Below are 70,990 nucleotides of genomic sequence, written 5' to 3'. Positions count from 1 at the left end.
TGCTTGTAAACCTGGAAATTGATAGTAGGATTACATACCTTCTATGCATTTCTTTAGCTGCATGTTCACATGACTTATCTTTCATTCTATCTGAACCACTTATATATTTTATATTAAATATAAATGCCTTATAATAAAGCACTTTGAAACTTTCACAAAAGTACATGGCATACGTGAAACGTTTTCTAAATTATATATAGAGTGGGAAGGGTAGAGATAATAAACAAAGGGAGAGAGATAGATGAGAGAATTTAGAAAGAGAGTTTATTAATTTTGGAAGGAAATATCTTCTCTCAGTTATAATAAAAGAATGTCATATGAGAAATTTAGTTATTAAATTAGATAATAATATATAAATATATAATAAATTATATATAAAGTGAGAATGGTAGAGAGAAATAGAAAAAAAGAGAGATAGGTAGATGAGAGAATTTAATAAGGGAGTTTATTAATTTTGGAGAGAAATTTTTTCTCTCAAGTTTAATAAGAGTATCATGTGATACATTTTGTTGTTAAATTTGATAGTAATATAATATATAATATAGCTATATTTCAATTTCAATTTCAATATTTCAATTTTAATTTTAATACAATTAAAGAATGTCATGTTGCACATTTTGATTGTCAAATTTATAATTAGTCTTTGATAATAATATATAAAAGAGATAGACTGGTTGAAGGAATGAGAGGGATAGATAAAGGAAGATGAAGGAGGGGAGAACTCTTCAATTTTGGAGGAAAGGATTTGATTTCAATTGCAACGAGAGAATGACATGTGTCACATTTTGGTTGTAAAATTAGTAGGAAGGAGGGACGAACTCTTTAATTTTAGAGAAAAAGATTTGAGTTTAATTTCAATGAGGGAGTAACACATAGCACATTTTTGTTGTAAAATTAGTAGGGAGGAGCGTAGAACTCTTTAATTTTGGGAGAAAAGATTTGATTTCAATTGCAATGAGAAAGTGGCATGTGACACATTTTGATTGTAAAATTAGTAATAGATATAATAGAATATATAATAGATATATATAATAGATTAATTCTTTATTTATTATTTAATTCTAAAATATATTTTTATTTTATAATTATTATTTTATTATTCATCATTTATGTTTATTAACAATGAGAAACAACAACAAAATAAATCTTTCGTTAATCATAACTTCCATAAATATTTTGGCAATGTGAATCAATGAATTTTTTTTCTCTTGATCCGTTACATCCCAAAAAATTAGGAAAATTATGTTTATTGTTAATTAAATCGATTTATTTGATACCAATCTATTACAAGTCCCCTTAGCATGTACGTAATTTAAGTTAGCAAATGATAATGTAAATTATATTATGCAATACATTTTATGTATATCAATCTGATGAAAATAACTAACACATGAATTATGAAAGAATTTTTTACCATAGTGTTTCTTTTCTTGGCAATATGATCAAAATTCTTAGAGGTTCTCCTCGTCCCATTCATATTATACACTATCAATAGAGTTATTTTCATACTCTTCATATTTAATTCTCATCTTTTGATACTATTAGTTGCGGTGGGATAGATCTTTCGTCTTTTTCCATTAACAATCACATCAAAACAACCATCAATCGATTGAATAAGAAAAAACTTATATTCCCGTACAAAATTCAATCGATTGTGTTATACTTCCAATCGATTGAACATGAAAAAAAAACTCATATTCTAGAGCACAATTCAATCGATTGTGTTACACTTCTAATCAATTAAATAAGAAAAACTCCATATTGCCGTGCGAAATTTAATTGATTGTGTTGTACTTTCAATCGATTAAAAATGAATAAACCCATATTTTAGTGCGTAATTCAATTGATTATGTTATACACTTATAATTTCAACCGATTTATTATCACCACTCATTTCTTACCAATCGATTCATGTCAAATAAATCGATTGAATAAATAACAAATACGGTTTTCCTAATTTTTAGGAATGAAACGGATCAAGAGAAAAAAAATTGTTAATTCATATTGTCAAAATATTTATGAAAGTCACAATTAATGAAAGATCTATTTCATTATTGTTTCTAATTGTTAATAAACACAAATTATGAATAATAAAATAATAATTATGAAATAAAAATTAGAATTTAGAATTAAATAATAGATGAATGATTAATTTGTAAATAAAATTAAATACAAACTATTTAGCAATTATTAAAAAAAATAAAAAATATATTTTGTTACTGGAACTATTTAATAGTCCAAACGTTATGGGACGGTCAAATTCTTTACCATCTCTCATATTTTAATTGTATTAATTACGTCCTTGAGATTGACAAAAGTGCACTACGATAGTTTCTGACCCATTTTCCATTAACGGCATGCATAATGACATGGTTTGATGATGTGGACTGTTAGTAATACATGTCACTCCATAATTTGGTTACATGTAATGGTATGATGATGTGTTAACCAGTGACACGTGGCATACTAACGTGAATGGTTGTGCCACATGTCGTAATAATATTCGTTCACGTCTCATCTGTTATGTCATCATTATAAATGCACTAAATTAGTCTGTGATTCTGCATTAAATAACTAATTTTAGTACCTAAAATTAAATGTCGTGCACCAAACTAATACCTTCACTAATTTTTTCTCATTTTTTAAAAAATTTAAAATTTTTAATATCTTTAAATGTACTAATTATTTATTCACAAATTGTTTAAATACAAGTATTTTTATAAAATATTTTTTAGATTTTTGTTCTAATTATATAATTTTTCTATAATAATTTACTATTGATGAATTCGGTAATATATAAAAAATGTAATATATTCTCAAATTTCATATTCACATCAACCCTCAGTCACCTCCATCGTATCGCACTATCCTACTCTTTTTCCATTATTATTGCCCTTCATCCACTCACACCAAATCACCCCTCTTTTCCTGCCATTGTTTCATATCCACTTATCGTATTGTCGCTGCTTCTTCAATACCACACTCCCACCAATCAAACCCCCACCCCCACAGTCGCCATCGACCCCCAACCTCTACCACAGTCCCAACACCACCAACCACCACTCAAGTATCTAACTTGCATTTGATCACCCCAAGAAAACTCAAGAAGAATATGTTTGCAATAGTTGAAAAAATGTTGAAGAAGAGATTATTACTAGCATGCCCAATCACTATCGCCACCACTATTATTTGCTATTATTATTTCTGTCCTAATCCCTCCCACTTCTCTTTTTTTCTCTCAATTTTTGTTTGAATATTTTAATAAAAATAAATTAATGTTGTTGTTATTGTTGTTGATCAAGGTAGTAACGATGGAAAAAAATTAGTAGTGTTAAAAATGACGAGATGGTAGTGATAGAGAGGATTAGGGTTGAAGTGGCGGGTAGGGGATATAAGTAGATGGTTGACATTGGTAGGTGTGGTAAAGTGGCAGTTGGAGGTTTAAGGTCAAGGATAGGTGTGGTTTGGGGGGGTTAAGGTGGTGAGATTTGTGGGGGTAGGGTAGTTATGGTTAAGGTTCAAGTGGATGGGATGAGAATTTGTTTTTTTTTTTACCCTAACCAAACTTATCTTAGTAGCATAATCAAATATACTATATATGAACAATCAAATTTATCAATAGTAACAACGTCAAATTTTTTATAGAGTAAATAGCAATTTCTGATCATGAAATATTAAGGCATTGACATATTGATCATGAATAATTTAAATAAACCATATAATCAGGAAAGATTATATTCATTTGATATTTCTAACCAAATATTAATTTGTGAGATACGCCGTTAGTTTGGTTTCCTAGGTGGATTTTTTTATTTTATTTTAATTTAAAAATAACATATTAACTCACTATTATCCACAATGAGTCTCTTGGTCTTTTTGGTACCAAAGTTAAAACACAAAGAATAAGCTTCTCCATCAATGGCAATTTCTATTCTCATCTAACCCGAGGTCTTCCTTACTCTTCAGTGGTGTTCATCGTATGCTTGTGTCGCTGGTGTAGTCATTGTTGCATCAGTTATTTCTCTTGTATATTTAGAGCTTTCATGTCACCATGTCAATCGTCGTTGTCGTCACTTGCAAACCCTGTTGCTAAAGTAGTCGTTCTTGTCTTCCCGTTGGTGTTTCTGTTAAAGGTTGGTACAGTCTTCTACTGTACTCCTTATTTTTCCTATCGTTTGGTTTAGGACAAAAGTTACTGTTGGAGGATTCCAAATTTAGTAATGATTTGAGTTAAAAATTTTACAAAGATTTTGATAATTAGGTTGTTCATCAGTGTTGATTGCTAATTGAATTGTTAATTTTAGTCATTTGTTTCATTGTTAATTTAGTAATTTTAGATTGTTGTTAATTGTTAAATTAATTGAAAGTTCTTGCTTGCTGTTAATTTAGAAAGGGACAATGTATGCACATGAAGTTAAAGACATGGTTATCGATGTTATTGTATCGTATCATCCCAACTTGGTTCTTATTACTGTTGTCCTATTTTCAAGTTCCTTTAGCGTCTTCTAGTATAAGTTTCAATATTATGTTATAGTTGGGTAGATGGCAGTAACAAGTCACATAACTCTATTCATATACCACGATAGAAGGTTTGTGAGATATATTGATGGAAATATTGAATATGTTGGAGGTGATCTTAATAAAGTTAAAAGGATTAATATTGACACACTAAACAACTTACGGCCCGTTTGGGAAGCTTCAAAAGCTACTTTTTTGAGTTTTTGACGTATGAAAAATAGTAGTATTAATGTCTGGTGCAATTTTCAAAACCAAATTGTAACTTTCTAATCAACTATTTAAGTGCTTATAGAGAATTTTAAAAAAATGACTTCTCTCATAATAAAAAACTTTTTATCACATTTCTTTTGAAATAAGCACTTTTTTAGAACTAAAAATCAAACACAAAATAACTTATTTATAAGTTACTTTTAATATAAGTATTTATTATTTAAACTATTTTTTTCAAAAGGAGCTTATTTAAGTTGTTTACCGAAATTGAGCCTTATTCATTAAGGTTCTCCTAAGGGATATTGGATATACTCTTGTGAACGAGTGTTATTGGCTGAAACCTGGTGAGGAGCTTAAAGATGGGTTGAAGTTACTAAGACCTGACAATGATATAATTGAGATGTATGAAGCTGCCATCAATCACTAAGCATCCAATTAATCTTCATGTCCTAGCTGAAAATGATAAAGAGCATTTAAGTGAAGATGATGTTGTTGTAGTAGAGGTTAGAAATGTCACTGTAGAGGAGATGAATAATAAAGTAGGAGAGGCAACTGACAAGAGTGGACAAGATAAAAAGGTAGCTTAAAGCCTTAAATTATAATGAACCAAAAATCTTTATCCCAACCCAATCTATGTGTGTCCCATCCCACTAAATTCTTTTCTCACCCTAACCCAAACTCTGAATAATCCACTACAGCACACACCCAAGCATTAGCCCATAGTATGTTATAGCTCCCTTATTCTCTAGACCTCCCAAATGTGAACCAAGCTCAAATAAAACTCTTGACCCAAAAACTTAGCAAGAAACAAATACATCCATTGGTACAAATGAGATACTTACATAATATATGCCTGAACTATTAGTTGAATAGTAACACTAAGCAGGGTCCGCTTCAAGTTCAGCCTTAGTTCCTCAACAACAATCCCAAAATAAAATAGAGAGTACACCAAGTGAAGAAGTGGGTAGGAGTAAGAAAAGATTTAGAAATATTAGAAGGCTTGCTCTGGGTCAAACCTCTCATCAAAATTTAGATCCAACGAAAGTTCCACACACTTTCTTGCCTATTGATGAAGAAGAATATTCATCAGATGATCTTGGATATCAATACTATGAGTCTGAATATTACAATAGTATTTGCAGTGATAAAGAAGATGAGCAGTCAACAGCATACCCACAATAAAATACAGATGCTCTAGTTCAACAAGTGTGTTTGGAGATGGGAATGGAGTTTGAGAGCATGGCATTATTCAAGAAGCAGTAAGAAAGTACAACATCGCCATTGGAAAGAGCATTTTCTTCCCTAAAATTGATCCAAATCAATCAAAATCCATATGTTACAACGAGAATTGCCAATGGTAGATTTATTGTGCACGAAGAACTCATCCCCTTAGATATCACCGTTAGGCAGGTCACCATGGGCCCACCTGCAGGCTGGTCACTCCTTAACAATGGTGGATCCTCCTCCTCTAGATCCTCTGGCGCCACCAAGATGTTCTCTGTCCCACCAGACGAGCTACTGCTGCCGTTCCCATTTATGTAAAGAGGGATGTTAGCATATATCAGCATAAGAGCCTCTCCCAAGGGCCCAAACTGATCCTCTAACTGTGCAGCTAGAGAAGGTGAAACGAGTGGCTCCATAAATAAGTCCCACTCAGGAGTTATCACAATTAGAGGTGCCTTAGGTACATACGCATCTCCCAAATCAGTCTCAGGTGCTACCTGATTCATTGGCTGAGCAGGGAAATGGTATCCAGGACCATCAGGAAAAAGGTGCCCCAATGTATCGGGGTGTTACCAAGATAGTGGAAAGTCGTACGGTGCATTTGGGTTGAAATCAGAGCTATCAAGAAGGTGTATAAACGGCCTATTGATAAACCACTATTTTATGGTTTATTTTGTATTGAATTGAGTGGATTTTATCAACTATTCTTACACTTATTCATATAAATTGCATGGTTTTATAAATCATTCCTAATTTGTGCTATGATTGAAAACATGCTTCTTTGGCCTTAAAATTGCTAATTTTTAATCTTCTCTTATTACAATTCGATGTCTGATATGTGTGTTAAGTGTTTTCAGGTTTTATAGGGCAGGAATAGCTTAGAGAATGGAAAGGAAGCATGCAAAAGTGGAAGGAACACAAGAAATTGAGGATTTGAGAAGCTGGAGCCGACACGCACGCATGAACGATGTGTACGCGTGACCAGGAATTTGTTCAGCGACGCGTACACGTGGCTGACGCGTACGCGCGACAAGCATCACGTGCCTCAATTACGAGAAAACGCTGGAGGCAATTTCTGGGCTATTTTTGGCCTAGTTTCAAACCCGAAAACGAATATTAGAGGCTGCAGAGTGGGACGAATCAGGGGATCCATCATTCACTTTTCATTCATACACACATTAGGTTTTAAATGTAGAATTTAGAGAGAGAGGCTCTCTCCTCTCTCTTGGTTTAGGGTTTCTTCTTCCAATTTCTCCTTAGGTTTAGGTTTCAGTCTTATTTTAATTTAGTTTTCTCTTACTTTTATTTGTTCTAGCACTTTAGTTAGCTACTTCCCTTATTGATTCCTTTATTTTGCTAATTTAGTTTATGAGTTCATGTGTTACTCTCAATTTTCATTAATGTAATTTATGTTTCATGTTTCTTATTGTTCAATTGCTTTTTTATGGTTATTTCTTTGCTTCGGTTAGTCTTAGAATTTCCTATGTCTTGTCAATTTTCTATGTTTTTATTTTATGCCTTCCAAGTGTTTGATAAAATACTTGGGTGGATTTTAATTTAGATTTTTATGTTCTTGACTTAGATTGATTAATTAGAGACTCTTGAGCTATCAAAATTCTTTTGTTGATTGGTGAATGAAAGTTGCTAGTTGGCTTGAGCCTCACTGAATCTAGTCTTTGATTACAACTTGTGAACTTAAGTCGATTTTGCTCGTTTGACTTTCTTTCATTTGTTAGAGGATAACTAAGTGAAAGCAATTTACATTTACCATCTCAATTGACGATTATAATGAGGATATGACTTCTATTCTCTTTCCTTGCTAAGAGCTTTCTTAGTTATTAGTTTATTTTCTTGCCATTTCACTCTCCTGTTTCTTATTACAAAACCCAAAAATATACTTTTCCATAGCCAATAAGAAACATACTTCCCTATAATTCCTTAAGAGATGACTCGAGGTTTAAATACTTCGGTCAATTTTATTGGGTTTGCTTAAGTGACAAACAATCTAAACGTTGGTTAAGGTTTAATTGTCGGTTTATAACTATACTTGCAATGCGATATTTTTGTGAAAATCTTATTTACATTTTTCCTCCATCACCTATCACGCAAAACATAAAGGCATATGCGAGGGTCCATAGCATATACATAATAACTCCAAAACATAAGATCCTCGTATATATATAGGTGGTCGATCTCATGGAATAAAACTCCTGTCTCCATTTCAAGGGAAGAAAGGGGGGTAAGAATTGGAAGTCCTTAATAAGGTCAGGGTGGTTAGTTAAATTCATTATTTTTTTATTATTACTAGGCAATAAAGCAAAGCAGAAATACAAACAATAAACAAACAGAGAATACAGAAAATAGAATACATAATGAAAAAGCACACATTCATACAAAAAGCATAACAGAGAAAGATGCACACACAAGTATGATGCATGTCTAGCCCTAGTGTAGGTCATAAGCTCACTTGTTGGTTACATACCTGCTCCCGACATTACCAGGTATCAAATTCGGATAAGGCTTTCTAGTTGGCATACCCACTGTAAGCACCCCTGTCTTACAGGGTGACTTTCTCTAGTCGACGTATGCACTCATATTCTCTGTAAGCAATTTCTGCCTCACAAGTGTGGCACTCCAGCCGTGTATGTATCGTTATCCTCTGTAAGTGACCCTTGGTCTCAGCTTACAGGTGCAACCCTCTATGGCTGTGTATTCCTGGAAAGCGTTCTCAGTGGACACACCACCATATATCTGCCTATCCCGGGTTGTAGATGCATAGTTTGTAGTTTTCTGTTATTCGTTGTTGATATTTCGTTCTCTTTTATTATCTCCCTTTCTTCTTTGTTTTCTCAGCCAGTTCTTTTCCCTCCTTAGGTATTTTATGAAGAGAATCATAAGATTCTGGGCTTTAAATTGTCTTTCAAAGTTTTTTTAGAAAAAAATTACTATTTTGTCGATAGTCTTTACTTAAAATTGCCTTCTCTGTATTGTTATATTTTAATAATTTATTATTAAAAGTTTTATCTAGTTATATTTTAACCCCTAAACTTTTAGTATTTGCAATTTGATCTCCAAACTTTTATCTATTTATTTTTTTGTCCCCAGACTTTTTCATAATCATATTTGTATCTCAATATTTTTACATAATTATCAAAATATTCCTACATTTTTTATAATTACAAAAATATTCTTACACTTTTTATGAAATTTTCATGTTGATCCTGAACTTTTTTGTTAATACTCAAAATACCTCTAGGCTTTTAAATTACCATTTTAACTTTTATATTTAAAGTGGTAAATTTAACCTCAATTGTCGAAGTTGCCAGGATATCTGAGTGTGAGGCCATATCCAAGCTTGTGGTCACCATTTGAGGTCTAATATATTTTCTATTCGGGACAACTTCATCGTCCCTTGGAATCATTGTCTTCGCATGTTCAATAGAACTCATTCTTCTGCTTGATCCCCAACGGAAACTCAGTGAAGAGGGTGGAAACTGCCTTGCTTCATGGTGCTTTTCTCTCCCTTTCCCATCCTCCCTGGCATTTGACTCGCACTGCGACTACCGACCCTTGGCGTAGATATGTAAGCCTAAGGGATTGCTTGGGATGACAATGGTGAAAGCGTAGTGTACGCCGCCATTGTGGATCCCGATCTCGTTGCGAAAGGACGCCGGAGGTGGAATGGAGGACCTATAAACAATAAATGAAGAATTAACAACCCTCACCCGTTAGCACATGTGATCGAGCCACAATAACATTTGCGGCGTATATCCAAAAAGATCGCGCCGCATCAACGTTGGCCGTCCATCCACTTAACGAAACGCAGGCGAACCACACCTACATATCTAGCTTTGGGGATGAAAGGCTTCGATTCAGAATCGGAATCTACTGTTCCAGACCCCTTTCTCAACGCATGCTCAACTCTCATATGTGACCATGACATTTATGCATTTGATGATGACATGCCTCTCTTTACTCTTAGTCCTTGCTATCTTGACCACAAATCAAAAGACCCCAGCTCAAAACGTGTCTCTCTCATTTAAGAGTTATGCATAGTGAATTTTTCTTATTATGAAATGAGGGTAGAGTAGTCATTCACACTCCGCCTAAATGAAAAAAAGAAAATTGCAACTTAATCTTACATGCCTCACCAGTATGCCAAGACCGTATTGTGCCTCACGTGAAGAGCTTCCTATAATTTATAATTTAGGATTTGTATTAGTAATTTGAGGAATCAAAATGTGTCATCCGATATTTTTTTATTATAATTAAAATAAATTTCTTCTTTTAAAATTAACAAACTTTCTCCTCAGTCTTCATCTTTATCTTTCTCTCTCTTTTTTCTCATTTTCTTTCTTTTTGTTCTACAAAAAATAAAATTGACAAAATAATATAATTCAAATAAAAAATATTATTATTATATACATATTTTTTAATTTTTTATTTAGTTTTAAATTTTCTCTACTTATCTTTCTTATCTATATTTTCATTTCTGTTCTTTCAAATATTTATTAAATATAATTTGGAGAGAATACTAATGTTATAATTAAAAGTTAAAATCAAGATTTCATTGTTTAAAAGAAATTAATTTTGAGTTAAATTTATAACTATCAATATATATTTTTTATACTAATCTCTAATTATATTTTTATATACATAGTTAGAAAAAATGTTATTTTTAAATAGCAAGCATAAAAATTAATTATTTCTATTTGTGCAATAGACTTGACACCTAATCAAAAGTATACAAGTTAAATCGTTTCAAATTTTAGATAATGAATATTAAAATTAATTATTAGTAATAAATTAAACTCTTTCATAGGGGTGTACGCAGATTGTATCGGATCAAATATGGCCAAAATTCGATCCGATCCGCACAATCCCTATTGGATCGGATCATATATGATATACGCATTTTTTTGTGTTGGATCCGATCCGCACATTTGTGGGTCGGATCGGATATTGGGTATATCCACATAATTGAACATTCTCTTTTTAAATCATATTTCTATGTAAAAAATTGAATAATAATGTTTCTTTCACACTTTTAAATCTATTTATTCCTAAAATATTTTTAATAAAATTTTTTCTAAACAACAAAAAAAAATAATACAATATATGAATAATAACTACTAACTAAACATACAAACAAGTAAATATATATATATATATATATATATATATATATAATTATTATTGTGTGGATCTGCGGATCGGATACGCGAATGTAGAACAAATATTCGCGATCTGATCTTCAAAGGGTGCAGATCGGATCGTATTCGCAATAATAACTAACATCGTATTATTTGATTTTTTATTTACGAAGACCTTAATTTTCTTAATCGAGAACATTTGTCCCTCCAATCTTTTTACAAAAATAGTTTGATTTTATAATTTTTTTATACCATAATCTATAATGTTAAGACAAAATTGATATAATTTTAAAAGATTTATATTTTTGTAATATAATTATAAATAAAATTAAACAAAAACTATTTAATAATTATTAAAAAATTTAAAAATATATTTTATTACTAAAACCATTTAATAATTTAAACATTACGAGTCCATTAAATATTTTTAAAAAAATCAAATTAAATTAGGGAGAAGACTAGGAAAAGTACGAACTCCTTTTTTTTTCCCATTTACTCCTCCTATATTCAGTTTTAGTAAAACCAAAAATTTCAAATCTCAATGAAAATTTGCCCGTTTATCTTTGACCAATTTGACAGAGAGAGAAAGAGATTGCCTCTTTTATGAGAAACAACAAAAAGGGCCCCACAAAATTAGTAGAATCCAGCTAAGTGCAGTGATTTACAATTCAAAATTTCAAATTTTAAAAAATCCTCATTTTTCCCTCACAACAAAACAAATAAAGAAATAATAACGTTAAATAATTGTAATTCCTTCTAACCCAAAATCCAACCGTTGCAATAACAAAAAAAAAAAAAAAGAGACCCAACAAAACTTAAAAACACTTCTTTTTCCCTATAAATCACTGAAAGCTCTCTCGTCCCCACACACACAACCAAAAAACCCTAACTTTTTCTTCTCATTTCTTTCTTTCTTTCTCTGTGTCATTTCGTCGAACAGCTTCAATACACTTTCGAAAATGCGTGAGATCCTTCACATTCAAGGTGGTCAATGCGGCAACCAGATTGGTGCCAAGTTCTGGGAAGTGGTCTGCGCGGAGCATGGCATCGACCCTACCGGAAGGTACGGCGGCGACACCGATCTTCAGCTCGAGAGGATCAATGTGTACTATAACGAGGCCAGTTGTGGCCGATTTGTTCCCAGAGCGGTTCTCATGGATCTTGAACCGGGAACCATGGACAGTGTCCGGTCAGGGCCGTACGGTCAGATCTTTAGACCGGATAACTTTGTGTTCGGGCAGAGTGGTGCTGGGAATAATTGGGCTAAAGGGCACTACACGGAGGGTGCCGAGCTTATCGATTCGGTTCTTGATGTTGTGAGAAAGGAAGCTGAGAACTGTGATTGCTTACAAGGTATGTGTTATTTTTTCTTTTTCGCGTGCTTATTCTTATTTTTTTAGAGTCAAGGTTGAATCTTTTGCTTGTTTCGTTGACCGATTTTGAACTTTCTGACTTGTAAAGAAATGTTGAAGATTTCTCTTGTTTTGCGGCTGGTTTTATTTTTTATTTTTGTTTATTTTCATTTTCGGTGATTTGGTTTTAGGTTTTGAAATGGTAATGGTTATGTGTTTTATGATTTTGGGTTTTGGTTAAAGATGGAAGCTTTTGTGTGTTGTTGTGTCAATTTGAATTGGCCATGCACGTTTTTATTCGTATTTCGATTTTCTTTTTAAATGATTTTGTTTTTGAAAGGAAGCTGAATACTGTGTTTAGGGTTTGTAGGTGATAGATGTGATTTCTGTTTTCTTAAATTAAAGATAGAAACTTTGTATTTGATAATAAAATGGGGCTGTTCTGTTTGCAGGTTTTCAAGTGTGTCATTCTCTGGGTGGAGGAACTGGGTCTGGAATGGGTACCCTGTTGATTTCAAAGATCAGGGAAGAATACCCAGATAGGATGATGCTTACTTTCTCAGTCTTTCCATCTCCAAAGGTTTCAGACACTGTGGTTGAACCCTACAATGCTACTCTATCTGTTCATCAGCTTGTTGAAAATGCTGATGAATGTATGGTTCTTGATAATGAAGCCTTGTATGACATTTGCTTCCGTACCCTCAAGCTCACCACACCAAGCTGTAAGCTTTCCATCAGAATCCCTCTTGAAAATTGCATTTCCCAATTGCTTTTAGGTTTTATGTATTAATTGTCAGTGTTGGTTTTAACTTGGAATTTGATTGTGTCTTTTGCAGTTGGTGATTTGAACCATTTGATTTCGGCAACCATGTCTGGTGTCACATGTTGTTTGAGGTTCCCTGGTCAGCTGAACTCTGACCTTAGGAAGCTCGCCGTCAACCTCATCCCCTTCCCTCGGCTTCACTTTTTCATGGTCGGGTTTGCTCCTCTCACCTCTCGCGGTTCTCAGCAGTACAGGGCCTTGAGTGTTCCGGAGCTCACACAGCAAATGTGGGATGCCAAGAACATGATGTGTGCTGCTGATCCTAGGCACGGAAGGTACCTCACTGCCTCCGCTATGTTCCGTGGCAAGATGAGCACAAAGGAGGTTGATGAACAAATGATCAATGTTCAGAACAAGAACTCCTCATACTTCGTCGAATGGATTCCAAACAATGTCAAGTCCACTGTATGTGATATTCCCCCTACAGGATTAAAGATGGCCTCAACATTCATTGGAAACTCCACCTCAATTCAGGAGATGTTCCGAAGGGTGAGCGAGCAGTTCACTGCTATGTTCAGAAGAAAGGCTTTCTTGCATTGGTACACCGGGGAAGGCATGGACGAGATGGAATTCACAGAGGCAGAGAGTAACATGAATGACCTTGTTTCGGAGTATCAGCAGTACCAGGATGCCACTGCTGATGAGGATGAGTACGAAGAGGAAGAGGAAGAAGATTACCAGCAACATGACATGTGATTTTGATCTTCAGTGAATGCGGTGACCGCAACATCCTGTTGCCGGATCATACTCTCTTTATTGAGGGATATAGTATACTGTTCCGGCTAGCACTAGTTTACATTGCTTAATATCAAACTATTTCTGGGTTTTGTTAATGTTTTTCTTAATATTTTTATGTACTTGTTGGTAGAGAAGATATTAAGCAACTATTATTTTCGAAGCTATCCAAATGTTGCATGTTGCATGTTGCTTATTATTTTTCTTTATCGGACTCACTCAATCACCAAAACGGTTAAATGGTTTTTGTATGACCGACAAGCGATTAGGATCCTCAGATTTGAAATGCTATTATTAATAAATTGGCACTATAGCAAAAAATGCTGTTAGGACTAGTCTATTGTGGCGTTATTATCAACTACAAGCTTGCGTGTAACATACGTTTAAGGACCGTATATATAATATGAAATTTTTTTAGGTTTTCATTTGTTACGGACCGACCAGAGTTGAAAGATTTGATAGGGTTGAAGTTTCAATTGTGTGGCATTATCCTTTTGGTAATTTAGGTGCTTAACTGCTTATACAATTTTGATAAATTAAAATAACATTTTTATTATATTTGAGTATAACTATAAACTACAAAGCCTAGATGAGATTTTGCGGCTCAGTTTTTTCAATATTGGACGGGTGGATGAATTGTGCAGGGATATGGAATATGGTGGTGTTAGATAATGGTGTGGGGCAGCTTTTTCTGAGCCATGGCAGGGGGAGTCGGACCGAGCGATTGCCTTGTTCGGGAGAAAAAGTTGAACTTGTAGGTAGTAATCGTAGGGTCCGATTTCTTAAGAGACCAAATTTAAGTTTTTTTATTTTGTGTATGAAAGTGGAATCGCAGGGTACGTTTGGAGGTTTTTTTTTTTTTATTCATGGACTCGTTGGGTCCGTTTGCTGGCACATAATTTTTTTTTTTATCATGGAGTCGTTGGGTCCGTTTTCTGGCAGAATTTTTTTTTTTTATGGAGTCGTTGGGTCCGTTTTGTTGGACAAAAAAAATTTTTTTTTTAATAGGATTCGGAGGGTCCGATTTGAGTATATATATATATATGTGTGTGTTTTGGAAACTCGGATGCACTCTCATATCTAATTTCTCTTCGTTGTTCTGCATCTTCTTCCTTCCCCTGTTTCTCTTCTACTTCTCCTTACGTCTCTGTTATTTCATTTGAACTCCAAGAGTAAATGAGAGTTCACTAGATATTTATGTATGAGAGTATGAAAAATGGTTGATAGAGTTACACTTAGAGTATATTATTTTGGTCAGATTCTATTACAAACATCTGAAGGAGTGAGATTTAGTTGTGAGAAGCCGTTAGATATTGTTATTCCGTTCACAATCTCATTTGAGGAGTTAAAATGTGTGATTTGTGAGAAGATAGGTTTTCAGATATCCAAAAAAATATCATGTATGGTATACAGATATCCCATACCGGTATAGGTGCGCCAAACATGCCGATCCCCAACTAAAATTACTGATACTATGAAAATCCCGGAGCAAAGGCAGAAACTTCCAGTGCACAGATGCCCCTGACTTGTCTCCAAATAAGATAGTACCCAATAACAACATAATGTGGCACTTGACGTACCTCTGCATACTGTTTTCGTTAGTCAGTTGTATACGTTCTTTTAGATTCCTAAGCCATGTAATTTTTATGCCGCTCCCTCTGCAGTCGGCCTTTCTCGGTGCAACCCCAAACTGATGGAAACACTCACCCTCCAATGTTTCAAAGCTGCTCAAGGTCATCCCCGTCACCGGAAGGCCGTTCGTCGGGAGGCCCAAAATAACGGCTACATCCTCCAGGGTCACTGTGCACTCACCAATCGGAAGGTGGAAGGTGTGTGTTTCCGGCCGCCACCTCTCCACTAAAGCATTTATCAATGCTTTCTGGCATTGAACTACTCCAATCTGAGAGGCATGATAAAACCCAGTAACCCGTAAATGATCCTCTACACTTGGATGGTACCGATCAGGAGGCAGTGGGTGGTCACATGTCATCATCCGTGAACTCTGAAAAAACATAACATGTTACTAGTCAAATCATGAATGATTACTAATTTACCACTTAAATTAATCATACTATTTAATCGATTAATCATAATTTCTAGCCCAATTACAAAAAAATAACTAACAAATGATCAAACTACAACATGTAAACATAACTTCAAAAGATTATCATAATTCCTATAATTATAATTTCCAAAAATTAATCATAATAATTAATTAGTTAATTATAACTTCTCAGCTATTTACAAACAACATTTAAAAAATATTGTCTAACTAACAACATACAAAATTAACGTTACTTTAGTATTCTTAGTTTATTTATAATTGAATTCTTATAATTTACCTTTCTTCCCAAATGAACTATGTATTAAGTAAATTGGCCTTGCAATTAATATTAAAAAATATCGTTATTAATGATGCAATTCCGGATTATAAATTCTTAAATTAATAACAAAAATAAATTAAGTAATTCTAATTTCTAAATCTATTACAAAATCAGAATTATAATTTCCAACATTGATCACAAAAGTTAATTAGTTAACTACAATATCTACTCGTATTACAAAAAGATTTCTAACATATTCTCCAACAAAAAATTATAATAAATCCTAAATATATAATTTCCAACAAAAATGTGTGGAAATAATTCCTAAACTTATAATTTATAACATGAATCATAAAAGCTAAGTTACTAAATTATAATTTTTAAATCTATTCGAAAAATAATATCTTACATTTCCTCCAACTAACTAACAACATCTATACATAATAACAAACAATTTACAATCATAATTTATAAGTTTAATCATCAAAATTTATTCATTAATCAAAATTTCTAACCGTCTTACAAAAATTTTTTTAACATATTTTTCAATTAACTAACAATATCTAAACATAATAACAAAAAATTATCATAATTGCTAATATTATAATTTTTAAATTAATCATCAGATTTTATTAATTAATTAAAATTTCTAATACTACTCCGAAAAAATTCTTACAAAATCTGTAACAATCAACATTTACATATCTATCTACCTAACTGCAACATTTAACCATAAAATACAAAAAAATTTTCTACAAAATTTAATTAAAATACAGAAATTTGCAAGAAATTAAAAAATTTAACTTACATAATCAGGATCAGACAGATAATTTACAATGTGAAGTTCAGGACGATCAACATCTCTAGCTTTGTGTCTTTTAGCCATTTCCACAGATTCTATTGCATGCAAAGTTTTTGAAGAGGAAGGGAGGAAGAAGATGAACTCAGAGAGGATGAAATGGGGTTTCAGACTTGAAAATGATGTTTCGGATTGAGGGAGTGGGGGAAAGGGGGGTATGCTGGCTGCTGGGGCACCGTCCTGGGGAGAAGCTGTTGTCCGACACGTGGAAGGGAGCGCAATCGGACGGTCCGATTCCTCCAAACGCTGGGTCCGATTCGTGGGAGGGGGGAATCGCCGGGTCTGATTCGTGTTATAGCATTCTTCCTGACACCACACCCTTGTTAAGCACCCACTCACCCCATATCCACGCCTAACACCAACTACTCTCCAATATCAAAATTAAAAACCGAGATTTTGTTTCTATTTTTTTTATTTCTCCGTTTTTATAGTCATTAACAAAAAAGGATTAATCTTAGTGTTGTTATATAAAATCTTTTTGTGAAAGTCTTATATGATACCTACATTTGTTTTTGTTAACATAACTAAATAAAGCATTGTCTGATCTTACGGGCTCTGTATGTCGTTCGGTGTTGTCACATACTATGATAATAATGCTACATGATTTATAATTATTATTATTTTATATAAACAATAGTTTATACTCATATACATACAAACATTTATACATATAAAATATATAATATACATTAACACAGTTTATACCTGTTCCGTCCTAAGTGAGCCGAGGTATACGTAGTCCGGAATGATCACTGGACTCCTGGATCGAGCTATAAGTCGTCAAGTGATAACTTCGCGATGGGCCTCGGCACCTTGAAACACGGCGGCGGGAGCACCTGCAAAAAGGACTCCAACGCTCAAGTAAGTGTGTGATTTTTAGAAGTAAAGAGTAAGTGACTAGAAGTGGAAAACTAGAACCTGCCCCTTGATGAATTCCGGGAGTTAGCTTTATAGGCGTTTTTGGCCTGATGATGGGCTTAGTTAGTTCCGATATTCTTGGTTGATGCTGTTAGGTATATCTTAGCAGTAGGGAGACGTGATTGAGTGTCTTGCTTAGTTTAGAAGATAGCCTTTTGAGAGATAATGTTTATTTGTTCTGTTTTGGTTGTTCCGATCTTTAAGGTCGGTTAGCAGCTGCACTACATTAGCCGGTTTATTGTGTGGTACACATCATAGCCCCCCAGGTCGTCTATCGGTCCGTATAGGTCGGTAGGCGAGCTTTTTGATCTGTCATACGTGGCTAAAAATGTTTGAAAAGGTTTTTACTTGCCTCTTCGTGAATTGTGTTTGCTTTTACTGCTTCATTATTGTCATTTTGGTTTCCCACGTTTTGGTTAGTGGGCATGTATTAACTTACCCACTTTGTTAGTGGGCTTGCAATAAAAGTTATTTTGGTTTTGGAAACTACATTGTGTCTCCTCCATTTCCCTTATCTGTATCATGTCTTCGAGAGGTAAGCGTCTCTGGACTCTTTTTTGACTGTTTATCTTTCTGCATTCTTCGATGGCGGGAGAGAAACTAAAGGAAAAATTGAGAGTTGTTGAGGTTAGGGAAGATGACCCGTATCATTGGGTTCAGGATGACGTGAAGACGCGTTCTTCTTCTTTTACTAGCGTCGAATCACTTTCTGAATTGAGGGGTGCAGACTTCGTTAGGGGGGGTTCCGGTGTCGCTGTCGAATTCCTTCACTGTTCTAGTAGTGATAGGGTTTGTGAGAGGAGAGGTGATTGGGAGTATTTCTATATGTATACCCCCTGCATGATCGAACTCGGAGTGAAGTTTCCCTTTTCCCCCTTCGAGTGTAGCGTTCTTACCCAAGTCAACTGTGCTCCGTCACAGTTGCACCCAAATTCTTGGGCGTTCCTTCGCGCCTTTCAGTGCCTGATGGACTTTCTCTCCTTCCCCTGTTCTTTGCCTCTATTCTTTTCTCTTTTTCAAGCGAAGGGGGTTCATAAGGGTTTGTGGGTTTGCTTTAGTAGCTTTCCGGGACGGTCCTTGTTTCTTCTGTATAAATCTTCTTTTAAGAATTTTAAATCTCTTTTTGTCAAAGTCCGCTCGGCCGAGTCTGAGTATCCTTTCTACTTGGATGACGAGCTTAGTGAGAAATTTCCCCTTTATTGGTGCTCTGAGCCGACCCAAATCCTTGAGGCTTCTGAAAGAAGCGAGGACGAGGAGTTCGTGATGAACTTCCTTGTTGAGAGTGTTGCTGCTGGGGAATGCTTATCCATTTCTGATATTCTGCATTTGCATGATTCGGGGGATAGTGAGGGTTTGAGAGCGTATATAGGTAATATTCATTTGTGTTTGTTGCTGTGGTTGGTTTTTTCTTTTTGCCGATCTGATCTATTTGTTATGACTTTTTGCAGGTGGTCGGGTTCCTCTGTTGGATCCTAACAAGCTACAATCTTTCCTGAATAAGAAAAAGGAAAAGGTTGTTGGTTCTGCTGATGATCGGAAGGATGTCGGCGAGCAAGCTTTCTCGTCCGTTGCCCGTCCTGCATCTTCTTTTAAGAGAAAAAGGGAGGATCCTTCTCTGGAGGTAATTTCTGAAGATGATCAAGAGGCTGTAGGAGGTGGGCCTGCGTTTGATCGTCAAAAGAAACTTCACGGTTTTATTCCTGGCTCTGGCTCACATTCCCTTTGGAGTGAGCAGTTCAACTTTGCGGAGCTGTCTGAGAGGGCTTCGCAATACCCTGGAGAAATGCTGATGACGCGCCGAGTTGGTTTGGAAGCGCTTGGGAAGTTCGTTCAGGTATATGTTATTTTTTCTTCTTGTTCTTTTGTTTCTCTACATTGTACTTAGGTTATGTACGTTTCTGTAGGTGGTTGGTAGTCGCTTGCTTTGTGTTGGTCGGACTGTTGAGCATGTTGGGGCCGAGCAGCAGGAAACGGTGGAGAAAGCCTCTGTTTCTATGGGTCGAATTGCTGAGCTGGAGAAGGCTGTGAAGGAAAAAGATGAAGCTACTACTAGTGCTTTAGCTAAAGCGAAGGAGGCCGAGGATGAGGTGGCTCGTTTGAGGGATCAGATTCGTTTGTTGCAGAATGAAGTTAAGGATCAGGACGTGGCCAAAGGTCGGCTCACCTCCCGTGTGCAGGAGTTGGAGGAGGCTGGAATGGAGATGTTTTCCTATGGTTTTGACCGCGCAGTGAGTCAGGTTGCTCTGTTAGCTCCCGACTTTGATTGTGACAAGCTTGATATTAGAAAAATAGTTGTAGATGGAAAGTTGGTTGTTGATGGTACTGTGGAGGAGCATGGTGAGAACGCTCCTCCTTGATTTGTTTGTAGTCATAACTTTTGTTATTTTGGTTGTCTTAACTTTGGACTTATTTTATTTTGTATGGTATTTTGCCGACGTTGTATTCGGTTTAACGATCTGTGGAATCTAGGCCGATGTTTGGCCATTGTTATGATAGGATTTGTATAGTAATGTCGTTGTTAGGCTATATTTAAGAAGATCGTATTGTCTTTATTTGAACTTGAAGGGCGTCCGGCCTCGTTAAAACCCTCCTTAGGCAAAACCCTCTTTTTGGGAAAAAAGCTCTAAGGGGGAAAAAGAGTACCTTCATTCGCATACAGACTAGGACATATACATTTTAAGTGAGGAGACGTTCCAGTTTCCTGGGATGGCTTTGCCTTGTAGTGTTTGTAGTCGATACGCCCCCTTGCCGAGCACTTTGGTTACGCGGAAGGGGCCTTCCCAGTTTGCGGCGAGCTTTCCGTGGGCTGGAGGTCGCCTGGCCTCTTCTGTTTGTCTGAGTATGAGATCGCCTTCCTTGAATGTTCTTGGTCTCACCGTCCTATTGTGCTTCCTTTCCATTATTCTCTTTTGGGCCCTTTGCTTGATAGCGGCGATGTCTCTATCTTCCTCGGCTAAATCAAGCTCGGCATTCCTGGCTATTAGATTTTGTTGTTCGTCGTATAATTCGGTTCTTGCCGTTGGAACTCCGACCTCAATGGGGATTAGTGCTTCTGAGCCGTAGACTAACTTGAAAGGTGTTTCGCCTGTGGTGCTATGTATTGTGGTGTTGTAGCTCCACAGTACTTCGGGTATGAGCTCGGCCCATTCTCCTTTCGCTTCATCAAGCTTCTTTCTTATTGCCTGCAACACAACTCGGTTAGCAGCTTCGGCCTGCCCATTGGATTGTGGGTGTTCCACCGAGCTAAAACGATGTTGGATATTAAAATTTTTTAAGAATGAACCGAGCTTATTGTCTGTGAATTGTCTTCCATTGTCTGATATTATTTCTTTTGGTATTCCAAAGCGGCATATTATATTTTTCCAAATAAAAGATCGTACCTTTTCAGCTGTTATTTTTGCTAAGGGCTGTGCTTCTATCCATTTTGAGAAGTAGTCTATGGATACCAAGAGAAATTTTACCTGTCCTGGCGCTGTTGGGAATGGGCCGAGGATATCCAGCCCCCATCTATGGAAAGGCCAGCTTACCTCCATGCTGTGCAATACCTCGGCTGGCTTTGTTGAGATCGTCTCGTGCTTCTGGCATTTGTCACAGGCTTTGACCCTGGCTATGCAATCTCTCTTCATGGTCGGCCAGTAGTATCCTGTTCGGATTATCTTGGCTGCGAGAGCTCGTCCTCCTATGTGGTTCCCACATACTCCTTCATGGACTTCATTCATTACTTCTTGGGCCTGGTCTTGGTTTAGGCATCTCAGTAATGGTTGTGAGAAACCTCGTTTGTATAATTCCCCTGACATTCTTGTGTAGAAGCTTGCCTTGCGTCTGAACTGTTGAGGATGAGGCTCGTCTTTGGGCATGGCACCTGTACAGATTTATTCAAGGAAAGGTCTCCTCCAATCATGGAGGTCGTTAATGCGTTCAATAGATAATAGTTCAATGCTCGGTTTGGTGAGTGTGTGTTGTGATAATGTTGATGCTTGTGTTTCCGCCCTTGTGGCGGCGAGCTTAGAAAGTATGTCTGCCCTGACATTTTGTTCTCTGTGTACGTGTATTATGGTAAACGAATTGAAATTTGAAATTAGATCCTTTGCTATGAACCAGTATCGTTCTAGCAAGGGATATTTTACCTGGAATTCTCCTCGGATTTGTTGGACTACCAGGAGGGAATCGCAATGTGCTGTTAAGTTCGTTGCTTTGTGGTCCAGGGCGAGCTTGAGTCCTGCTATCAGGGCTTCATACTCGGCCTGATTGTTGCTGGCCGAGAAGTGAAACTGGAGAGATTGCTCGGCTACCACCTTATTTCCCTCTTTTAGGATTATGCCAGCCCCGCTCCCTTCTCGGCTTGAGGCCCCGTCCACATGCAACTCCCATGTTTCCATGTGCTCATCTGAGGTCATTTCCGTGATAAAGTCGGCGAGAATTTGTGCCTTGAGGGCCGATCTGGTCTGAAACTGAATATCAAATTCCGATAGTTCAATTGACCATTTGGTCAATCGTCCTGCCAGCTCCGGTTTGGTTAATACTTGCCTTAGCGGATGATTTGTTCTTACTATTATCGTGTGGCTCTGGAAGTAGGGCCTTAGCCTCCTTGCTGTGGCCACGAGTGCAAGGGCGAGCTGTTCTATCTTCGGGTACCTTTGCTCCGTTGGTTGCATTACTCTGCTTACGAAATATACTGGTTGTTGAATTCTTCCTGTCTCTAGGACGAGAGCCGAGCTTATGGAATGATTGGAAACAGATAGGTATAGGTACAGTGGCTTGCCGACTTCAGGTCTTTGCAGCACGGGAGGTGATGATAAAAGGGTCTTGAGTTCGGCGAACGCCGTCTCACATTCGGGTGTCCATTGGAATTGTTTGTTCTTTAAGACCGTCTGGAAGAAAAGATGTGACCGAGTTGATACCGCGGGTAAGAATCGGGAGAGGGCGGCTATCCTTCCTGCTAGTTGTTGTACTTCCTTTATTGTCTTGGGACTTGTCATGTTGAGTATAGCCTTGCACTTTTCAGGGTTTGCTTCGATTCCTCTGGACGTCAGCATGAAGCCTAGGAACTTTCCTCCTTGTACCCCAAAGGCGCATTTCTCCGGATTTAATCTCATATTGTATGCTCGGATCTGGTCGAATACCTCCTTGAGGTCGTCGCAATGAGACCGATCTTTAGTCGACTTGGCGACCATGTCGTCCACATAGATTTCGATGTTCCGACCTATTTGGTGTCGGAATACTTTGTCCATCAGACGCTGGTAGGTTGCACCTGCATTCTTTAGGCCAAACGGCATAACTCTATAACAGAAATTACCATGTTCAGTTATAAATGCTGTTTTGCTTTGATCTTCCGGGTGCATTAGAATCTGGTTGTACCCAGAGTATGCATCCATGAAGCTCAAGCTGTTAAAACCTGATGCATTGTCCACAAGTTTATCGATGCATGGAAGGGGGTAAGCGTCCTTAGGACATGCTTTGTTCAAATCTGAAAAGTCGACGCACATGCGCCACTTACCTGAACTTTTTCTTACCATTACCACGTTCGAGAGCCATGTGGTGAAGCGGATTTCCTTAATGAAGTTAGCTTTGAGGAGTTTCTCGGTTTCTTCCAAGGCTGCTTTTGACTTTTCAGATCCGAGGTTTCGCTTCTTCTGGGCTATAGGTCGGCATGTGTCGTTCGTCGCTAGCCTGTGACAGATGATTTCTGGGCTAATGCCCGGCATATCTGCCGGGGTCCAAGCAAATAAGCCGGCATTGTCCTGTAACAATTTGATCAGTTCCAACCTTTGTTGGCCCCTCAGCGCCTGGCCGATGTAGGTTACCTGTCCCGGCACCTTTGTCAGCTGGATTTCGTGTAGCTCATCTGCCGGCTGAGGTCTTTCCTGTACATCCCCTCAGGGGTCAAGCTCGGCCAAAGACAAGATCTCTGAGCTATTTATTGAGTGGACTTCTCCTTGTTTCCGGATCACGTCCGACCTTTTTAAGCTCGCGTTGTAGCATTGCCGAGCTTGTTGTCGGTCAGAGTGTATCGTCGCTATCTTGTTATCCTGTGCCTGAAACTTAACACATAGATGGTAAGTAGATACGACTGCCCTGAACGTATTCAGAGCAGGTCGTCCAAGGATTATATTGTAGGGACTTGGACAGTCGACGATCAGGTACTGTATGTCTAAGGTTTTTGCTAGTGGGTTGTTTCCCATCGTCGTCCTTAGCCATATGTACCCTCTGATCGGTACTCTCTCGCTGGAGAACCCTACTAATTCTCCGGATGAGGGCTGTATTAGTTTTTCAGATAGATTCATTTTTAAGAAAGTAGAATGGAAAAAGAACATCGGCACTACTACCTGGGTCCAAAAGGACTTTTCTTACCAGAAGGTCGCCTGTTTGAATGGAAATTACTACTGGGTCGTCTGAGTGAGGAGCGGCCGAGCATACATCAGCTTGGTTGAAAGTGATTTCTAAATCTTGGATAGCTTTGTTGCTGGGTAGTGTTGTTCCCTCGATTGCTAGCATCGCACGGTAGCTCCGCTTTCGTGCTGAGCTTGTTTCGCCACCGCCGGCGAACCCTCCGGATATGCAGTTTATTATTCCCTTAGGTGGATTGTTGTTTGGCCACTTGCTGGTTTCCTTACTGGCCGAGGTTTGCTGATCTTCTTTGTTGTTTTCCCTGTGTTTTCGGCCCTCTATGTATTTGTCCAAGAGGCCCTGACGTGCTAATCTCTCCAGTAGATCTTTGGCTATCACGCATTCGTCTGTTGTATGACCATATTTTTGGTGGAAGGCACAGTGCTTGCTCTTGTCGACAAATCGCTGATCTTGGTAGCTCCTCGCTCGGGTCGGTGGCTTTATGATCTTGGCGTTGAGTATCTCTTTGATTATCTTTTCTCTCTTCGTATTGAATCTGGTGTAGTTGTCAAATTTTGGAGTGAGCTTGAATGGTTTGCCGAGGTCTCTAGCATTCGCCGATCTGGAGGGCCTGTCGTCCTCTTTTCTTGGTCTTCTTTTGGATTTGTCGGCCTCTCGAAGTTCTTCGATCTCCATTTGCCCGGCCGCCCTTTCCCGAAATTCGTCCAGCGTTTTCGGCTTGGTTACCACGATTATTTCTCTGAACTTTCCGGGCCTGAGTCCGGCTTTAAGAGCGTGTAGGTGGATGGCAGGATTTAAGTCGGGTATCTCCATGGTGGCGTCTGTGAACCTCGTCATGTAATCTTTTAAACTTTCCTGGGGTCCTTGGCGGATGGTACTCAGATAGTCGGATCCATGCACATAGATCCGCGCCGCTGCAAAGTAGTCGATAAATGACCTAGCCAGGTCTTCGAAGGAAGCGATGGATCCTGCAGACAATTTTGAAAACCAAAGCAGGGCAGCCCCGTCCAGATAGGTAGGGAAAGCCCTGCAAAGTACGGGATCATTGTTAGGTCCGTTAAAAAACATCATAGATTGAAATTTCTTAATGTGAGCCCGGGGGTCACCAATCCCCTTATACGGCTCAAGGGAAGAGGGAAGAGTGAAATGTTTTGGCATTTGGAAATTCGTGATTTCCTCAGAGAACGGGTTGTCCAAGGTCAGCTTCTCCTTGGGGGGGTTGACACCAATGAGTTCGGTTCCTCCCTGGGTTGAGCCCTTGGAGTTGCCTTCCTCATGCTTGCTGTTCTGGGTTGACAGTTCTGCTAGCCTCTTGACCTCCGCTTGCAGTTCGGCCATTTGGGCCATTAGTTCGGCCTGACTGGGCATCTGAATTCCGTTGTCGGCCATGAACTAGGTGAATCCTGCGTAGAGGAGAAAAAACAAAAGGAGAGAAAATGATGATAATATGGGGTTAACTCTTCGGGCCCCACGGTGGGCGCCAAATGTTCCGTCCTAAGTGAGCCGAGGTATACGTAGTCCGGAATGATCACTGGACTCCTGGATCGAGCTATAAGTCGTCAAGTGATAACTTCGCGATGGGCCTCGGCACCTTGAAACACGGCGGCGGGAGCACCTGCAAAAAGGACTCCGACGCTCAAGTAAGTGTGTGATTTTTAGAAGTAAAGAGTAAGTGACTAGAAGTGGAAAACTAGAACCTGCCCCTTGATGAATTCCGGGAGTTAGCTTTATAGGCGTTTTTGGCCTGATGATGGGCTTAGTTAGTTCCGATATTCTTGGTTGATGCTGTTAGGTATATCTTAGCAGTAGGGAGACGTGATTGAGTGTCTTGCTTAGTTTAGAAGATAGCCTTTTGAGAGATAATGTTTATTTGTTCTATTTTGGTTGTTCCGATCTTTAAGGTCGGTTAGCAGCTGCACTACATTAGCCGGTTTATTGTGTGGTACACATCAATACCTATATTTATTAAAATTTATATGCATAAATTAGTCAAATTTATTTATTAACAATAATTTGATATTTTTATTGGCTAAAATTGTTAAAAATTACTGGCATTCAAAATTTTTTATTATGATAATAGTGAATCTTAAGCAAGTAAATGTTCTTTGTCTAAACTTATCCATTCCAACCAAAGAAGTAGTTTAATATTGTAGAGAATGATGACTTTGGAGAAGTCACCTAAGCACTATAAATAGTATGAGCTAGTGTGAGACTCGAAGATTGCGATAGATTGATAAATTTGTAATCGAAAGGGTTTCTAATACAATTATGTTTTTCTCTAGTTTTTGGGTGTCAAACTATTCTGTCTTTACTGTCAAAAATGATTTCCATATTCATCAATGTTTCCCTCTGCATCTAATGCTTCAGCTTCTGTTTTTCATTCACTGATTCTGATTTTTTTTTATCCAATTCTTTTATGGACTAATCCTGTTACTTCTGAATCTGCTAATTTGGTACTTATACACAGATTATACAAGGTCAAGCTTGTTGCAAAAGGTTGCCACCAAATAGAGGGTATTGATTATACATAGATTTTTAGCCCAGTAATTAGACCCACTACATTCGCATCATTTTTATCTTTAACGATTTCTAAAGGACGGTGCTATGTTCATGATATAGTCATTACAGGTAGTAACAACAGTGAAATAGAAAGTATTATTGCTAAACTACACTCTATTTTTTTGTTCTAAAATTTCACTTTACAGATGATGGATCTCTTCATGTTTCTCCAGCTTAATACGTGCATGACCTTTTAAAAAAGGCTTGGATGGATTTGTCCAATTCTGTCCCTACACCAATGCTGCCTTCTTTCAAACTTACTGCCCAAGAAAGTGACAGTTTTGACAATTCCACGTTATACAGATCACCTGAGATAGCATATGCGGTAAACCGGGTTAGTCAGTTTATGCATAATCCTCTCCAACATCATTGGACAGCTGTTAAGAGAATCCTTTGATTCTTTTCGGGTAGGACTATCCATAGTCTCCAATTTTCTAAGAGTTTGCTTTTGCAGATGCAAACTGGGCTGCTCATTTAGATGATAGAAGGTCTACTAGTGGACAGGCATTGAGCAGATCTTTAACAAAAGCTGAATACAGGTGCTTGGTAAAGGAAGTGGCTGAGGTTATATGGGTTCAAAAATTGCTTGGAGAGATCAACATTACAAGTCCAACAGCTCCAATTTTGTATTGTGATAATCTTGGAGTTGTGTTGCTGTCTGAAAATCCTGTCTTATATAGTCGCAATAAACATTTTGAAATAGACTTACACTGTTAGAGATAGAATCACAAAGGATTAGTTAAAATAGTTCATATTCCTTCTCACTCTCAAGTTGCAGATATTCTCACCAAGCCCTTTTATGTCACAGTGTTTAATAATTTAACTTACAAACTAACGATTTCACATGCTCCAACCCTTAGTTTGAGGGGGTGTAGAGAATGATGACTTTGGAGAAGTCATCTAAGCACTATAAATAATATGAGCTAGTGTCAAACTCGGAGATTACGATAGATTGATAAGTTTGTAATTGAAAAATTCTCTAATACAATTCTGTTTTTCTCTGGTCTCTGGGTGTCAAACTATTCTATCTTTAATTCTTTATTGCATAATTGTACAGGTTTGGTTTCTCTTTGCTCTTCAACCCTAAAATCTTGAAGCATCTTCACAAATATCTAATCTATTATTATTATTTATTAATTTAGGTGTAACATCAATTATTTTTTTCAATAAGAATAACAACTCCGCTAGAGTGACAATAAGAAATCTAAACAATGTGAATGATAGGTTGCAGATTTAGCGCAATACATATAAAAAATAAAAAACACTCCACAAATTACCTAAATAAAAAATCTACTTAATTATTCTAAAAAAATAACAATCCCAAACCCTAATTTACCAAAGCATTTCATTCTAACACCCTCTTCTTTCCCAACTGGCTACCATACGCCACTACCAGCGTCGCTCACCTCTAGTAAAAATAACTATCCAGTTAAGAATAAAAATAACTATTCGCATACCTAATAAATTGAACATCCAATATATTTTAATTATATATAACTAAATCCAATCCAATCAAAATAATCATCCACATAAGAATTAAAATAATTATCGGTATACCTACTAAAATGACCATCTTAAACTGGTTATTGAAGTAGAAAAAGGAGATGAATGAACAGAAGAAGCAATCATGATCAAGCTTCCTTAGCCACATATGTCCCTGTATGTTGATTGGATCTGTCGCAGATGGTAACGTTGGGACGGTGAATGCAGTGGGCTACGGGAGAGGCTACACGGCCGTCGGCAGGTGGACAGCGCGAAGGAGGCTATTTGGGGATTGTGCGGTGCGATCGGACGTTCGCGGAGAGGTTGATCGCACGTTCGCGGATTAGTTCGGGTGGCGTCGGCTGAATGATGGGCGGCAACGGCCGGCATCTGGGCGGCAATGGGCTGCGGGGGAGGCTGCACGACCGGCGGCGGGTGGGCAGCGCGAAGGAGATTGTCCAGGGCTTGTGCAGCGCAATTGCGGAGAGGTTAATCGCACATTCACGGAGAGGTCTAGGCGAGCGGCAGACGTTTGGGCGGCGACGGCTGGAGTCTGGGCGGCATCTGACCAGAGAGCGGGGAAGTGAGGCATCGATTGGGTTACTCTGTAGACTGGAGTTTGCGAATAGAGGAGGGAGGTTAGCGTGATAATGGGTGTAATTGATTTGGTTTAATTTGGGTTTAATTACTCTATCAGTCCCTATAGTTTCACTAAATTTTTAATTAGGTCCCTATACTTTTTTTTCTTTTCGATTGAGTTCCTATACCATATCAGATTTTGTAATTAAGTCCCTATCGTGATAAAAACGCTGGAAATAACGAAATATTCCGTTAAGCAAAACGAATATCCCTAACATTTGACTGAATATTCTATATAATTTAACAGAATATTCCGTTAATTTCAACGTTTTTGTCACGGTAATGACTTAGTTACAAAATCTTATAGTATAGGACCTAATTGAAAATTCGATAAAACTATAAGAATCGACACAATAATTAAACTTTTAATTTGAAATCCTTATTTTTAAAATTTCAAAATATGAAATTATTAATAATTAATTAATTAATAAAAAAATTTATTTCGTTTCCCTTTTTTATTCCATTGTTCAGATTATTTTTCTCCCTCATTGTCTCTTTCTAAGGACACTAGATAAAAAAAAAACATTAAAAATAGTAACTTTAGATTTTTTTTTTGGTGTTCATTTTTCATATATTTAATCAGGGGCGCAGGTAGGTATAAACAAAGGGGGGCAATGCCCCCCCCCCCCCCAAAATTTTAGCTTTTATTCAAAAAAAAAAAAAGTCTGATCCCCCTTTTTTTATTTCTCAGCCCCCCCTCTCTTTTTGTTTTATCTTTTCCAATCCCCCTCCCCCTCTCACTTTTAATTTCTACAAAACCCAGCCCAATAGCCCATCTGCCCATTCCCTATCCCTTTTCTATTTTCCAATCCTTATCTCTTTTTTATTTCCCAACGTATAATCACTAATCAGTTCCCAATCCCCTTTTTCTATTTTTCAACATACAACCGGTCTCTTCCTCTCCCTCTCTTCCCACCTTGGCTTTCAAAAAATTTAGGTAACAATTTTTTCTATTCTTCTTCTTCTTTATCTCTTTAATCTTCTTATCTTTTACAATTTTACCTTTTTAACTCTTTTTTTTTGTTTTTTGCAGATTAAAAAAAAAGAGTAGTTTAACAAGTGATTTTTCACTCCTCTTTCTCAAAAAAGGTTCTATTTTTATTCTTTTTTATATATTTAGTTATTTACTTAATTAGTTAATTTATCATTATTTGTTAGTTAAGTTTATGTTATTATATGTTAGTTTGTATATTTAGTTTTTTTTATTAGTTAACTATTTAATTACTATTTTATATTATTTATACTAAGATGTTAGTATTATTGTTCTGAATTTTAATATTTTATTTTAAATTGAAATATAATTTTTATATTTTATAAAGATTTAGACTGTAATTTATACTTTTTGCTAAATATATTTTAAATTATAGGAACCTATTTGGCCATTTGAATTATGAGTAAGTTCAAAACCATTGATACATTTTTTAAAAGAAAAGATCAAGAGAATGAAGATGCTTCTACTATTACTACTCCAATACTTGAGGGGTCATCAAATTTCATTACTTCAAGTTCTTCATTGAATAGCTCAAAGCGTCCACGACTTCTTCCAAATCAACTGGATGTTTTTCGTTTGGAAAGAGATCCTGGAATGCGACCAATGATTTGGAAGTTTCCTCCAAATAAAAGAGATGAAATCCGTCGGGCTTATATTAAAGTTGGGCCAAATCAGCCAATTCTTGATAATTATCCATTTTCTGGTGATAAAAGTCATCGTCGCTTTCAAGCTTCATGGTTTAAATTGTTCCCATCTTGGTTAGAATATTCTATAGAAGATGATGCTATATATTGTTTTCCGTGCTTTCTTTTTGCTAAGGAACCTTCAATCAATACGGGTTCAAATGCTTTTATTGAGAATGGTTTCAGGAATTAGAAGAAAGTAAATAGTGGAAAAGAATGTGCTCTTTTGAATCACATTGGCAAAGGTCCTAACTCATTCCATCATAAGGCGCTGAAATCATGTGATGATTTGATGAAACAATCACAACATATTGACAGACTTCTTCATAAGCAAACATCAGAAGAGATTGAAAAGAATCGAATTCGACTAGGAGCATCTATAGATTGCATTAGATGGTTGACATTTCAAGGTTGTGCATACAGAGGACATGATGAAAGCCAAAGTTCAAGCAATAGAGGTAACTTTTTGGAAATGTTAAAATTTTTGGGATCTTACAATGAAAGAGTGAAACAGAATGTTTTGGAAAATGCTCCAAAAAATGCTAAGTATACTTCAAATGATGTCCAAAAAGAAATTCTACATATTCTTGCTACTAAGGTGAGAAATTCAATTAGAGAAGAGATTGGAGATGCCAAATTTTGTATTATTGTTGATGAAGCTAGAGATGAATCTAAAAAGGAGCAAATGGCCATTGTTTTGAGATTTGTTACTCTAGATGGTTTTGTTAAAGAGAGATTTTTTGATCTTGTGCATGTCACTGATACTTGTGCAACAACTTTAAAGAAAGAATTGATTTCTGTCCTTTCTCATTATAATCTCCAAGTTGAAAATATTAGGGGTCAAGGGTATGATGGTGCTAGCAACATGCGGGGTGAGTGGAATGGTTTGCAAGCTTTGTTTCTTAAAGATTCTCCACAAGCATACTATGTGCATTGTTTTGCTCATAGGTTACAATTAGCATTGGTGGCAGCTTCAAGAGAGGTACTTCAAATTCATGAATTTTTTACTCAATTAAACTCTATTGTCACTATTGTTAGTGCTTCTTCAAAAAGACATGATCAATTACAAGAAGCTCAAGCAATTGAAAATGCAAACTTGGTTGCTCAAAATGAATTAGAAACAGGCAAAGGTGCGAATCAAATAAGCACTTTACAAAGAGTTGGGGATACTCGATGGAGCTCTCACTTTAATTCTATTTGCAGTTTGGTAAAAATGTTTACTGCTACCAATATTGTTCTCAATAATATCATTGAAGACGGGACAACTTATGCACAAAGAGGTGAGGCTTATGGTGTTAGTAAAATATTATTGTCATTTGAATTTGTTTTCACTTTGCACTTGATGAAAGAGATTATGGGAATCACTAATGTCCTTTGCCAAGCACTGCAACAACAATCTCAAGATATTCTTAATGCAATGCATATTGTTTCTACATCAAAGTTACTTCTTCAACAATTAAGAGATGGTGGATGGTGCAATTTTTTTGCAAATGTTAAAGATTTTTGTGAAAAACATGAAATTGAAGTCCCTAATATGAGTGCACAATATGTTTTTGGAAGAGGTCGATCTCGTCAACCAAGTGTGACAGTTGAGCATCATTATCGAATAGATGTATTCTTGGCAACAATTGACTCTCAAATACAAGAGTTGAATAGTAGATTTAATGAGCAAACAATAGAGCTTTTGACTTTGAGTTGTGCTTTGGATCCTAAGGACAATTTCAAATCATTCAATATTGAAGAAATCAGCAAGTTAGCAGAGAAGTTTTATCCCCTTGACTTTCCTTCTAATGAGCTAAATATTTTGAAATCTCAGTTGCAACATTATCAGCATGATATACCAAATCATTTGAAAGGCATTGGTACACTTTCTGAATTGTGCAACAAGTTGCAAGAAACGGGAAAATCAAGAACTTATCACATGGTTGATAGATTAATACGTCTTGTTTTGACTCTACCAGTGTCTACAGCAACAACAGAAAGAGCTTTTTCAGCAATGAAAATTGTTAAGACAAGACTCCGAAGTAAGATGGCTGATGAATTTCTTGCAGACAATTTGGTCATCTATATAGAAAAAGAATTAGCAGCTATTTTTGACACAAATTCAATTATAGATGATTTTGAAAATAGAAAAAAACGTCGAATAGCCTTTTCATGATACAAAACTGTAAGTAGTAATTTTTATATATTATTGTCTTATTTTGATTGAGATTATATATATATATATATATTTTTTTTAATTTTATCAATAGAAATAGTAATATAAATTATAACACCGCCCCCCCTAAATAGTTAGCCTAGCTCCGCCCCTGTATTTAATGTAAAAGGACCCTTATATTTTAATAAAAGAAAATTTACTCACCTTCTTTAAAAAATATTAAATCATACTCCATTTTCTTTTATTTATAAAATATACATCTTTTTATAATTTAAAAATTTTTTTTAACTCATTTTAAAATTTTTGTATTAACTTAACTAATAATAAATTTATCCATTTTTAAAAAAAATAAATTATTTTTTACAAAATTACCTTTAACAAAAATTTTATTTTTTTGATTAAATTTTGTATACCAATTTATCCATTTTTAAAAAAAATAAATTATTTTTTACAAAATTACCTTTAACAAAAATTTTATTTTTTTGATTAAATTTTGCATATCAAAATATTCTTTAACAAATTATTTTCTAATGATTAAATTATATTTTTACTAAAATATTCTTTAAAATATTTTATAATGATTAAATTATTTTTAATTAAGATACCATTTAATATTATTTTTCTAGTGATTAAATTGTGATATCAATATTATTTTAATATTAAATTAAAAAATTCTTTTCTATGACACTAATAAAAAACTATTAAACCAAAATTGTAAAACCATGTTTAATATGCATGGATATCATGAGCTTAATAATAGAATATACAAAAAATTGTTGTTAAAAAAATTTTTGGTAAAATTTAATTTAGTAACTAAAATATTATTGAAGGTATCTTAATAAAAAATAATTTAATTATTAAAAAATCTTTTGACAGATATTTTGGTAAAAATATAATTTAGTCATTAGAAAAATAATTTGTTAAAATATATTTTAGTAAAAAAAATAAATTTTTGTTAAAGAGTATTTTTGTAAAAAATAATTTATTTTTTCTTAAAAAATAGATAAAGTTGACAATAGTTAACACAAAAAATTTAAAATAGATTAAAAAGAAAATTTTTTAAAAATTAAAAGGGATGAGAGTGTATATTTTATAAATAAAAAAAAAAGAGAATGTCATTTTAACATTTCTTATGAGAAGAAAGCGAAATTTTCTATAATGAAAATATTGGGTAAAGTAGTATTTTGGTCCTCCTAACATTTGGAGTGAATCATATTTTAGTCCCTAATATTTTAATCGTGTTATTTTTATTCCAAAACATTTAAAATAGCATCAATGTTATGCCACCACTAAATTCTTTGCTCACAGTTAATGAAATTGATATACTATTTATAATACTTTTGTTAAAAATACGTTTACTCAATCTCTCTTTTCCATATTCACCCTCTCAACAAGTCTAAATCTCAATTTTCTACTTTGTTTTTTCTCCTCTTCAAATTTCTTTTGGAGAATTAATAGTATAAAAAAAAGGGAGAAAAATAGGATTTGGACTTATTGAGAAGGTAAAAGTAAAAGAAGAGAGTTGAACGAATATAATTTTAACAAAAATATTATTAATTTTATTAAATATTAATAAAAAATTTAACGATAGAATAATATTAATGTCATTTTAAATATTTAAAAATAAAAATAAAATAATTAAAATATTAAAAATCAAAATAAAATTCATCTTAAATATTAGAGATAAAAATAATACTTTATTTTAAAAATAGTCATTTACTCATTATACTTTCTTATTCACCGAACTCAATTTTTGTGATGCGTGCTAAAAATGTTTGACGCTTGCTTTAAAGGACCGTAATTGATGCTGTTGGGGAGTCAATTTTTGTGCTGAAGTTTGTTGATAGGTAACATTTTTTCCACGTACGAACTCTTAAATAATTGAACTTGAAACTAGAATTGCTTATTGAATATTGAATAATACTGGCAGATTGCTATAGTATAACTAAATTAAAATAATTATTGAGGAAATCAGTTAAGGTTGTCAGGTTGTGTACACTCTAGGTGTTACGTTCACTTCAATTCATGAATCAAAAGATTTGAAGTTATTCGAATATCATGTAATGTTTTTGCCCGTGGCCCTGAAACAATATTTCAACAATAAAAATTTGTAAGGTCTAATATTTCAACAACCATAATTTTATTTGATGCTTAGTATTTGTTCATTGCCTTTCCTAATATGCGTACCTTAAAATATTTTTTTCCCTCCTTAATTTCTAAAATATGGTTTTTTAAGTTACTTTAATGCCAAGGTCTATCAAGACGTATGGTATGAATTCAATAAGCACTTAGTTACAAGTTACAATATCACTTACAAATAGCGACCATAAAAATTACTCAAACTTGTGTCTGTATAAAATATGTTCCAAACTTTTAAGTCTTTATCACATGTCCAACTTTGCTATATATATTACTTTTAAATTTTATCAATACACAGATGCCAAAACCAGCAATAATTAAAGGTAAATTTGGTCGACGAGTAGAGATAAAGTGAAATTAAAAAAAAATGAATTCCATAATTTTAATTTGGGTAAAATATATTTTCTATTCCTAACGTTTTTTAAATTTTTTAAAAATTTCCATCGGCTCCTCTACATTTGACGATAAAAGTAAAATTGAAAATATTTCAAATATTAAAAATAAAATTGTATCAAATTAAATGTTAAAGATATTTTAAAAAAATTTTAAAAATATTAAAGAAAAAAATATATTTTACTCTTTTAACTTCTAACTCCATACTTAGCAAGGAGCATTTAAGAAAAATTCTAAAACTTGTAAAAAATAATTAACCTGATTAACAGGTTACCTTTTTAAATCCAGACCATTCAAATAAAATATAACAAATAAAGAGTTTAGATTTAACGAATTCACATGCAGCACTCCATACTTAGCAAGGAGCATTTAAGAATGAGTAAACAACAAAACATACTATACTATAAAAATATTCATTGCGCTGTAAAAAATTTTAGGCTAAACCAAAAATATTTCTCATCATTATCATCATCGTTACTATTGTTATTACTTATTATTATTCACCCTCATAATGGACCAAATAAATTATAAAAGAAAAAAGGAAAAAAAAAGGGTTTCCATCAGAAGACATTCCAGCAAAGCAAGACCAATTTATTCATACATGAAAACAAATCAATAAATAATTACACACAGACTGTTTACTTGTCATCATCATCATACAATAAAAAATGTGTCAGCAACATCACACATTGTATTAACAACTTCAATAATTTAAGCATGTTTCAATTAAAGAAACCATCCTTTTAAGTTTTAACACAGAGTCGGAAGATCTCAATCTGAATGTGCTCAGCAATACAACAACATAGATGAAAAAGACCAAATTAGACACAGCCCTTTAGCGTACATATTACTAAAATACAACAACAAAACTTAAATACAAAAAAGTAAACACTAAAAATTTACAAAACACCATGCCTATTTAGTTTCTGGTTTTTCCTTTTTGTTATTTATTTTTAGTTTTTATTTAGTGTTTTTGTTTTTACTTTAATATTTTGTGAAAAACAAATTAATTTTTGTTTTTCTTCACAAAATATTAAAAATTAAAAACATCAAAACTAAAAATAAAAAATAAAAAACAGAAACCAATAATGCTTTTCACACCTCAAAAGATCTACTACTACTAATTCTTACCATCTTCTATGGTCTTATTATCTACAACAATTTTAACTTTCCTATATTCAACATCATGTTGCATAACACATTCTTCAGGCACCACAGGTCTCCTATTACCACCAAATATGGTCCACAAATAAAGCACAACAAATGCTGTCAATGCTCCACAACCAGTACCAAATATCATTGCAGAAAGAACCTTCAAAATGCAATCATCATTCCTTGGTTTATTATTAACCACAGGATTCTTACCCTTACTTGAGGTCTTAACAAGTACCTTTGGATCTAGAGGCTCTGAATGCATAGTGTGTGGGAATTTCCTTACAACAAAGCTCCATGAATACAAGAACCATGCTTGAGATTCATAAGAAGATGAATCATCCAACAACTTCATAGGACTAAGACCAACAAAAAATTGTTTCTCCTTCAACACTTCTGCTAAGTCAATTTTGTGCCAGAGAAATGGATCATATGGCTTTGTGTTACCATGTTGACTCAACCTAACTTCTAACTGCCTTGAACTTGCAACATAATCAATCCAAGCATGAAACTTTTCTCCATTTTTAGCAACCCAATTGAAAGATTTGTTAATGGCTCTAGCCGGAATAACTGGGTCACCGACATTAATGGCCACACTACAACTTACATGACCACCCTTTGTTGAAGGACTAAACTCAACACCGACAACTCCAGATTTTCCATTCTTCAACAATGAAGGATACCCAGAAGAACTTTTCTCAAAAAAATCACTTTTTGAACCATTTGGAACCATAACAAAAGCCAAACCACCCCTATTGTACAATGGCGTTGAAAATGTAAAGTAAGTCGAAAAAGACGCTAATTGCTTTGGTTTACCTTCAAGAAGCTTGATGGGTCTTTTGTACATGACCTTCCCAGACCCAGATAGCTGAATCCCCGAGCCACCATTCATAACCTTTGAACCACCAAAGAGAGCCACATTGGACTTAAATTTTGGATCTTTCTCAAATTCAGCAAAGGAGAACAATGGAATTGGGTCAAAAGCTTGGGTTTTTAGGAACAAAATGGTTAAAGTTAAGGCCTTGAAGTAGGGGGAAGTGGTAAAATGTGCCATAATTGAAATGGCTGGAGTTAAGATTGAACCAATCTTTGATGGGTTCTGTGAGTGAAGAAAACTCTTAGGTTTGGTGGGTTGATCCCATTTGGTGGAATTGGAAATTTTTTTATGGCCTTGGTATTTTAGGGTTTGAGAGTGAGAGGAGAAAGAAGAAAGAAAGAGAGAAAGAAAGAAAGAACGAAGAGGAAGGCAGAGGAAGAAAGTAAAGAATATTGTTGAGATTGGAGGTTGAGAAAATTAAATACGTTTTACTGGTTTGTGCACACTTTTTGATGACTCACCTTTTTTGAGTTCTTTACATCAATGCCATTGCCATATGACCAAGGGAATACAATAATTAATAATGGTGGCAAGGTTTTTTGCACTTTGAGGCTTTGCTTTTGCAATATTTCCAATGTTGACTCCAATATCTTATGGAAACATAGAGGTTTTCAAGAGCGGGCTCGATCCGTATCCAAGACATAATTTGTTAAATTTAAATTTGTTTTGTTAAGTTGGTATTATTTTTGGATCGAGTTTGGATTATCTTTTGGATTGTTGGATCTAATCCTAAGTTATTTTTAATAATAAGAATATATATTTTAAAATAAAATTAATAATATTATATTATATTTTTATATTTTAATTAATATTTTTTATATTATACAGAATTATTTTTATTTTAAAATAATTTATTTTAGTATAAATATGATATAATATTTGTTAAATTTAATTTTTAAAAGTAAAACTTTATTATTAATTTTACATATAGTCGTCAATGAACTATAATTCACATGATATAATCTTTCCGTACTCACCTAAAAAATCGCGTATTCGAACCTCATTTTTAACTTTAGAATAGTTGGTTTATCTCGATTTATTTTAGATCACACCCCTAGAAATACATTTCTTTCCTGATTAATCTAACTATGCCTTTTTTTCTCCCTGAATTTTGGTGTCATTAATCGTTATGGTCCACTTTATGAGTTGTTATGTTTGTTGATTTTAGGTTGTGAAATGATATAATGAAGCCTTCCTTTTCAAGCAGGCTAATGCCTATGGGAAAATACATGTTGCAATTAAACTCTTTCAAGTTTTAACAATTTTATATTAATATTTTTATTTTTAGACTTACCTCCTCTAACATTTACATTTTAAGGGGTCTTATTTAAGAATTTAAGGAGTCTTATTTAATATATGCGTAATATTTTACATAGGTTCTCAAAAAATTAGATGTTTAATAAATTTATTTTCTAAAAAATTAATTAGATCTCTGGTCCAAAATTTTTAAATATATACTAGATATATTTTATGACAGATTTGACCAATAAATATCATATTTTTTTTCTTACGTAGAGATTGATAATGTAATATGTTAGATAAAGTGATAAACGACGCTCTCAGAACATTTTAATCTCTTGTACACGTGACTAATACAACATGTTTTGTGACAACTTTAAAAAATACTATTTTGGATGAACAAATTCTTTTTCAACTTCGGTGCTTGGATGCTCATATACGAGGATGTTTTAAAGGAGACCTTGTAAAAAATTATGAAAGTTTTGTTTTTGTGAGTGGTTTAATATTAAGAGCATTTGTAGTTATTGTTTTTTTGTTGTAGTTTTGGTAGGCTTTAGAGTTGTAAATACTTTTTAATTGTTGTTTCAAATGCTGTAATAACTGATAAAAGGACTTAGATGATATTGTAATTCAAGTGACATGGTATATTTTATTCCAAATTATAAGATAAGCAATGTATAGAGCAAAGATAGACTATAATATTTACAAATACCAAAGATTAATATATATATATATATATATATATAATAAATGCCAATATTATATAAACAAATACAAACATAGAAGAGTATCTTAATTCTTAAATAATATAGTTATTACAAAACATCTTAAACACCAACTTCAACCTTAAGCTAAAGTACCTCAAAAAAAAGTTCAAACTAAAAACTAATAATTAAGTAACTTAGCGATACAAGACCAAAAAAAAGGTTTATTTCTTTGAACAACACACAAAAGTTTGTCACATTCAAAAAAAAAAATTTCATTGACAATTACTCATTTTTAAGAGAAATTTAGACCTGATATTGGTATGAATCGGAGGATCGTAGAAGTTGTGCCATTAGTTGTAGCCGCTATTATCTCTGCAAAGACACGAACTTTTCTCTTTCGGTCTTATTATTATTTGCTTTGGGTGCCTAAAGAATTGCTGTAGAAGTCTATCATGCACATTTTATTCCTGCACATTTTGTTCCTGAAAGTCCAAATTAAAAAAAATAACTTAGTTAGCATACAGTATCAGAAATAAAATATAAAATCGCCTACACAATTACACTTACAGTTGCAATATTTACATGACTCTCAACATCAAGTACTATATTAGAGATACCATTATGTTATAATGTTGTGTCTCTTGTTGCATCACGCTGAGTTATCTCATATAAGAAACAACTATATTATGACAATAGTGTTTTTGATGAATTATATTATAAATCAAATAGGTCCCTTAAAAATTTTATTGTAAGTCAAATTGGTCCCTAATAAAAATAGATTTAGATTCTCTAAATTTTGAATTTTATTTTAGAGAGTAAAGTGCGATTTCTCACCATTTATTTTATAGGTGGAATCAAAAATAAATATAAGAGAGAAATCATTCAAGGGTAGAAGATCACACTTTACCCTCTAAAGTACAAATTTAAAATTTAGAGGATTCAAATTCAATAAAAATGATTATATGTCACATTAGTCCCTCAAAAGAAGTAACTAGATGTTCAAACATAATCCTAAGCAGATTATCACATAACTTAAATACAATGACTATCACAATGAATAACAAAATATAAATAAATTCACAATTAATTGAGAAACTTGCACCTCTTCTTGCGTTGCAGAGAGCCTTTCCTTGACTTTTTCCTTGCCTTTATCTTTTTGCAATAGTCCCTAGTTTAAGTGCTTCCTTGCAGGTTTTGGCATTGTGGCTATATTCTTCACATTTGTTATAGGTAATTCTAAATGTTTTTTTTTGTTTTTGTACCCTCTGGTCCATCTTTCATTGGATTTGGTCTCTTTTTTTTCACTGGACAACCTATTGGCCTCTTAATCTTAAGAATGATTGAGCTAATTTGGCTAGATTTCTCCCAATATTTCTCACTATTGACAGGACTAATAGAATGACTATAGGTTGTTCTGAATGCATCTATCCAAATAAATCTCTCTTTAAATGTTATTATATATGAGAATTTAAGCACTAAAGTTGGGAACAAATCTATCCACTCAAAACGGTATCATTTAAAGTTGTCATCAAATGATGTTATATTAGCCATGTATACAAAAGACTAAAATGTATGCGTATCACATGACATTATCAATCTCAACATAGGAGAGAGAGAGTATGGTCTTTATTGGCTAAGTTTGAGTAGGAATGTACTTGACATATATCTAAGAATTTTAGGAACGAAAAACCTAGTTAATTTTTTTTGGAAGGCAAATTCGTCGCACGACTAATTTTTTAAAGACCTAGAGATATTACTCTTAATATATTTTATATTTTATAATGTGAATATTCAATTTATATAATAGTTAAGAGAATATTGGTGTATATGTGTAAACTTATTTATGTCAAAGTCTGAAAATAGAATTTTTGTTTAAATTGGTGGAGCTAAAAAGAATAACCTACAAATTTAAAAATTCACCTGGAATTAAATCAAATATAATAAAATAATATATTTATATATGAATATATATTTTAAAAAATAATTTTTTTATTTTATTATTTTAAACTAATTAATCGTTAAAATTAAGACAGTTTTATTAATTTATTAATTTTTTATCAAATTTTTTTAGTTTTTTAATTAATTTCCTATTTATATGATGTCTAGAATTTATTCAATTATAAACAAATTTTGATTATGTAATTAGAAAACATATCAACATCATTCCTTTCACTAGTAAAATAAGGAGATTATTGTTGTTTGAATTTAATTAGAAATGAATATAGAATACCACAGGACTTCCCTCTAGGGGCATCTCCAGCTGGCTCGGTTCTAAATTTCTAATCACATAAGCATAACTGTTTCTTTCTGTCCCAAAAAAAATGAAACTAATTGCATAAAACATAAGATAAAATTAATTGAAAGGTGGGGTTCCAATTTTGCAAAGAGGGGCTCATATATCATGTATTTGTAGTGGTATCTTTTCTAACCCTCACCATTCACGAGACACTTTTTCATGGTTTTTGGTTTGTAATTAGAAATGGTGGGAGTGGGGTGTAAGTGGCTTGTGACCACAATGGTATTAGGCTATTAGCATTGGCATTGGCGAAGGTCAATTAATTCTGATTAAAAACTAAAACTAATATGCGCGTGATTAACTTGTCTTGTACCTTAACCCACCCCCCATCACATGCAAATCACATTAGTTACTGTGCCATTTCTTCACCTCCACGTTCTCCCAATTGGGACAGATTAATTAATTAGTATCATCAGCACTCAGCAGAGATGGATAAAAAAAATTTAATGAAAGGAGGTGGAATTTTAGATAAATTTTTTAATTATTTTTTATTTTATAAAAATAATTTAGACATTATGTATAGTTATTGATTAATTTTTTAAAAGATTTATCAATATATATTTTAAAAAATTATAATTTTTTTTATTTTTAGTATGACAAATATATAAAAATATAATAATATTAATAATTTAGTTAAAAAATTATCACATATCTAATTAATTAAAATTAATTTTTTTAAAAATTTTAAAAAATTTAAAAATAAATTATAAATTATTAATTCTGTAAAAAATTATAGTATTTTTATAAAATATCTTTATAAATTTTTTTAATAATATAAATTTATTAGAAGAAAAATGAATATTTTTATAAAAAAAGAATATCTAAAATACACAATGTGATTATCAAAATATAACTACGTAAGTCATTATTAATATTTTATATAATAATATAAATATTAAATATGTTAATATTAAATAATAAATGATTTTTTTTTAAATAAACTAATTTAAAAGATACAAAAACTTAAAGATATAATATTAAATTAGTTAAATAAAAAAATTAATAAATTAAATAATTAAAATATAAATTAATCACATAATAAAAAATAATATATAAAACTATTAAATTACACAATATTTTTTATTTCTTTAAATACATATCTCATATATAACTATAATTTTTAAAATTTTAGAAGGTTGAGGCACTATTCGCTCGCCCCTATAGCCCGTCCCTGATCATAACTTCATAACTCTGCCATGCTTTTTTTTTAAGTCAAATTTTATACTTTTTTCAGTCATCTTTTATTTGATTTATATTTTAAAATTTAATTTTTATACCATATTATTATAAAATAATTTTTAACTATATTAGATAATAGATATATATTAAAATTAATTATCAAAATTATGTTAGAATAAATTAATTTTCAAATCCCAGATTATCCATATTGAATCACCAAAAAATAACATAATGCGGAAGCGTACTTGAATTCATAAATATGAATCATACGATCGGAAGAGTTTGGATTTTGTGGTTCTTTCGATTTTCCTCAACCAAAGCCTTCTGTATTCCTAGGCGGCTGAACTGTAACTCTTTTGATGGGGAAAGAGCAACAAAGGCGGCTTTGGTATGTTGGGGACCGAAATCCTGAAGGTCTATTTATATTTGAACATGGCATCCATTTAAACCCTTAAGCCCAAATAAAATAGTATCTAAAGCCCAAAAGATAATATATCTAAAATCCAAAAAGATAATTATCTAAGGAACAAAAGATAATATCCGGTTTTATTCTCGTTTAATTCCAAATCAAAAGTAATAATGACTTATTCAATTATCATTTATAACAATAAATGAGATCATCATTATATAAGTCATTTAATTTGAAATAGCATCATTTGTGATTATAATTGATATATGTATTGCCCACAAATAAGTTAGGAAATTAAATAATTTCCTAACAATCTCCCACTTGGGTTATACATACATTCTTTCTTGACATAATCACATTTTATAAACTTTATGCGCGCATCTGAATGCTATTTCTTTCATTACTTTAACAATCTGGTCCGTCTCATACATTAGATATGGAACTACCGCAGCTTTTATCACATTAAATGCCGTGACTAAACCACGCCAATCACCATCCTAATATACTTAACGACATAGATCAAATTTGGATGAGTAATATGGAAATTACATGCCAAGTGATCTCATGCATGTCTATTTCCAGCTGGTCCAACTTTATTGAGATCAAACACAATACAAATATTGCAAAATGAACATTTCATATAACATGAAATAAACCATCAACTTAATTCTGCAAAAAAATAGCTCAATATCTGTCATAGGACATATAGCATGAAATAAACTCCCACTAAACCAAGGCATCATAAATATTGACACCCATCCGAGCAGTGTGCTCATGAAAAACTTTAGGGTTCAATCCCTTGGTAATGTGTCTGCTAGCATATACTCTGTTTCCATATGTCCTATGAAAATCTGTTTTTCTTAAACTTTCTCCTTGACAACTAAGAAACTTGATGTCTGTATGCTTCGATTTTGTCAAGCTCTTATTGTTATTGGAGTATAATACTTACTGACTTGTTGTCACAAAATATCTTTAATAGCCCTTTCAATGTCATCTACTATATGAAGCTTAGTGACAAAGTTTCGCAACCATATGCTATGAAATCGGAATCAGAGTACCTAATGATCTCCAAATTTTCTGATCTCCGATAAATAAGCATGTAATCCTTTGTTCTCTTTAGATAACGCATTATGCGTTTAACAGCAATCCAATGATCCATATCCGGATTGCTCAAGTATCTACCTAACACTCCCACTATAAACGATATATCAGGATGTATGTAGACTTGAGCATACATTAAATTCCCTAGTGCTAATGCATAAGGTTTATCATGCATTGCTGTCCTCTCAAGATCATTTTCAGGGCATTGTTTGAGACTGAATTTGTCTCCTTTAGTTACGGGTGTGTCCATTGGTCTACAACTTTCCATGCCATATCTACTTAAAATCTTTTCGATATAATTCTTTTGTGATAATCCAAGAATACCTTGAGAGCAATCTCTTAGTATCTCGATTCTTAATACAAAAGAGGCATCACCAAAATCTTTTATTTCGAATTTGTCCGATAGAAATTTCTTAGTTTCATGCAACAAGCCTATATCGTTACTAGTAAGTAGAATGTCATCAACATCTAAGACCAAAAGGATATATTTACTCCCACTGAACTTGCGGTATACACATTCATCTATAATATTTACCTCAAAACCATGAGGTAATGACTTTAATTAAACTTGTGATACCATTAACGGGAAGCTTGTTTGAGACCATAGATGGATTTTCTCCTTTCTCTATTGGATCTCCTTACTGACACTTCTTGAGGTTGTTGAGCTTGCTATATGGATTGGGATTGAGGAGGATTCTCATTATTTTACTGTGCTGTAGCAGTATCTTGAGCAACAATGATATTCTCATTGTTCTCTTGTACTGTAACTGGATCTACAGTAGGATTCTCATTGTGCTCTTGTACTATAACTGTGTCTTGAACAATAATAGGTACAAAGACCTGATCATTGTCAGTTACAGAATCCTCATCAAAAGCAACATTCCTAAAATTTCCTTCCCCCAAACTCAACATCCTCAAGAAATCTCGCATTTCCCGTTTCAAAATAGACCTTAATGCAGGATTGTAAAACTTGTACCCCCGTGAGCGCTCAGCGTAACCAACAAAGTAGCAACTAATTGTTCTTGGGTCCAATTTCCTTTCATGCGGCCTTTAAGGTCGCGCCTCAGCTGGACATCCCCAAATATGCAGATGCTTTATACTGGGCCTTTTTCCAGTCCAAATTTCATATGGGGTTTTGTTAATTGCTTTGCTTGGCACCCTATTAAGAATGTATCACTGCGGTCTTTAATGCTTCTCTCCAAAGTGATTCAGGTAAGGAAGAATGACTAATCATACTTCTCACCATGTCCTTAAGAGTTCGGTTCCTTCGCTCTGCAACACCATTCATGCTAGGTTTGCCTGGCATGGTGTATTGCGGAACAATACCACACTCCTCTAGGAAAAGAGCAAAAGGCCCTGGACGTTGCTCACCTGAACCGTCATATCTTCCGTAGTATTCACCACCACGATCAGATTTGACAGCTTTAATTTTCTTTCCAAGTTGAAGTTCAACTTCAGCTTTGAAAGACTTGAAAACATCCAAGGTTTGGGACTTTTCATGAATTAAATATAGATACCCATAACAAGAGTAATAATCTATGAACGTAATAAAGTACCGTTGTCCATTCCAAGATACAGTAGGGAATGGGCCACATATATCGGTGTGTATCAGTTCTAAGACATCTTTAGCTCTCTCGGCACCTAATTTTCTTTCGTTTGTCCTTTTCCCCTTTATGCACTCAATGCAAACTTCAAAGTCCGCCAAATTTAGGGGTCCGAGAATTCCATCCGACACAAGCCTCTGAATTCTCTGTTTAGAGATGTGGCCTAGGCGCTTGTGCCATAATGATGCCGAATTCTCATTAAGTTTTTGTTTTGTACCCGTTTGCAGTATTTCATTATTATAGGAATTTAAGTTAAGCCTATATAGATTATCCACCAAATGACCAGAGCAAATATTATTCGAATTATAAAAGAGACTGACTTTGTTGTCTCCGAATGAACAAAAATAACCTGATTTGTCCAAACGAGAAACAGAAACCAAATTTCGTCTAAATGACGGTACATAAAATGTCTCTAATAAATCCAAATAAAATCCACTCGTGGAACATAATCTAAAGGTTCCTATAGCTTCGACTGCAACTATATTGCCGTCTGCCACGTAGATGTATCTTTCAGCATCACTTGGCGGTCGGCTCCACAGGCAACCCTGCATAGTGACACTTACATGAGTAGTAGCAGCAGAATCTACCCACCAAGTATCAACAGGTGCATAACTTAAACTAGCCTCAGAACAAACGAAAGTGAGAATTATACCCTTCTTCACACGCCAAGTGGCATATTTGGTACAATCCTTCTTCATGTGTCCCACCTTCTTACAGAAGAAACAGGTTGAAACTTGATCCTGTTTCTTAGCCTTTTCTGCTGAGAAGGCGCATCCGCAGTAGTATCACGCTTTCTTTTATACTGAGAAGATAAAGCCATGTGAGCGCTTAATTTCTTAGTAAAGAATTTCTCAACATCCTTTAGGAACTGTTTGGCATCTTTATCCTCAGTAATTGAGCGTTTCATGATCATAATGCTCATTCGATTGGATTTCTCCCACTTCTCTATTTTAACCTCATTGAGGTTTTCTGGAGTGGAAGTGGGTTTCTCCTCTCGAAGAGCTGTGTTTAGATCCATACAACCGAGGACAATCTCCACGGTATCCTTCCAAACTTTAAAGTTTGAACCATTCAGCATAGGAATACTGCTAATTTGCGCAGAAACATTGGTAGCTAAAGCCATAGTTTCTGGATTAGAACAAAAAGAACATGCAGTAAATATTAGATATTAATGGGTAAAAATCCATATTGAGATATCTAGCACAACATTAATTTTCAATCTTTAGATAGAAAAATTAACTGTAAGTGATACTCTCATTGCAGTAATCAAATATTGTCAAAATTCCTGTCACACATTAAGCCTTTCTTTGGACCGACTTAATGCGCACATGGAAACTTAAACTTCGCAACCTATTTATTACCGCATATATTTTCTATTAATTGGCCAAACAATAACCTTCCTTTGGGCCGATTATTGACCGCATAATTAATAGAAAATAAACAGAAGTATGCAATGCTTATTATTTGGCCAAACAATAAACTTCCTTTGGGCCGATTATTGTTTGCATAAATAATAAACATTACTTTATTCTTAATTAGTTACCCAAACATGTATTTACTATCAATATGTGTATGTAATTCGGCCAAATATAGACCTTCCTTTGGGCCGACCAATATTTGCATGAATTACATAACATCATATTCCTTATGTTTTGAATAAATCAATTTTCACAAAAGAGGCTACTTTGGCAGCATAATGTTCAATCAATTTATTCTAAAACCAAATCTTTATAAAAAATGGGTATAATAATCCAATTTGTTACTAATTTTCTTATGTAACAACAAAGACTAAATTTGGTTAATTTAAAAGATACAAAGACTTAAAAATATGATATTAAATTAGTTAAATAAAAAAATTAATAAATTAAATAATTAAAATATAAATTAATCACATAATAAAAAATAATATATAAAATTATTAAATTACACAATATTTTTTATTTCTTTAAATACATATCTCATATATAACTACAATTTTTAAAATTTTAGAAGGTTGAGGCACTATTCGCTCGCCCCTATAGCCCGTCCCTGATCATAACTTCATAACTCTGCCATGCTTTTTTTTTTAAGTCAAATTTTATACTTTTTTCTGTCATCTTTTATTTGATTTATATTTTAAAATTTAATTTTTATACCATATTATTATAAAATAATTTTTAACTATATTAGATAATAGATATATATTAAAATTAATTATCCAAATTAATCACTAATATAAAATATATAATAAAATATAAAATTAAAATAAATTAAATTATATATATTTATATAAAAATTCATAATAACTAATTTTAATCTATAAATAATATTTTTAAATAATTTTATTCAAATAATTAATTGTATATAATTACATCAACAAAACCAACTAACTTTTATATCTATTTTTAAATTTAATAAAATATTTTTTTATTATTTATTCATCAAAATTAAACTCATTTAAAAAAAAACAAGAGTTTTTACGGATGTAAAAAATAGTACAATAGAAACCATAAAAAGTCAACAATAAAAAATAAATGGGCATTCCTAAAACTTGAAGAGGATTAAACAAATGCAATTTTCTTGAAGATAGTGAACAAATTATTAAAACAAGAAAACACAATTATAGAGATCATTTTTGGCCAAGATTTTCAATTAGACTTTTTCTGCAGTTTGGTAGTTCAGAATCCTCATAATGACCATCTTTTCTTGATTATTGGCTAATGTTGAAGCCATATCAGAAATCCTTCTCCACTACCACCAACAATTCAGAACACTTTACTTAATTTGAAAATATGGGAGATCAAAACAGATAGAAAAAAACAAATTAAACTACCATGAAACAGATAAGAAAAGACAGTAGAATAAAATTTGCTTCATCTAACTAACGTTGTTTCTCTACATATTTAGATGAAACTTAACTTCCCTGTATATATTACCTGTCAAAAAAGTCCCTATATAATTACAACTCTGTTACGTTATTACCACCATTTTTGCCAACATCTGTCAACTCTTATTTATAACTATGTTTAATAGAAGTGTTTTTGTGAATGTGTCTAATAAAAATGTCTTTTTTATAACTGTGTTTAATAAAAGTGTCTTTATAAATATATTTTATAATAAATTAGCAGATAATATATTAGTTACCCTATACTTTCCCATATAATTATATATACGTGACATGCATATTTTATGGGTTACAATACTATCGTGTTTTATAGGTAGTGAAAGTTGATGATATTGGTTTCAACGTCATGTCATGGTAGTTAGCAAGAATTATTCGAATAAAGACGTTTAAAATATTCTTTTTAAAAATATTTTTTATTAATTAAAATTTAATACATATAATTAATTAAATTATGTTATTTTTATTAAAATTAGATTAAATAAATTTATTTAATAAAAAAATAGTAAATTAAATTTTAAATCTATTTAAATTATTATTATTATTTATAAAAAATGACTATAATATTTTTATTATAAAAAATGACTAAAATATTTTTATTATATATATATATATATTAATTTTAAAAATTTTAAATCCTAATATTATAATGGCAGAGAAGTAAAAGACTAGAATTTATAATTTTTAAAATTAATATATATATATAATAGGAGTATTTTAATTATTTTTTATAATAAGAGTATTGTAGTTATTTTCTATAAAAAATAATATTAATTTAGATCAATTTAAGATTTGATTCACTAATTTTTCAGTTAAATTAATTTATTTAGTCTAATTTTGACAAAATAATACAATTTAATTGATTATATATGTTAAATTTTAATTACTAAAAAATATATTTAAAAAAGACGTTTTAAACGTCTTTATTTGAGTGGCTTTGTTATTATTAGTAAAAAATGTGGCGGACCAAAATTTTATTTTTATTTTTGAAAATTATTTGCTAAAGTTAATGAAATCTGTCTTTGTATCAAAATAATATAGAAACAATAATTATTTTCTTAGTATATATATTAAACAACGACAAAAAAGAAGATGCTGAAATCAAATGAAGATCATGACACTTAGCTTCTTGGGGGTGGCTAACGAATTAATGAATTATATATTATTTTTATTGTATGTGATATAAGACCAAAATTTAACAGCTCATAAAATAAGTTAGAGCATTCCTTTTAAGAGTTTCAAGGAGTATAGAAAGGATGTTGATTGTTGAATATATTGTTGAGAAGTTCACATGCTTAAGTTAAAATGGGATACCCCAAATTAATTTAATTTTATTTTTTGAGAAAATAATAATTATTGTTGATGATATTAAATTATGAATGATAGAGGATTATATCACAGCATAGCCACGTGGTTTGGCAAACAGAATGATAGGGATTTAAGAGGATACTTATCATGGGATGTTGTTGACCTTGAAAATGAAAAGACAGATTGTCATGGGTTCAAGACATACTATGTAATAGTTAAACACTAAAATATATTTTTTTTTTTACAAAACATCATAGACATTTTATACTGATACTATAATAATATAAAACACTAAAATAATTAAGAAAAAGTATAAGAAGTCAATGGTCTAAGCGTATAATGTGTATAATGGAGGTTTAGAAAGTATTAAAGATATGATCATTAGTGTTACATTGTCCTGTCAGGTTACGCTTTTGGGATGAGTGGGTTCATGACATGATATTAGGGTTCTAGATCCGAAAGGTTAAGAATACAATCATTGGTGAATTATTTTTGGAATGAGTGGGTTCATGACATGGTATTAGGGTTCTAGATCCGAAAGATCAAGAATATAATCCTTGGTGAACTCCAAAATCAGTTTAAACTTTTGGGATGCGTGGTTTTATGACATGAGATGGTTATTATCCCTGGTATCTGGATGACTAGATAGAATGAGTGATATTCATTTTATTCATGGTCTAAAGATTTAGCCCATTTTACACATTGTACGCTTAAGCCATTAACTCTCTAGCAGTACTCAATAATTAAATATTTTCGTATTTCATATAAAAATGATCCATATGTAAAAAAGTAGCCCCATGTTACATTAAAATAAAAAAGATCTCCATCTCTTCTTTGTGTTGTAATAAAAATCTTGCAATTTTTCAAACGTTGGAGGATGGACATGGAGACATGGAGTTTCCTCTTTTGTTTTTTGGTATCTTGTTATCCACAGTTAATGCTTTCTGTGATTCCATCACACCTTGTCCCTGCAAACAATGAAAAATGTGTGAATGCAAATGCAAAAAGGGATGAAGGGTCACAACCACACACTGGTTGGCAATAGAATTGCCTCAGTTATCCCAATTCTCTCTTTATGTTATTTCGCTTTCCTAGTCCCTCTGTTTCGCCTTCTATAACACAACAATACTGGACTTGTACCAAAGGCCAAACTGCTTTAAATGTGGGACCAGTAACCTAGTTGTGTTTTGAAAAAATATCCTCTTATATTAAAATTTTTTCTGTTTTTAATGTAGTATTGACTGGATTAAGTGATTAACACCTGTGGTAAAAAGCTTTAAAGCTTATCTCATAAAATGTATGTGAATTTAGGCAGTTTGTTTAATAGATGTTTATGTTTGGTTTTTAAAGAAAAGAAAAAGACGTTACTAAAGAAATGATAGATTAATATACAAAATTTATGTGCTACTAAGACACTAAAACATAAAAATATATGGATCTTTTACCTATGCTAATTTTTGTAAGGACATCGTTCGCATAGACTGCGTTTGTTTTTAGAGACAGGACATAACATGATACTGAAATGGAGACAATAGGATGGAGACACTAAAAATTATCTTTTATATATTGTGTTTGGATACGATGGACAAGACACTAATGTAATGTCTAGTATTATGTTTGGATACACATGGACAAGACTAAAATATTATATAAAATGATTAAAATAGTCCTGTGATTCCAAATTTTCTACATCAATACAAATTAATTTAATAAAAAATAAGAATACTAAAAGTACAGACGAAACTTGAAAAAAATATTTGAAGAGGCAACAAATTTTAATAAAAAAATATATTAGTATTTATATTAAAATAAAATTTATAAATATAATTATTTTATTTTAAAATTTATTATTAATATGTAGAAATACATATGATTAAGATTAAAAAAAAATAAATTTAAGTTTGATTAATAAAATTTTTTGTTTAAGTTAATAAGCCAAATTAATTTTAAATAAAAAAATTAATTTTAAAAAAAATTTATTTTTACATGAAAAAACAATTAGTTTTTGCATATAAAAATATATTTTTATTAAAAAAAACTAATTTTTTTTGTCTAAAAACTGATTTTTCTTTATAAAAAACTAATTTTTCTTTAAATTATATAAAGTCAATTACAATTTATAAATTATTTTTTAGCATTTTAAAAGATCAATTTTACTTTTGATAATAATTATCTTTCAAAAATTTTAAGATTAATTATTTTTGTTATTATTTTTATTACAAATCAAATAATATAATATAAGGTTAAAATGGTATTGAAGTAAAACGATAAAAAGAAAAAAATTATCTACCCCCAATAAAAAATTCTACAAAAAGAAAAGAGTACCTGGAAAAGAAAGAGATAGAGAAAGAACAATAAGAAAAAAGTATTTCTGAACAACACAATAGGAAAAATAAGAAGGGATAATAGTGGAAAAAAAGGAAAACAAAATTTATAAAATTGTCCGTGTCCACTCTTTCCAAATCCTGTGTCCATCATTGTCCTTCGTGAAAGAGTGGACGCAAAAGTATAAAAAACTGTCTCGAAGACAATATATCCACTGTCCATGTCTCTGCTTTCAAACACTTTTTAAACCAGTGTTATCCATATCTCTATGTCCTGTCCCCCAAAACAAACACTACCATAGAGGTGACAAAAACTAGTTTATGTAAGTACTGTACAGGAGAATGTAACATATGCCTAGTGCTTTATATTTATTTTTAATTAATTGAAGTATTCAATCGCTTAATTGTATTTATGAGATTGGTTCCGTTGGTTCTAATAGGTTTTTCTATTCTTATATAAAAGAAGCAAAATTTTTAACGAACTCAATAATAAAATTTTTTATTAGAGTTAACTGAATCAATTCCATAAATACAATTAAGTGGTTGATTACTCTAATTAATTATTAAAAACAAATCTAAACTAGTAGTAACAGAGTTACAATGATGCAATGCACAAGTGAAACAAAAAAAAAAAAAAAGACTCTACTTACAAGCAAGAATTGACAGTCACATAGTAGTTAGGATCATTTCTTGGATTTGGATTGTTGCTTTGGCGAACAATGATAGAAGTGCAGTGTTGATTAGAGATAGCGAGAAGAAAATAGAGATAGCATTGATATTTTGATAATGTTGTGATTTTTATATTTTGCATTGTGTTTAATTATCAAACTAATTTTAAAAAAATTGTCTCACTATATTAATAGATAATTTATTATTTTATTTATTTATTTATTTATAGATAGTGCTAAGAAGTCAATGACCTAAGTGTACAATGTGTACAATGAGCTAAATTTTTGGTCTATGAATAAAATGAACATCACCCACACTATCCAGAATAACTATCCGAATACCAAAGATAATAAACATCTCATGTCATAAAATCACTCATCCTAAAAATTTAAGTTGATTTTGGAGTTTACCAAAGATCGAACCCTTAACCTTTCGGATCTAGAACTTTAATATCATGTCATGAACCCACTCATCCCAAAAACATAACCTGACAGGACAATGTAATACTAATGGTCATATCTCTAATACTTCCTAAACCTTCATTGTACACATTATACGTTTAGACCATTGACTCCTTATACTTTTCCTTTATTTATTTTTTGAGTAAGAAAACACCTTCGGCTAATCGGCTTCGTCCTTCAACCTTTGTTTTAAGGGGGGAGGTTTTTTTTTTTTAAACCGGTTTGCTGCTAAACCGGATATACCAGAACAGGACCGGATTCAAGACTTTTTAATGCCAGTTTTTATATAAAAAATTTTATGATTTTAATTTTTAAATTTATTTATTATGTATTTATTGAAATAAAAAATTTAAAAACTTCGACTCTTAGGCTTAGGTCGATAAAGTTTTTTGGGTAATAGCAATGAAATTCCCGAATATCATGTTAAGAATAGCTAAAATTTTCAGAAGAAGATGCCATTCGTTTGATGAGAAATAAAAAGGAATATCACTATACTTCGATTCTGCTCTTTGAAATGTCTTCGATTTAGATGGTTCTTTTTTATTTCTTCTATATGGTAGAGTTAAAACTAAAAAAAGATTTCTCCCTTCCCTGTGTTTTCTCACGTTTTCAATAAAACCCTCTTAAGAGGTGCCTGTACTTTTTAAAAGCACAAGCACCTCAATTTGCGCTTAGTAAATTAAAAAGTCTAAGTATTGTGTTTGCCATTTTTAAAAGTTATTGGTGCTTTTGAAAGCACATAACCGGGAGCTTTTCAAAACTGACTTGTGCTTATCAAATTTTATTTATTTTCCGGCACATATTTTTCGCTATTATATTACCATTGAAATCCTTATATATTTTTAACTTCTCATCCTAACCTTCACAAATTCTAACACGATCTTCATATATTTTTTTATTTTTCAACCTAATCTTCACAAATTTCAATACAAATACATCTCTATCACAAATTAGGTATGAACTTCTATCTATTTATATTATTTTTTTGTGCGTTGTTTTTGTATTTTTCAGTAGATCTATGACGTTTGTTTGTTTTTTATCTGTTCTTTGAAATGTAAAGAGGTTGACTTGGTTTATAAAAATCAATCATAAAATTTTTCTTGCATGAACATTAGTCAAAATTATAATAACAACATGTATATACATATGTAAATATATATATATATAATCATAAGAGTAGTTTATTTGAGATATATGTCTCATTTTTTGTGATCTGTAAAAGTGAGCCAATATATAAAATAATTTTTTATTTTAAAATTATTTTATTTTAAAATATTATATAAAATTTTAAAGAATTTGAAAAAAGAAATTATTCTTCGTTATAAACATGTTTATTACAATTTTTTAAGTTTTAAAAGCTGTTTTACCAAACACAATTGTGGTGCTTGTGCTTATTAAAAGTCATTTTTAATTTGATTTTACCAAACTCAAAAATAGACAGCTTTTTAAGCTATTTTCAAAAAGTAAAAGTTTATCAAACCAAATCTTAGGATTTGTTTAGGTGAGCTTGTAAGAAAAGATATTTTTTCGAGTTATTTTTTTTAAAAGATTTTATGAAAAAGTAAAAGTAATTTTATGTTTGGATATCTTATGCAAAAAGATCTTTTTATTTATCAATTATGTTTGAGTATAACAATATAAAAGTATTTTTTTGTTTATTTATTACATGAAAAAATCTTTTTTTTTTAAGAAAAAAATTTAAAAAAAATATAAATTACAATTTCTCAAAAAAGATATTTTTTTTAATTTTCTAACACTTTCATTTTTACTATTAAAAATTTATCAAATACACTAAAAAATAAAAAAAAATATTTTTTTAATAAATTTTTTTTTTATCAAAATAATAGCACCTAACCCTTAGTATATTAACATGTGTTGGCAAAATTCAAAAAAAAATATATGGATTTAAATGTTTAATCTATCAAAATCAAGATACATTTTTAAAATTGTTAAAAATTTATAAATAAATAAAATAAAAAGAAAAAGGGGAAAATTCCAAAACGGCAACCCTAGCGTTTCCCTCTCAGTCTCACTCCCTTTCGTGGCTCTTCTGCTTCTGCTCCCGCCGTGGGCTCCGAGAACGCCGCCTTACCTGTCCGATTCGCCCTTGCCTAAGCGGGCTGCTTCAATGTCGAGCTCTCGCGCCTGTGCGGAGTGTAACAAAACCTCGTTTTCCCGTGACGATATAACTGGCCAGCTGGCATGTTCTACTTGCGGTGCCATCCAACCGTTCGATCAATTCGACGCCCAAATCGGCGGAATCACCGGCATTCAGGGCACCTTCATCAGACTTGGAACCACCGGTTCAGGTAGTGTCTACACTTACAAAGAAAGGAAACACTTTGCTGCCAATAGTTTAATTGACGAGTTAACTTCTAGGTTAGGCTTAGGTTCCAAGAGCAATGAGATTCGATCCATGATTTCTGATATCACTGAGGGTGAGTTTGGGCAAGGCAATTGGTTTTCCGTTTTGATTGGCTCCTGTGCTTATGTTGTTATGCGAAAGGATGATCGACCTTTGCCCATGGCGGAAGTTGCCTCTGCTGTTGGGTGTGATGTCTATGAGCTTGGCAGGATGATTCTTCGTGTTGTTGATTTTTTGGATTTGAGGTCTGATTTTCCTGAGTTTGATATAGTGCATTCGTTGGAAAGGACTCTCAAGAATTCACATTGTTTTGAAGATGTTGATGGCAGTAAGCTGGACACGATGAAGAAGCAGGGTGTGTTCTTGATACAGTGTGCCGTGAAGTGGTTCTTGAGTACGGGGCGCAGGCCGCTTCCTTTGGTGGTTGCGGTTTTGGTTTTCGTGGCAGAGTTGAATCAAGTTGAGGTGAGGATTGAGGAACTAGCTATGGAGGTTCATGCTGCGGTTTCCACTTGTCGAGCTAGGTACAAGGAGCTCCTCGAGACGCTGGTGAAGGCTGCGCAAGTGTTGCCATGGGGAAAGGATGTTACTACCAAGAACATAGTTAAGAATGCGCCATTTTTGATTCAATACATGGAGAAGAAGTCCATGGCAAGACCAGGGGAAAAGAGGAAGAGTCTTGATGAGCTTGGTTTGAATATGGAGGATGTGATTAAGGAGTGTTTGAGACAAAATAATGCGTACACTGAATCCAGGACTGGTGGCACAAGCTCCCAAAACGATTCTCAGTATTTTTCAACGCAAAGTGATGTTGAGAGACCTGGTATTGAGGATGTGGATAGGATGGAGATTTCACCTGAATGTTTGTCCATGATGTATAGGGAATTTCTGAATGAGAATCCTTCTGCTTATAATTCAAGAAGTGGTGAAAATGCTCATAAAAGGAGTACGTTCAAATTTGATATTCGGGATTGCTGGGAGTGGTGGGAGGGGAAATCAGAGCTGAGCAAAAAGCTTCTACTCAAACAATTACTAGAGAAGGATGTTGGAGTGGATACAATGCCACCATCTTTTGTTGCTGGGCAGGTGAAATGTCGAATGAGGCGGGAAAGGATCAATGCTGCTAAGTTGCGGATAGAAAAAATTATGCACCCCTTAGATGCCAATGGTACTGTTAATTGCATGGTTGATCCTGAGAAAAAAAGCAAGAAGAGAAGAGGAATGGTAGTTGATGATGTTGATTGGGAAGACTTAATCATTGAGACCCTTATTATTCATGGAGTAAAGGAGGAGGAAATTGAGAAGGGCCATTACAATACTTTACTGGATCTCCATGTGTTTAACTCCGGTACTGTATGAAAGGTTTAATGTAGGACGTTTGTGGAGTTCATGAGAAACCTTGGGTCTGCTGCCATTTTATCACCCCTCTTGTTGAAAATCGTCAATTATTATATGACAGAGCATATATCATTTTCCTCCAATTTTGTGATAGAGTTTAGGGTATAAAGACATTGTATTCTATTTGATTTTATACAATCATGTATACCTGTTATTTTGGATTTGCTTTCAAGATAGTGCAATTCAAACTACAGCTACATCTTATTTTTCCATTTTATAGTCGGTTCTACCTTGATTATATCTAATATAGCATTTGTTTATTGTTAATATGTGATATTGTGACTGATGAAGTGATGATCATTGTTGTTATATGGGATGCTTAAGCATAAGTATAGGGAGTTAACTAAGCTAGATTCTAAGCACAGAAAGAGACATAGTCAAAGCTAGAATTTTGACAAATATGTACAGCATCAAGTACTATGAACTAATTCACTATATTCTTCTACTTCTGCAGTTTTTCATCATATTCAAAAACAAGTTTTTATCATCGTGATGATAATTTGTTACAGTTTACTTGTCCTCTAGTTTCCCTGGCTTGATGGCTGGTTCGGTTAACAAGAGGACTGTGTCTCTTTGATGCTGTTTTCGGAGGGAACGAAGAGAGTGGCGCTGGCCAACTGAGAGGGGTTTTGATTGACAATAGAATCGGCCTCAGTTATCCCAATTTTAAATACTTATAATATCAAAATTCTGAACGATAGGGGGGCTAAAACAGAAAAAATGGAAAAAAGAGGGACTAAAAATCAATATTAAAAGTTTAAAAAGACAAACTCCAAATAAATTTATATTTATATGATACGAAGTATAAATATATGTTAAATTGCATTACAATAGAATTTATTTCTTTAGTGGAGGCCAATAAGTCAATAACATTGCATGTTGAGCAGCTGCCCCTCCCAGCTGCCTGGTATAAAGGCATTCCAGGACACTGCATTATTGCTTGTAAAATGAATAAAAAGCTTTAATGAAAGTCTCCTTTTCCATCTTTTGAGGGCTTCAATTGAACTTTGTTACCCTAGAAAAGATTATCTGATTATGTCAATAAAAGTAAAGAGCAGCTTTTTTGAAGAAGCATAAAGATGAATTTCCCTCATGATTCAGATAGACCATAGCTTATAATAAAAAATTAAGAAAAACGAATCTAGTATACGAATTGAAAGTGTAGGGCATGCTACCAATAATTGTCTTGATTCTTGAATATTCTGTTTTATTATTATTATTATCTTTTTGTTGCCACTTAAGTTTGAACTTTATGGAAATTATCGCAGCTAGCTAGTCACCACGACCCCAATCTAGTAGTGGAGTTGGAAAATTTAATAAATATGAGATAAAATTTATAAAGCTGTAGAAAGAGAAATCTGAATCTAATTTAGATGAGGAAAGGGTTGTTCTACAAGGAAAGTATTTGCATATTTTTTATTCTTTATAATATATATAATGCATGATTAAAAAAATAACATTATCAATCATCCATTCTTTACTTTTTGTTGTTTGCTAAGGAAGAAGGCAAATTTTACTTCACGTGAAGAAAATGACATCTATGATAAAGATAGATGCATATAGAAGAGAGTACCCTTAGATCTAATACTTCTAATTTTTGTAGTGATATTCTATAGCTTTTTTTGCGTACTTGGACATTGATGGTGAAGAGGATGGCTTTGGAACTATGAAGGAAGACAAGGGTAGTTTGGGAAGTGAGGAGAACAATATTAGATGCATCATTTGTTATTAGATTTATGGTAAACTCCTGTATGTGTCATCTATCTTTAGTTCTTTACCGTAGATCTCATTTTCTTCATGTGACGATAGAATGTCATCTTCACCATAGCTAACACCTTCCTTTTAGTTTATTTTATTTTGTTTTGTTTAATTTTTTTATATTAAGTTTAAATATAATAAATAAAAACAAGCAATTGATAAGGAGTCTACAAAAAACATGCAAGTAATCTCCACTGTGGAGCATATACAGATTGCAAACCAATGTTGATGAATGTGGTTTCCACAAATTTGAGAATATATCTTGCTATGTTTACATGTGAGCAATGCCAAAAGAAAATCAACAAATGCTCATCACATTAGACAATCCAGCAAATGATGGTGTATCTTAATTACTTGCAACAGTTAATACACAGAAGTGCTGGGAAATTGCACTGAGCGAAAGGTACTTTGGAAGAAAAAGGAGGAGAAAACAAATTCAATTAGCATGTACATTATTGAGAAGAAAAACTGCTATCATATCAAAATCTGTGTTATAAAACTTACATCACAAACACAATCATGCCTTATTGCCTTATAACTTAAATAATAACCAAGTCTATCCAAGATATCAGTTCCCTTCAACAGAACAGAACTATGAGCGACTCAGTCGTGAAACTTGTATTAGCAATGGCTAAAGCAGATCGTAACTGTTACCTTTGATTTTTGTCCCTCGGGTCTCAGTTCAGGCTTCAAAAGTTGTATTTCGTTAATTGAGCATGACACTTCTGACAGCAACTTCCCATAATGTCGTCTTAATCTTACTAAGGTAGCTGATTGCTTAACATCCGCAATGCATGACTCATAACACAAGTCAATGCTAGACTACTAGGTAAGAATGAATATCTTCAAAAAATCAGCTTAACCATAAATGGAGAAGGCTGAGAGAGCATCCAGTAACTCTATAAAGCTTTTTATTTTCCCTTCCAATTTCAACGATCCGAAGCTATCTACCAACACTATTATGAGCACAGCAGAAAATGTGATGCATAGCATTTCAAATACGGCGCAGAACTTACAAGCATCAATTAGTCTCTGGAACAATTTCACTGACATCTATATCTGCTATGTTCTCCTTCCCAAATAGTGTAAAATATACAGTCGCCTGCATGGAGAAAGGTCATCGAGTCAATATAGTGAAGGGAAGGAAAACAAATCAGGTAATATCGTAACCAGGTAATTCAATAATTTAAGGGATCAGACTTTCACAGCCATATTTTATTTTATTTTTTGAGTTTACAAAGAATCCAACAAATTTAGCTTGAGAAATTGTGGCTGCCTCTCCTAGCATAGGCTTCATATGTCGTCAGGACTTGAATTCAAGACCATTGAGAAGGGACAAGCCTGTTTACCACTTGATCATGTAAATCCTAATATGGATTGTGGGAGGGTTTGGTACAAGAGTAAAAATACTAGTGAAAAATTCAGGGATTTCTTTTTGGAATCAATTTCCATGCACTGACCCTCAGTCAATGAAATTACAAGGTGCCAAAGCAGCATTATACCCACTATAATACCTATTCACAATGATTTGTCACATTCACGCAACTTAACAGGCTTACAACCTGATGTTAATGTATAGAAATTACTCGTTTTAAGGAAGCATCTCACCATTTTGGTTTTGCGATTCAGCTTCTTGAGAGTGCCGGTAAAACCTGAAAATGTTCCAGATACAACCCTAACAGTAGAACCTGGAACAAAGAGCTTGCTACCTGGAACACTGAGCTGGTCAGAAGTTTTTCTGGATCGTCTTTTAGGCTTAGACTCAACAGAAGCATCAGAAACTTCATCAGGTTCTAACTCCGTATTGGGAATCCCAGAGTTTTGGACTGCACCACGCTCTTGTTCCTCAAATGCTTGATCAGCTTTTTCTTGTTCTTCTTTTGCCTGCCTGAAGACTGTTTTGATATCTTCATCAGCAACCGGCCTTGGTCTGTTAATCTGTCTCTTTCTGCAAATGTTTGAGAAACTTAGTTTCCATTTAAGCTGAACATAGAATAAATTATATAATAGTTTTTTTTAATTCTGAAATCATGTACATAGCTATTCAGCAGCAACTTATTTCATCAGAGCTTAAGCAGGTATTAATTTTATATAATCCACCACCATAGTGCTCTATTGAAAATCATTTTTGTATTTAAATCTCTTTTAATAATTTCTAAGATTTTCATCGGTTACCCTTTACCTCTAGCTAGTAGCTACAGGACTATCCTTCATCTAATCCACTATCCTAGTTGGAGCATCTAAACGACCATACCATTTAAGACGAAATTCTATCATCTATCTTATATACATCTTTTCTAATTCTATCCACTCCAGTGTATCCAGTTTTCCATCTGATCATTATGCAAACCAATGGAAGCAAGAAAGAAATATCACTCAAAATATTACTCATCTGAAGTTGAAATCTAGACAGATCATCCTTTGAAATTTAGAATCAATTTATTGATTGAGGAAAAGAGAAAAAAAATACAGCAATTAGGTATGATAATTCTAAACAACAAGCAAGATGTGCAGATAAGCGGTGCATTCAATACAAACACAAGATGCTTACATGCTTCCAACCCTGGAACCAAGGAAACCTCCAATGCCATCAACCTCTCTTATATAGTCATGCAGCTCCTTGTTCAGTACACATCGCAAAAAAATGCATCCTGGGAACAGGGGTTTTGGTTTTTCAGACAGGGAACCATTTTTCAACCTCTTTTTCTCATTGACAGATGGAATGTATACCTGAAACCAAACATTATACCATCCTGAGAAGCAAAAAATATCATAAGGAAGTCATTTCTTATATATATGTATGTATTTCTCGGTACATTTTGTCTTTCCATTTCATCAACCAGCAATGTTGTTTAGGGCTTAATACTGTACAAGAATTCCACCCTAGCCAAAATAATAACAAATTAACAAGATCTTTTAGCTACACAAAAATTCATTAGCCAAAAAATTATTGATACTACTACTAAACCTTCTCCTTCCTTTGAGGAGAGAAACTTCTACACAAACTAAGTTAATCTAAATGATAGATATCATTCCTTAACGAATCATTTTGGCTATGTCAGGCTCTATTCAAATTATGTCTTGCCAGCTTCTGGTTTTGTAAGGTATGATAGTTTCCTAAAAGTCATTTTGATAGAAAGTGAAAGACTTTTATTTCTCTAGAAATCATTGTAGAGGCAAGAATTCAATTTAATTGTGAAAAACCAAACATGATGGGAAAAATCAATCATGGGGGGAGGGCAATTGATTCTACTGCAGCAAAAGGTTTTCCAAACATGCATGTATTGGTAAAATATAACATATTCAAATGAAGGAAAATGGCTATCACAAGTCACAAAGATTTTTAAAACAATATCTACAATCAAACCATAATATCAATTTTGTTTCCAATAGTTTCCCTTATAAGTTTTCTTGGTCCCCTTCCTCTTACTATAAGATCACCATCAATTTAATGTATGCTTGGAAGGGAAGGGGCAGACAAAATCAATTCTAAGGGGGTAGTTGACTTCACCTATGCGATATCATGTCTGGATTTCACAACTTAATAAAAAAAAAGTGAGAAATGAAAATGCATTACTTTCACTCATAAATCAAATCACTTTCATTTAAACTACTAAATATCTAAACATAAATTAATTTACATCAATCAAGGTCAATTATTCAAAAGCAAAACCAAACACAACCGTACTACTCCTTTTACTCATGTTTCAACGGGCTTTTTCCGCAGAAACTAAGTGCTGAACCTTCCAAGGATATACCCTATTGTCTTATCATCTTATCCGCAATAGGTGCCAACTATCCCAATTTTCTCTTGAATCCATGTACTAAATATCCTGTTTAATTTATCCACTTATTCACACAAAGTCACAAACTAATAATTAAATTTCCTAGAAATGAATCCAAGTTAACCCATTCCTGATTTCCCTACACCTATCCACCTAATGCAGTTGAAATTCTCTACGAAATTCACAACCCTAAAAACCAAAAACAAATCTTTCACACAAAGCTAAAATACAAGAAGAAGAAATAACAATAATAAGATACTAGTAATAATTACGAAGGAAAAAGAGAAAGAACCTTGAATTCCTTGTCAGGGAAGTTTCTAGCGAGGGAGCGAGCTAGAAGTTCGGCAGTGTAGTGAGCCTTAACGCGAGAAACTCGAAGGACCCACCACTGGGGACCTAAATCAGCGAGGTTATCGAGGTTAAGCTGCTCGGTCCATGACTTCTTCTCCTTCTTCTTCTTCTTGATGAAGTTCTCTTCCACCTCTTCCTTCCAGTTGTAGACGTTGTTCTCCCTTCGCGAGTTCCTCAGGCGCCTTCTCTCTCTGGCTGTGAGGAGCTCTTGCGTGGGAGAAGGAGAAGAAGGAGAAGGAGTGGGTGATGAAGAAGCGTGGATTGAGAGGTTGAAGGGGGTTCTGGGTTGGGGGAGAGTGAAGGAGGAGGTTGAGTTCCACGGAAATGGAAATGGAAGAGGAAGAGGAAGAGGGACGACGCCTCTCATCTTTCTTACCAGTAACGATGCTGGTTACTCTACATTAATCATCTGTTATCCTTTTTGCTGCTTCTTATTTTTGAGAAAAAAAAATATGTATCTATAAATCAAAATCAGTCACTATATAATTTTATATTTTAATATACATTTTATATTAATAATTAATTTTAATATATATTTAATATGATCAATTTTTACCCATTACTCTCAAGTAGTTAAATTTTGTTTACTAGTTTTATTGTTAGAGTATCAGAATTTTGGAGAATTTGTTGGTTTTTTCAAAATTTTTAAATTCGTTATATTTTAAATATTTATGTGAAATTAATAATTAAAAATTATTAAATAATTTAATAAATTTAATTAAAATATAATCTAATAATTATTAATGAATTATAATTCAAATAACATAGTTTCTTTATATTTACCTAAGAGGTCGTGGTTCGAATCTCTTTATTTTTAGTAAAAAATTTTTTTAATAATTTTAATTATTAATTTTATATAAAAATATCTGTATATAAATTTTATTATATTTAATTTTTCTATATTTTAAATTTTATTATATTATATTTAAATTTTTATTTTTAATACTTTAGTAAAATGTAAATTCGTAAAAGAATATAAAAGAATTTTCCAAATTTCTCCTTTTACACTATAAATTTTAATACAACCTTTTAAAAGTGTTATTTAAAAAAAAGGACATCTTTATCTTTAGAATTTGATTTTGATTTTTTACACCAAATAATTTCATTTAATTTTTTTTTTATCGTGAATGATTGAAATTTTTTTGGAAACATAAAACAATTTTAAAATTGACTTTTGTTCAATGATTTATATATAAATTTTAAATATATCTAATTTTTAAAAATAATTAAATAAAAAAATTATTCACTATAGAAAAAATTATTTATTACTTATAAAAAATCTGATTTTTTTATTATTTTTATTACGCTTTTTAAATCACGTCACTATACAGGAGATTTGAACCGGTAACTGCTTAACTAGTTTTTGGTTTGCTGTTTAGCGCTAAAACGACCAAAACCAATTTTCAAAACCCATGTCCCGCGTAGCTTCCCCTCCAAAACGCACCGAGTCTCAGATGAGAAACTCTTATCACTCATCTCACTTGTTCTTCCTCTTCAGCAAAACAAAATTACAATGGGAAAGCAAGCCAGTTCCAAGCCAAGAAGGCCAGACTCGTTGGGGAAGGGGAAGGTCACTCCGATCCAAATCGCCTTCATCGTCGACCGCTATCTCTGCGACAACAACTACTCCGAAACGCGAACCGCCTTCCGAAACGAAGCCTCCTCCCTCCTGACCAATTCCCCTATTCACGAGGTAAATTCACTAGATTCGTTTCTTTTCCACACCGTTATCATCAAACTTAATGAGTTAGTTATGTTAGTTAGTTACTCTTAACAGAATTTCAGTTCTCGTTTTTCTAACTGTAACGTTTATCTTTTAGTGCCTGTTTGGTTAATTTCATTTTCGATTGAAACATTTCTCGTTAACTAGTCCAGTTAGATGATTCGATGACACTATTAAGATAGTAAGTGATCTAGTCAAATGTGTTATGTTGATGTGAAAATTTATGATTAAATGTGTGTGTGAATCCAATTTAGACTGAGATTGAAATACAAACTAAATCCTGTTTTATTCGATATTGTTGTGTTCTTGCCTTCTTGGTTAGGCACCGAAGAGTTTGTTGAGTTTGGGAGAGATGCTGGATGAATATGTATGCTTGAAGGAGCAGAAGGTGATGGTGGAACAGGAGAGGGTGCTTGTCGAGCAAGAGAAGAATCGTGTTCAGATGCTGTTGAACGGTATACAGAATGTTATGAACGCTTTCAATGCTACTACTAGTAGCCGGAGCATTGTTGCACCCAGTAACAGAACTCCTCCTCCAGGTAGAGGCTTGTGTTCTTGATCAATCTGTTGATGGACTCTGGTGATAACTGAATTTTATAGTTCTAATCAGTAGTAAAAGTATATGCATGACTAGGTCATATGAAATTTTCACAATGGAATATCTATTCTATTTTGTTAATAATGGTTTCTAGACACATCTATCATAAAGGAGACTGAAGAACTCTGGTTGACTTATTAGTATGGTAATCAGTAACTTACGTTTCCCCTTCTCATTAGGCTTGGTCCCAATTTATTGTTATACTATTTGACATGACAAAGCTAAGAATGGTTATTGATTGTCTCTAATGTGTTTGAAAGCACCTTTTAGGATTAGATTTCACTTTCAGAGGTATTTTGGCCTTTAAACTTGTTATGAGCTGTGAAATGATGTATTGGTGTTTCTTTGTGACTTGGTTCTTGTTAGGCGTGTCTACTACTATGCAAAATGCATCAAATGTACATTCACTTCCTCAGCCTATCAACACCAATACAGAGTCTGCAAACTTCTCAATGCCAGTGTTGAATCTATCTGATAGGAAAAGGAAAGATACAATAGCCGTGGACGAGTCTTCTGCCGCAAAGAAATCTCGTGGAAAATTATCCAACAGGAGAATTCCTTTCCAAGGTATAATATTATCCTTGCTCTTCTTTTTTCTGATTAAGTATCTACTGATCTTTCATAAATCCTCAGTGCCAGGTCAAAACACACTTCAACAATCAGATACTTCTGCTATCACTAACCAAGTAGCTTCTCAGCCTTCTACACACCATCCATCAACTAGGAACAGCGTGCTGAGCGAATCGCAAGTTCAAGGATCCACCGTCTCCAAATGCTTGTTTAATCAGCCTTCAGCTTCTGTTCCCACAACCACTTCACCAGCTCCAAAGACACCTAGCATAACAACTTCCTCTCACGGTAATACACATATATCCCCTCCTGATATTCCCCCGACTTTGAATTGCAATGAGGAGGCTGCACCCTCATGTTATGCTGTAATATCAACCAAGAGAATTATGGTTAGCCCTACAAAACAAATGGCTTATATAAAGAGTAGTCAATGCATTTCTCCTGTGAAGAGAGGTACTTCAGACAAGGCAAGTAACAAGAGGGATCATGTAAGAAGCAGGTTGGACTTCGGTGCCTCTGGTTCGGAACTGCCTATATGCTCTACATCCGATTCGACGAAGGATGTTGACTTGTTTGACATTGACATAGATGCCTTGGGAACGGATTTTTCATTCACTGAAATGTTAAATGATTTTGAAGGCATTGATTTTTCTTGCAATCCAGCATCAATGAGTTATAAGGATAATGCTTCAGGGTAGTATTTCTTTTTAATGCAGCAAGTCTCTCTTTATTAGTTCTATTTTTTGAAAATAATTGTCAATTTGAACGAAGTTCTGCATGAAAAAACTAGTATCTCCACCTATCCGCATAATAGATTGTCCAAAAGAATTGATTCTTTAAGTATTATTTTGTCCAAATTGATAGTTACTTGAAACGGAAATGTCTTAATCCAGTGCTTTGATATGACTTTTATCATTATTTAAACAGGTCACCTCCAGAATGCAAGGGTAATCAAGTGATATCTGAAAGATCAACAGTGGGAAAAGTATCTGGGGAAGAAATGAATGTACCGGGTAATGAAAAAATGAAAAACCCAGTTTGTATCTTAACAATATCTGACCTAAACTTCAATTTACCGAGAAGCTTTCACTTTTGCAGGCTCTGACAATTGTTTGAATACAATGACATCTGTCACAAAATGCATAAAGATTTCAACCCCCGGTAAATTCATTCTTCAATTGTTCCATTATCATTTTTTTTCTTCTACATTCTGTTCAAAGATCTAAATATACTGGCTCATGCTATATTATACTTTCAGTAAAAAGTCGCCAGGGCTCGTTAGATCAGTAGAGTTCTTAAAGGGTGTGTATCCGAGTTAAGAGTTCGGAAGAGTAATTCCATCATTTTCTCTCTGGTATGAAGTATATGGCATAGAAATTGAATTGGTACCTGACTTTGCTGCTGGAGATGCTTCCTTTTACTTTACTATACCAATAAAGAAAGAAACAACACCCCCACGGTTACACTTGACATAGGGTGTTAAACTGTTAAACGTCATTCATTGTTCATTATAGCTTTTATCATACTGTTAGCGTTAGGTTACCATGGAAGGTTGCAACAATAAGAATTCTTAGCCGTTGTAGATAGCTTTCGTTCTACCCCCTTTTTTGGTGTATCAAATGATTACATTTTTATTGGATTCAGTTAGATGTTAAACAAGGTAAAACTTAGTGTATAAAAACATCTAAGCTGGCATTGTGTAGACTTATAGAATGTTAATCTTGATTCTATTTCTTGTATTGTCTAAACCATGAAAATAATAATGAATAAGTATCCTATTTTTATTTGAAAAACTCCATATTTTCAAATGGTTCTACACCATTAGTACTTGATAAAGTGATGGTTATGACTTCGAAACCACTGGACATTTCATAATTCTTCCTTTCCATATTATCCAAGGATGTATAAAATTATGATATAGTGAGGAAAAAAGAAACTAAAGAACTATAATGGTTGTGTGGGATTTATTTGGTTGAGATTTTTTTTTATTTGTTTTCAGAATCTTTAAAAAAATAGTAAAAAGTAGGAAGTGAAAATGTGAAATATTATTTTTACTATTTTATTTCTTTTTCAAAAATTTCTAAAACCAAAAGCACTGAATTGAAATCAAAATAGACAATAAATTTTAAGGCCAATAAAGTTTAGCTCAGTCCCTTTTCACTTTTATAAGAAGACACGAGTTACGGAATGAATATGTTGAAATGGGTTATTGATATCATCAAAATTCCGTTGTAGTCTAGGTGGTTAGGATACTCGGCTCTCACCCGAGAGACCCGGGTTCAAGTCCCGGCAACGGAATATTGTTTTACCTTGATTGAAAAAAAAGGAAAAAGAAAAAAAAGAAAAAGTAGTTGTGTTCAAGAATCAAGTCGATATTTTGGAATTTATAGTATATTCTCTTCTTTTTATCCTGGAATTTATAGTATATTCTCTTCTTTTTATCCTAATTGATTTTCAGTTGCTTGGGGACAAGCAACAATTTAAGTTTGGTGTTGTGATGAGCGGATAATTTATACGCTTTTTGGCATTGTTTTTAGATAGTTTTTAGTAAGTTTGAGCTACTTTTAGGGATGTTTTCATTAGTTTTTAGGCAAAAATCATATTTCTGGACTTTACTATGAGTTTGTGTGTTTTTCTGTGATTTCAGGTAATTTCTGGCTGAAATTGAGGGAGCTAAGCAAAAATCTGAGTTAGGCTGAAAAAGGACTGCTGATGCTGTTGGATCCTGACCTCCCTGCACTCGAAATGGATTTTCTGGAGCTACAGGAGTCCAATTGGTGCGCTCTCAACGGCGTTGGAAAGTAGACATCCAGGGCTTTCCATCAATATATAATAGTTCATACTTTGTGCGAAGATAGACGACGTAACTTGGCGTTGAACGCCAAGTACATGCTGCTGTCTGGAGTTAAACGCCAGAAAAACGTCATGATCCGGAGTTGAACGCCCAAAACACGTTACAACTTGGAGTTCAACTCCAAGAAAGGCCTCAACTCGTGGATAGCTTTAGTCTCAGCCCCAGCACACACCAAGTGGGCCCCAGAAGTGGATTTCTGCACCAATTATCTTAGTTTACTCATATTCTGTAAACCTAGGTTACTAGTTTACTATTTAAACAACTTTTAGAGACTTATCTTGTACCTTATGATATTTTCAGATCTGAATTACATACTTTTTGACGGCATGAGTCTCTAAACTCCATTGTTGGGGGTGAGGAGCTCTACGGCGTCTCGATGAATTAATACAATTCCTTTGTTTTCCATTCAAACACGCTTGTTCTTATCTAAGATGTTCATTCGCGCTTAATTATGGAGAAGGTGATGATCCGTGACAATCATCACCTTCCTCAATCCATGAACGTGTGCCTGACAACCACCTCCGTTCTACATCAGATTGAATGAGTATCTCTTAGATTCCTTAATCAGAATCTTCGTGGTATAAGCCGGATTGATGGCGGCATTCATGAGAATCCGGAAAGTCTAAACCTTGTCTGTGGTATTTCGAGTAGGATTCTGGGATTGAATGGCTGTGACGAGCTTCAAACTCCTGAAGGCTGGGCGTTAGTGACAGACGCAAAAGAATCAATGGATTCTATTCCAACCTGATTGAGAATCGACAGATGATTAGCCGTGCTGTGACAGAGCATAGGAACGTTTTCACTGAGAGGATGGGAAGTAGCCATTGACAACGGTGACACCCTACATAGAGCTTGCCATGGAAGGAACCTTGCGTGTGAGAAGAGGATTTCAAGGAGAAGTAGAAATTCAAAGGACAAAGCATCTCCAAAACTCCAACATGTTTCTCATTACTGCACAACAAGTAACTCTATTATTTTAACTTACAATTTTAAGTAGTTTGTAGTTTGGCTTTTTACAAATAAATCCAATTAACTTCTTTAGCCTCCTGACTAAGATTAATAAAATAACATTGATTGCTTCAAGCCAATAATCTCCGTGGGATCGACCCTTACTCACGTAAGGTATTACTTGGACGACCCAGTGCACTTGCTGGTTAGTTGTGCGAATCACAAATTCGTGCACCAAGTTTTTGGCGCCGTTGCCGGGGATTGTTCGAGTTTGAACAACTAAAGGTTTATTTTATTTCTTAGATTAGGAAGATTTTGGTAATTGGGTCAGAGTCTTTTATTTTCTTTTCAAAAATATTATTTTCTTTATTAATTTTTAAATTTGTCTTTGAGTCTAGTGTCCTATTCTAAGTTTGGTGTCAATTTCATATTTTGTATTTTTTCTTTAAAGTTTTCGTATTAGTGTCTTTATTCTTCATTGATCTTCAAGTTGTTCTTGTTTATTTTGCTTGTTTGATCTTGAGTTTCTCTTGTTTTGTGTCTTTTCTTGTTTTTCTTGTGCTTTTTCAAAACATTAAAAGATTTATATTGTTATCCATAAAGATGATACATTTTTAAAATCAACATTGAAGTTACTGCCCAATTGGCTGGAGCTTTAGTAGTTGTTCTTCATAATTGGGTATCTTCTTTGGAATCTTTTTCAAAAAAAAAATAATAATTTTTTTTATTGAATCTTGTGCCAAACTCTAAGTTTGGTGTTTTCTTGTTAAGTTTTCTTTAATTTTCGAAAATTTGTCTTGGTTTTCTAAAAATTTTAAGTTTGGTGTTCCTTCTTTTGTTCTTGGTGTTCTTGTGAATTTTCAAAGTGTTCTTGAGTCTTTTTTGTGCTTTGATCTTAAAATTTTTAAGTTTGGTGTTCCTTGGT

The 70,990-nt window shown here is 33.4% G+C and overlaps 8 protein-coding genes and 1 non-coding gene across 10 annotated transcripts; 5 read left to right on the top strand and 4 right to left on the bottom strand.

Moving 5' to 3' along the window:
- The first annotated feature begins 11,750 nt into the window (after nt 1-11,750).
- LOC112749197 (tubulin beta-2 chain) lies at nt 11,751-14,182 on the top strand. Its single transcript, XM_025797462.2, has 3 exons — nt 11,751-12,458; nt 12,910-13,179; nt 13,294-14,182. Exons 1-3 carry the CDS (start codon nt 12,065-12,067, stop codon nt 13,974-13,976), a joined length of 1,347 nt encoding a protein of 448 aa, XP_025653247.1. The 5' UTR covers nt 11,751-12,064; the 3' UTR covers nt 13,977-14,182.
- Nucleotides 14,183-15,411: 1,229 nt separating this feature from the next.
- LOC112727409 (serine/threonine-protein phosphatase 7 long form homolog) lies at nt 15,412-17,225 on the bottom strand. The gene is made up of 2 exons (XM_025777154.1): nt 17,148-17,225; nt 15,412-16,017 (listed from the first exon to the last, which is right to left on the bottom strand). Exons 1-2 carry the CDS (start codon nt 17,223-17,225, stop codon nt 15,412-15,414), a joined length of 684 nt encoding a protein of 227 aa, XP_025632939.1.
- A 4,763-nt stretch (nt 17,226-21,988) lies between these two features.
- Nucleotides 21,989-25,853, bottom strand: LOC140177191 (uncharacterized). Its single transcript, XM_072210117.1, has 3 exons — nt 24,468-25,853; nt 24,185-24,373; nt 21,989-23,980 (listed from the first exon to the last, which is right to left on the bottom strand). Exons 1-3 carry the CDS (start codon nt 25,851-25,853, stop codon nt 21,989-21,991), a joined length of 3,567 nt encoding a protein of 1,188 aa, XP_072066218.1.
- Nucleotides 25,854-30,534: 4,681 nt separating this feature from the next.
- On the top strand, nt 30,535-35,470 carry LOC112727397 (uncharacterized). Its single transcript, XM_025777133.1, has 3 exons — nt 30,535-30,973; nt 31,064-32,877; nt 35,414-35,470. The coding sequence occupies exons 1-3, from the start codon at nt 30,535-30,537 to the stop codon at nt 35,468-35,470; spliced, it is 2,310 nt and encodes a 769-aa protein (XP_025632918.1).
- A 709-nt stretch (nt 35,471-36,179) lies between these two features.
- LOC112749194 (L-type lectin-domain containing receptor kinase VIII.2) lies at nt 36,180-38,086 on the bottom strand. Its single transcript, XM_025797455.3, has one exon. The coding sequence runs from the start codon at nt 37,712-37,714 to the stop codon at nt 36,629-36,631; it is 1,086 nt and encodes a 361-aa protein (XP_025653240.1). The 5' UTR covers nt 37,715-38,086; the 3' UTR covers nt 36,180-36,628.
- Nucleotides 38,087-55,706: 17,620 nt separating this feature from the next.
- Nucleotides 55,707-57,695, top strand: LOC112749182 (plant-specific TFIIB-related protein PTF2). Of its 2 annotated transcripts, XM_025797449.3 has the most exons (2): nt 55,726-56,024; nt 56,095-57,695. In XM_025797449.3, exons 1-2 carry the CDS (start codon nt 55,918-55,920, stop codon nt 57,437-57,439), a joined length of 1,452 nt encoding a protein of 483 aa, XP_025653234.1. In that variant the 5' UTR covers nt 55,726-55,917; the 3' UTR covers nt 57,440-57,695. The 2 variants fall into 2 exon arrangements, with proteins under 2 accessions (XP_025653230.1, XP_025653234.1); XM_025797445.3 differs by having other exon boundaries at nt 55,707-57,695.
- Nucleotides 57,696-59,553: 1,858 nt separating this feature from the next.
- Nucleotides 59,554-63,834, bottom strand: LOC112749173 (uncharacterized). Its single transcript, XM_025797439.3, has 4 exons — nt 63,314-63,834; nt 61,788-61,966; nt 60,845-61,184; nt 59,554-60,338 (listed from the first exon to the last, which is right to left on the bottom strand). Exons 1-4 carry the CDS (start codon nt 63,737-63,739, stop codon nt 60,258-60,260), a joined length of 1,026 nt encoding a protein of 341 aa, XP_025653224.1. The 5' UTR covers nt 63,740-63,834; the 3' UTR covers nt 59,554-60,257.
- A 941-nt stretch (nt 63,835-64,775) lies between these two features.
- Nucleotides 64,776-68,056, top strand: LOC112749163 (uncharacterized). The gene is made up of 7 exons (XM_025797430.3): nt 64,776-65,065; nt 65,418-65,634; nt 66,060-66,260; nt 66,327-66,957; nt 67,191-67,276; nt 67,362-67,424; nt 67,522-68,056. Exons 1-7 carry the CDS (start codon nt 64,886-64,888, stop codon nt 67,551-67,553), a joined length of 1,410 nt encoding a protein of 469 aa, XP_025653215.2. The 5' UTR covers nt 64,776-64,885; the 3' UTR covers nt 67,554-68,056.
- Nucleotides 68,057-68,488: 432 nt separating this feature from the next.
- TRNAE-CUC (transfer RNA glutamic acid (anticodon CUC)) lies at nt 68,489-68,561 on the top strand. Its single transcript has one exon. It is a non-coding gene; the product is annotated as a tRNA-Glu (tRNA).
- Nucleotides 68,562-70,990: the final 2,429 nt, after the last annotated feature.

This window comes from Arachis hypogaea, chromosome 2 (assembly GCF_003086295.3).
Source record: "Arachis hypogaea cultivar Tifrunner chromosome 2, arahy.Tifrunner.gnm2.J5K5, whole genome shotgun sequence".
Lineage (NCBI taxonomy): Eukaryota > Viridiplantae > Streptophyta > Magnoliopsida > Fabales > Fabaceae > Arachis > Arachis hypogaea.
Note: the sequence above shows the minus strand (reverse complement) of the source record. Positions and strands in the feature narration are given on the sequence as shown.

Excerpts from the sequence above, each read along its gene's own strand:
- LOC112749163 (XM_025797430.3), top strand. The coding sequence starts at position 64,886 with ATGGGAAAGCAAGCCAGTTCCAAGCCAAGAAGGCCAGACTCGTTGGGG. Across the intron at positions 66,261-66,326 it reads CAGGAGAATTCCTTTCCAAG|TGCCAGGTCAAAACACACTT; the intron begins GTATAATATTAT and ends ATAAATCCTCAG. Across the intron at positions 66,958-67,190 it reads TATAAGGATAATGCTTCAGG|GTCACCTCCAGAATGCAAGG; the intron begins GTAGTATTTCTT and ends TTATTTAAACAG.
- LOC112727397 (XM_025777133.1), top strand. The coding sequence starts at position 30,535 with ATGAGTAAGTTCAAAACCATTGATACATTTTTTAAAAGAAAAGATCAA. Across the intron at positions 30,974-31,063 it reads GGAACCTTCAATCAATACGG|GTCCTAACTCATTCCATCAT; the intron begins GTTCAAATGCTT and ends ACATTGGCAAAG. Across the intron at positions 32,878-35,413 it reads AATTTCTTGCAGACAATTTG|ATGCCAAAACCAGCAATAAT; the intron begins GTCATCTATATA and ends ATCAATACACAG.
- LOC140177191 (XM_072210117.1), bottom strand. The coding sequence starts at position 25,853 with ATGGCCGACAACGGAATTCAGATGCCCAGTCAGGCCGAACTAATGGCC. Across the intron at positions 24,374-24,467 it reads TTCAAACAGGCGACCTTCTG|CCCTCATCCGGAGAATTAGT; the intron begins GTAAGAAAAGTC and ends AAACTAATACAG. Across the intron at positions 23,981-24,184 it reads TGAATACGTTCAGGGCAGTC|GAAAGACCTCAGCCGGCAGA; the intron begins GTATCTACTTAC and ends GGGGATGTACAG.
- LOC112727409 (XM_025777154.1), bottom strand. The coding sequence starts at position 17,225 with ATGGCTAAAAGACACAAAGCTAGAGATGTTGATCGTCCTGAACTTCAC. Across the intron at positions 16,018-17,147 it reads ATCTGTCTGATCCTGATTAT|AGTTCACGGATGATGACATG; the intron begins GTAAGTTAAATT and ends ATGTTTTTTCAG.
- LOC112749173 (XM_025797439.3), bottom strand. The coding sequence starts at position 63,739 with ATGAGAGGCGTCGTCCCTCTTCCTCTTCCTCTTCCATTTCCATTTCCG. Across the intron at positions 61,967-63,313 it reads TCCCTGACAAGGAATTCAAG|GTATACATTCCATCTGTCAA; the intron begins GTTCTTTCTCTT and ends GTTTGGTTTCAG. Across the intron at positions 60,339-60,844 it reads TGAATCGCAAAACCAAAATG|GCGACTGTATATTTTACACT; the intron begins GTGAGATGCTTC and ends TTCTCCATGCAG.
- LOC112749182 (XM_025797445.3), top strand. The coding sequence starts at position 55,844 with ATGTCGAGCTCTCGCGCCTGTGCGGAGTGTAACAAAACCTCGTTTTCC.
- LOC112749194 (XM_025797455.3), bottom strand. The coding sequence starts at position 37,714 with ATGGCACATTTTACCACTTCCCCCTACTTCAAGGCCTTAACTTTAACC.
- LOC112749197 (XM_025797462.2), top strand. The coding sequence starts at position 12,065 with ATGCGTGAGATCCTTCACATTCAAGGTGGTCAATGCGGCAACCAGATT. Across the intron at positions 12,459-12,909 it reads GAACTGTGATTGCTTACAAG|GTTTTCAAGTGTGTCATTCT; the intron begins GTATGTGTTATT and ends TTCTGTTTGCAG. Across the intron at positions 13,180-13,293 it reads CAAGCTCACCACACCAAGCT|TTGGTGATTTGAACCATTTG; the intron begins GTAAGCTTTCCA and ends TGTCTTTTGCAG.